General features: G+C 40.1%; 3 protein-coding genes and 1 long non-coding RNA gene across 6 annotated transcripts; 2 read left to right on the top strand and 2 right to left on the bottom strand.

Annotated features, from left to right (window-relative positions):
- Window positions 1-24,613: 24,613 nt before the first annotated feature.
- LOC104091927 (DNA mismatch repair protein MSH3) lies at window positions 24,614-42,374 on the top strand. Of its 2 annotated transcripts, XM_009597372.4 has the most exons (15): window positions 24,614-25,697; window positions 26,930-27,124; window positions 27,358-27,522; window positions 30,268-30,366; window positions 30,452-30,700; window positions 31,034-31,285; window positions 31,361-31,492; window positions 32,589-32,849; window positions 32,927-32,998; window positions 34,447-34,596; window positions 35,113-35,604; window positions 35,890-36,215; window positions 36,783-36,893; window positions 36,973-37,077; window positions 41,390-42,374. In XM_009597372.4, exons 1-13 carry the CDS (start codon window positions 24,741-24,743, stop codon window positions 36,796-36,798), a joined length of 3,366 nt encoding a protein of 1,121 aa, XP_009595667.1. In that variant the 5' UTR covers window positions 24,614-24,740; the 3' UTR covers window positions 36,799-36,893; window positions 36,973-37,077; window positions 41,390-42,374. The 2 variants fall into 2 exon arrangements, with proteins under 2 accessions (XP_009595667.1, XP_009595668.1); XM_009597373.4 differs by lacking the exon at window positions 36,783-36,893.
- A 1,111-nt stretch (window positions 42,375-43,485) lies between these two features.
- LOC104091926 (single-strand DNA endonuclease 1) lies at window positions 43,486-53,824 on the bottom strand. Its single transcript, XM_009597371.4, has 14 exons — window positions 53,573-53,824; window positions 53,304-53,461; window positions 52,348-52,409; window positions 52,093-52,214; window positions 51,692-51,743; window positions 51,433-51,505; window positions 51,259-51,332; window positions 47,972-48,031; window positions 47,680-47,845; window positions 47,478-47,577; window positions 47,212-47,294; window positions 46,856-46,956; window positions 45,885-46,015; window positions 43,486-44,121 (listed from the first exon to the last, which is right to left on the bottom strand). Exons 1-14 carry the CDS (start codon window positions 53,638-53,640, stop codon window positions 43,575-43,577), a joined length of 1,797 nt encoding a protein of 598 aa, XP_009595666.1. The 5' UTR covers window positions 53,641-53,824; the 3' UTR covers window positions 43,486-43,574.
- A 1,236-nt stretch (window positions 53,825-55,060) lies between these two features.
- On the bottom strand, window positions 55,061-59,137 carry LOC104091925 (uncharacterized). The gene is made up of 2 exons (XM_009597370.4): window positions 58,809-59,137; window positions 55,061-55,329 (listed from the first exon to the last, which is right to left on the bottom strand). The coding sequence occupies exons 1-2, from the start codon at window positions 58,977-58,979 to the stop codon at window positions 55,255-55,257; spliced, it is 246 nt and encodes an 81-aa protein (XP_009595665.1). The 5' UTR covers window positions 58,980-59,137; the 3' UTR covers window positions 55,061-55,254.
- Window positions 59,138-60,575: 1,438 nt separating this feature from the next.
- LOC104091924 (uncharacterized) lies at window positions 60,576-65,233 on the top strand. Of its 2 annotated transcripts, none has more exons than XR_011414792.1 (5): window positions 60,576-60,681; window positions 60,756-60,838; window positions 61,545-62,669; window positions 64,174-64,238; window positions 65,023-65,233. It is a non-coding gene; the product is annotated as an uncharacterized lncRNA (long non-coding RNA). The 2 variants fall into 2 exon arrangements; XR_001968413.2 differs by having other exon boundaries at window positions 60,756-61,196.
- The last annotated feature ends 6,554 nt before the right edge of the window (window positions 65,234-71,787 follow it).

Below are 71,787 nucleotides of genomic sequence, written 5' to 3'. Positions count from 1 at the left end.
ACTGTTTTATTCCAGTAGACCCTGCCACATCTCAGGCGAGTGGGGAAGCACAGACCCCTACCGCCTAGGCTCTAGGGCACGCAACTGTCGTAAATCAGACTTCGGGCGCACTGGCCGTGGGCGGAGCTCAGCCAGTTGCAACAGCCATACCTGAGCCCATACCAGCTACGACTGGTGATCCGCATAAGTTATTGGACAGATGGACCCGGCTACAGCCTCATGTCTTTGGAGGTGAGCGACACAAGGACCCCCAGGATTTTATCGATTGGTGCAGTGACAGACTGCACAACATGAGGATATTGGAGTCCCATGGGGTGGATTTTACTACTTTCCAACTGGAGGGCAGGGCCCGTAGATGGTAGCAGTCTTATCTTCTTGGCAGACCAGCAGGTTCTCGTGCCATGACTTGGGACCAGTTCACACGCCTCTTCTTGGACAAATATATTCCACCCTCTCAGAGGGAAGAGTTGTGATTTCAATTTGAGTATCTCCAGCAAGGTCAGATGTCAGTGACAGACTGTGAGGTAAGATTCTTTGAGTTGTCTCGTCATGCACTCGTGATACTTCTGACCTATGAAGAGAGGGTGCGGATGTTCATTGTAGGATTGTACTCTACCAGCCAAGCCACTATGGCCCGAGAGGTTGAGATAGGAACTTCTTACGATCTACTTGTAGAGATAGCTCAGAGGATCGAGGTCGCACGTTAGCGTGCTTGGGAGCAGGCTGTGAGGGATAAGCGGTTTCGGTATACTGGAGAGTTCAGTGGAGCCCCGACTGGGGACATGGGTCAGTTCGTAAGGGGTCCGTCTAGCAGGCCTACATATCCAACATCGCAACCTCCTTGAGGTGCTCTAGTGCGACCTTATTTCATTGCCATGATGGAGAGTTCTTACCGTCTGCCAGCTATTCAGGGATCCTATAGTGGGTATTCAGGCTATCCGGGTCAGACTTCAGGTCAGCAGTCCACCGTACCGAGAGGTTGTTTAGAGTGCGGGGATCTCAGCATGTGCGGAGGTTTTGCCCCAGGCTTCAGGGCAAGGCAGTACAGCATGGTCAACAGCCTATTATTCCAGCCCCACCAATCGTCCGACCACCCAGAGGCGGAGGGCAGGTAGGTAGGGGTCGTCCTAGAGGTGGAGGCCAGTCGGGTGGGGGCCAGTCAGGGGATGCTCCAGCCAGATTATATGCCTTTCCAGCCCGACTAGTTGTAGTGGCCTCATATTCCATGATTACAGGTACTACTTCTGTCTACGGTATGGATGCTTCGGTACTATTTGATCCAGGGTCTACGTATTTATATGTTTCATCTCTGTTTGCTCATTTCTTGGGTGTTCATTGTGAGTCCTTGGGTACTCCTATGTATATGTCCACACTAGTGGGTGATTTTGTTATTGTGGATCGGATCTACTGGTCCTGCATTGTTACGTTCTGTGGTTATGAGACTAGAACAGATCTTCTGTTGCTTGATATGAATGACTTTGAGGTCATCCTGGGCATGGATTGGTTATCTCCATATCACGCCATCCTTGATTGCCATACCAAGACTGTTACCTTGGCGATGCTAGAGTTGCCTAGATTGGAGTGGAAGGGTTCGTCTGTCTGTACACCTAGTCGAGTTATTTCTTTCCTGAAGGCTCGACACATGGTCGAGAAGGGATGCTTGGCTTATCTAGCCTATGTTCGGGATACTACCAAGAAGACTTTGGCGATTGATTCAGTGCCCGTGGTCCGGGAGTTCTCCAATGTATTTCCTTTTGTTCTTCCAGACACGCCACTAGATCACGATATCGATTTCTTCATTAATTTGGCTCCAGGTACCCAGCCTATATCTATTCCATTGTACCGCATGGCTCTGAGAGAGTTGAAGGAGCATCTTGAGGAGTTGCTAGAAAAAAGGTTCGTCAGATAGTGTGTATCGCATTGGGGTGCACCGGTGTAATTCGTGATTCGTGAAAAAGAAATACGGGACTATGCAGATGTGCATTGATTACCGCCAGCTGAACAAGGTTACCATTAAGAACAAGTACCCATTGCTGCGTACTGATGATTTGTTTGACCAGTTGCAGGGTGCTAGGGTGTTCTCTAAGATTGACTTGAGATTGGGGTACCATCAATTAAAGATTCGGGATTCAGACATTTCGAAGACTGCTTTCCGGACAAGGTATGGCCATTATGAGTTTTTGGTAATGTCCTTTATCTTAACTAACGCCTCAGCGGCATTTATTGATTTGATGAACATGGTGTTCAGGCCGTATATTGATTCGTTTGTCATTGTCTTCATTGACGACATCTTGATCTACTCGCGTAGCATAGAGGTGCACGAGCAACATCTGAGAGTGGTACTCCAGACCTTGGTGGAACAGAAGCTATATGCTAAGTTCTCCAAGTGTGAGTTTTGGTTTGATTATGTGGCATTATTGGGGCATGTTGTATCAGGCAAGGCTATAAAGGTTGATCCCAAGAAGATCGAGGCAGTTAATAATTGGCCTCGTCCTACCACCCCGACTGAGATTAGGAGCTTCCTGGGGTTAGCGGGTTATTATCGTCTGTTTGTGGAGGGTTTCTCATCTATTAAAGCACTTTTGACTAGGTTGTCCCAGAAAGGGGCTCCGTTCCGAAGGTCCGATGATAACGAGGTGAGCTTTCAGAAGCTCAAGGCTACATTGATTTCAGCACCAATATTAGTGTTGCCTTCCGGTTCGAGGATGTATACTGTTTATTGCGATGCTTCACGCGTTGGTTTGGGTTGTGTATTGATGCAGGATGGGTGAGTTATTGTATATGCTTCATGTCAGTTGAAGCCTTATGAGAAGAATGACCCTGTCCACGATTAGAGTTCGCCGCGATTGTTCACGCTCTTACGATCTGGAGGCATTATCTTTATGGGGTGTCCTGTGAGGTTTACACCGATCATCACAACCTACATCATTTGTTCAAGCAGAGGGATCTTAATTTGAGGTGACACGGGTGGCTTGAGTTACTGAAGAATTATGATATTACCATCCTTTATCATCCGGTCAAGGCGAATGTAGTTGCGGATGCCTTGAGCAGAAAGACGGAGAGTATGGGTAGTTTGGCATTCATTTCAGCAAAGGAGAGGCTAATAGCTTTGGACATTCAGTCATTGGCTAAAAAACTTGTGAGGCTTGATATTTCAGAGCCTAGCCAGTTTCTTGCATGCGTCATCGCCCAGTCTTCACTATTCGAGCAGATCAAGGTTCGCCAGTTTGATGATCCACATTTGTTGGTTCTTAGAGCAACAGTACTATAGGGTGGTGCCAATGAGGTTACTATCGGAGAGGATGGTGCTTTGCGACTCCAGGGTCATCTATGTGTTCCTAATGTTAATGAGCTGAGGGAGAGGATTATAGAGGAAGCACACAACTCTCGGTATTCTATTCACCCAGGTGCTACGAAGATGTATCGTGACCTGAGGTAGCATTATTAGTGGAGGCGGATGAAGAAGGACATAGTTGAGTATGTCACCAGGTGTCTAAATTGCCAGCAAGTCAAGTATTACTATGGAATTCGTAGTTAGGATGCCGCGGACTTTGTGGAAGTTCAATGCAGTTTGGGTCATTGTCAATAGGTTGACCAAGTCGGCTCACTTCATTCCGGTTTTGACCACGTATACTTCAGAGAGGTTGGCCCAGATTTATATTCAAGAGATAGTTTGATTACATGGTGTACCTGTTAGGAGATAGTTTGATTACATGGTGTACCTGTTTCCATCATATCATATAGAGGCCCTCAGTTTACTTCACATTTATGAAGAGCAGTACAGAGTGAGTTAGGAACCCGTGTAGAGCTCAGCACAACCTTTCATCCGCAGATCGACGGGCAATCGGAGTGGATAATTCAGATCTTGGAAGATATGCTCGGAGCATGTGTGATTGACTTCGGAGGGCAGTGGGATTGATTCTTGCCTTTGGCCGAGTTTGCTTACAATAACAATTATCAGTCCAGCATCGAGATGGCTCCATTTGAGGCATTATATGGTCGGCGATGTCGTTCTCCCATCGGATTGTTTAAGCCCAGCAAGGCTAAGTTATATGGTACTAATCTGGTGAAGGATGCCTTGGAAATGGTAAAGTTGATTCAGGAGCGACTTTGCACAACATAGTCCAGACAGAAGAGTTACGCGGATCAGAAGACGCGTGATTTATCATTTATGGTGGGCGAGAAGGTTCTCTTGAAAGTCTCGCTGATGAAAGGAATTATGAGGTTCAGGAAGAAGGGCAAGTTGAGCCCAAAGTTTATAGGTCAATTTGAGGTGTTGAGACGAGTTGGGGAGGTTGCTTATGAGCTTGCTTTGCCTCCTAGTCTATCTGGATTTCATCCGGTTTTCCACGTGTCTATGCTCCAGAGGTATCATGCCGACAAGTCGCATGTGATAGACTACAACACGGTTCAGTTAGATGAGAGCATGTGTTATGTGGAGGAGCCAATTGCCATTGTTGATAGTTAGGTTCGCCAGTTGAGGTCCAAGAGGATCTCCACGGTAAAGGTTCAGTGGAGGGTCCAACCAGTCGAGGAGACGACTTAGGAGGACGAGGAGGACATGCGGAAAAGATATCCACACTTGTTCAGCACTCTAGGTATGATTCTAGCCCCGTTCGAGAATGAACGTTTATTTAAGAGGTGGAGAATGTAACGAAATGACCTATAGTTTTGCCTTATAGATCCCCATTCCCCTAAATAAGACTCCCCATAGGTGCTTTTACCGTTTTATAACTTGCCTGGATGGGTAGTTCGAGATTTAGAAGGGTTCAGATTGAAATCGGAACACTTGGTTCCTTAATGTTGGCTAAATAAGACTAAGTTTGACTTTGATCAACATTTTTAGTAAACGACCTTGAAATCGGGATTTGTTGGTTCCAATAGGTTCGTATGATGATTTTGGACTTAGGCGTATGTTCGAATCGGGTTTTGGACGACCCGGGAGCGTTTCAGCGCTTAATAGTTAAAGTTGACTATTTAAAGGTTTTAAAGTTCTTTAAATTTGGTTTGGAGTAGGTTTTGGTGTTATCGAGGTCCCTTTAGAATTCCGAGCCTGGGGATAGTTCCATATGGCAATTTAATACTTGCAGGCAAAATTTGGTATCATTCTGAGTAGTTAAAGTATGTTTCGGCGTGCTCAGAGTAAGTTGAAGAACTTGAATTCCTAAGTTGATTCAATTTTGGTTTAAGGTGTGATTCTTAGTTTTAATATTGCTTTATGCGTTCCGAGGATTCGAGCGAGTTTGTTTTATGATTTCAAACTTGTTGGTATATTTGGGCGGGGCCCCGAGGGCCTAAGGTGTCAATTGAACTAGGCACAGACCAAGTTTGGACTTAGGAGCAGCAGCTGAAGCATGAGGCTTCTGGTGTAACCGCACCTGCGGAGGGCTAGCCGCAGGTGCGAGCTCGCAGAAGCGATCAAGAAGCCGCAGAAGCGGCCCACGAAGATCAGGCCAGGAACCGCATATGCGGGTGGGCATGCGCACCTGCGAACGCACAGGTGCGATGGACAAAACCGCAGGAGCGGCCTAAGCCAAAGGTGCGGCGTGTGACTCGCAAGAGCGGACCCGTAAAAGCAGGCCAGAGGTCCAGAGAAGAGGAAGAAGACCATTTGTCAAGGGTTGCATGTGCGATGACTTTTCTGCAGATGCGGAGCCACATAAGCAGCCAACCCTCCACAGGTGCAAAAATCGTAGAAGGCAGAACCACGTTTAAGACGTGACTTAGGCATTTTGAGCTCATTTATTTCAATCCTTTGGCGATATTTTGAGCTCTTAGAGAGGGGTTTTCACCTAACACTTTTAGGTAAGTGATTTCTACACAATGTGAGTGAAATACATAGATTATGGGTAGATTTAACATAAAAATTTGGGAAATCAGTGGTTTAGATGAAAAACCTAGGTTTTGATAAAAATGAGATTTAACCATGAAAATCGCTATGGAATTGAGTGAAAATTATACATTTGAGTTAGTGAGGTTATGGCTAACAACTTTCTTTAAAAATTTCCGGAATCCGGGAACGTGGGCCCGAGAATAAAATTTAGGAACTCTTCAATTGAGATTGGGTAACCACTTTAATAGCTAGAATATGAACTTTTGAGCTCGTATTGATTATTTTATATAACATTTGACTAGTTTCGAGTCGTTTGGCACCGAGTTGAGGGTTTAAATCATAGTTATGGACCGGAAGTAAGTTTTGAGACAAGGTAAGTCTCTTGTCTAACCTTGTAAGAGGGAATTCTCCAGGTGATTTAAATTATTATTATTTGTTTCTAATTGTGGGGGCTACGTATGCATGAGGTGACGAGAGTCCGTGCATAGCTACTATTCATGCTAATGTTCAGGTAGTCTAGGACCCAAATCATGGATTACCTAAAATGTTGGCACCCTACTTGTTAATTAAAGTGCCTAAATTACTTAAAACTTGTTGATTAAATTGTGGAAGACCATTAATGGAATTTGTGATACCTTGTGTATTAGCCTTTGTTAACGGTTGAGACAAATGCTTATAAATTATCCTCTCTTCTTGTGGAGCGGGCCGCATATCTCGACAGTAGATAAATGCATCTATGGTTCGTGCCGCTCGACCCTCGGCAGTGTACACATTATTATGGATCGGACAGTACGACCTCAGCATAAATCGTGCTTAATAATACTTGGTGCCTAACTATACCTTATATTATATTATGGTTTGAAATGTTACGATTTGTAAAGAAAGTGATCTATCTGAGATTATTAAGAAGTGTAGAAGAACTATTTGCTCATGCTTGTTGATGAGTTATTATTATTACTTACATTACCCATGTTATTTAGAAATTTCTTTATTCATATTGTTAGCCCATAGTAAGTGTTGAAGTCGACCCCTCGTCACTATTTCTTGGAGGTTAGACTTGATACTTATTGGGTACATATTGCTTATGTAATCACGCTACACTTCTGTACTAACCGTGCAGGATCTGAGGTAGGTGCATCTGGAGGTCCTACCAGTGCGCATCCTAGATATCCTAAGGCCTAGTGGTGAGCTGCTTCGCGAGCCGTTCTGTAGTCCCTAGAGTCTCTCTTTTGTATTTGTATTATGTCTACTCTATTTCGGACAATAGCTACAGTTTTGTATATTCTACTAGTAGCTCATAAACTTGTGACACTAGGTCTTGAAAAATTATGCTAGTAAACACATGTTGATTTTGATTATCTATTTTCCTCTCATTTACTATTAAATTGTCTATTACTCACTTTTATGAAATTTTGCTTCCTATTTGTTCATTAATTAAAAACCAACTATTTCTAAATTGTTAAAAGAAATAATCATGTTATTAGTTCACTATAGGCTTGCCTAGTGGTAATATTGGGCGCCATCACAACCTACAGTGGAAATTGGGTCGTTACAGCCCCCTCCTCCAGTATCGACGAAGACTAAGACCATGACTGGCAGGGACGCTTTGTCCAAGTGAAGACCGAGGATTTGATCGCCCCGGAATACATGACATTCCCTGAGAAATGGAATGTGTATCGTAAGAGCAACTCCTTCTTTCAATATCAAAATTTCTTCTACCTTCATTTCTATCTTCTCGTTCATGTTTGTGGCTGAGCAGCTGTTGCCCAGTTCCGAATGCGGTCCCCCAGTTAAAGGAGTGGATAAAGGGCATCTGTGCTCAGATGTCCTACTTCGAGCGCACATGGCGCAAATTCTCGAAGGGCTGATGGGAGGCCCGTTCTCATGGTAAGGCCTCTTTCTGAGTAGCCAACACTATATCTACACCTTTCATTTTGCTAACTCCTCTTCCCTCTTTGTTGCTGCAGGTATGCCTAAGACTACTGAACTTAGACCTTCAGAAGGGGATGAAGATGTGCCCCCGTCTGTTGATACCTCCGTTGCTGCCACGGAGGGAAACAAGAAGAGGAAAAGAAAGCCCCCGGGCTCCCTGAGCTCTGAGATGAAAAAACTGAAGAAGCGGGTGCTCCGCAAGCCCAGAAGGGCCTCCGATTCCCGGCCTCCGGCTCCCTCCTCCAGCTTAGGGATGATCCGGAGGATGAATCTATTTTCGTAACCCACAGGACGACCTATCCCGGGGATTGGGATACATCCGAGAGGGAGACTCTTGAGATTGTCGGAAAACCCATTTGGGACAGAACTAGTTCAAGGGAAAGAGAGTGCAATGCGTACTTTCAGACCTAACAACTACATTCTACTTTGGCTATTTCCTGCAAGTGTTAGCCCAATTCGTAATGAAAATAAAAACAAAAGTGAATGAGGTCGTACCTTAGCAGTAGTATCGTTTTAAGTGGATCACATTCCAGTTGTTTGGTAGTTGTGTGCCGTTTTGTGCTTCGAGTTTATACGAACCTTTATCGATAATCCTGTTGACTCGATATGGAACTTCCCAATTCGGCCATAGCTTCCCTTCTCTCGGGTTCCAAGTGTTCTGTGTCACTCTTCTTAACACCAAGTCCCTGATATTGAAATGTCGGAGGTTGGCTCTGTTACACCTTGTACGTCCCAAGGTGACGTATAATGAATATGAGACTTGTTATTCATGATTTAAATGCGTTTAAAGTCATAATATGACTATATATGATGTTTGGATAAAACACATAAAGTTTGGGGAAAATCGGATTAAAGTTGCAAAAATCCCGACTAAGAATTTGCCCTATAACAGAGCTTTTTGAGAAATAAATTTTACGTGCTATATTAAATCTTTCTCGAACATATTATATAACAAATTGAAGGTCTTGGAATGTAGTTTCCAATGCTCCTAACCGTTCGTTCATACGGCATTCGGATAAAAATATGTAAGCGTCGTAAGATGGGCGAATGAGAGGGTGACAAGCTAGCACCTTTTGACTTTTCAAACGTTTGATAAATGTGTTTTAACTCATCTCTCTCTCTCTCTCTCTCTCTCTCTCTCTCTCTCTCTCTCTGTTTATTTTACTTAGAATCTGACCAGCGGCACCATAAAAATGGCCCTTGAGCTCTCTAATAGTGCTTCAAATAATACTAACATCCCGGGTACGAAATCGAGAAGCGATAACATCAGAACGATTCCTACGACGTAAGTATCACTATATCGCCTCTCTTTTTCTTTGTAGTTTGAGTTTTGGAATGTATTTAATAGTTAATAAAATTCCTAATTTCTGTATTTAAGCTTTAAATATCAAGAAAAGTTGATAAATTTTTTTTCTAATAGTTAGACCTCACGGGACGGTGATCGGAAGCCGTGAGTAAAAGTTATTTGACTTGTAGTGGACTGTTTTGTGGGCTGTTTTGTGTTGCTTTTGGGCTGTCTATTGTGCTACTGATTTATGGAGTTTGGAAGGATAAACATGGCGTGGAGAAACGCCACATATGGTAGGGTAGTATATTGGTCGCTCGTCGTTGTAGTTGCAGGCTAATTGATAATTTGTTGATTGGGTGTATTATGGTGTATTTGGGGGTTTTGTTGTATTGAAGGTCCCGGATTGTAATTAGGTTTGTTTTGAGTTGTTGATTGTATTATGTTTGTATCTCGCCTATAGTAGGCTTGAGGGAGCAGTAAAATCAGGGGAAATGCTGCCCGTTTTATTTTAGAATCGAGTTATCATTTGAGATACGTATATACTACCGCCATCTAAATTGTACACGTATTTCTTTGCTATAGGGTTGGCGCGCTAGTTGTCATAAGCTTGTTGTTGAGTTGCATTGACGATTTGAGGTATGTTAAGGCTATCCCTTCTTTCTTTTTGGCATGATCCAAATGATACAAACGAAACGAGCAAAATACGCAACTTTCATAAATAACTCTATTCATAGAAATACTAGGGGTGTCTATATTCTTGATTCCCTATGTGAATTATTATTATATCCTCTATTCATGGGTCTCAGAAAAATACGTATTTGATAAAGTTTGTCCGAAAGACATATTGATTTTATGATATTCGAGAAATCTTATTAACGTGTTTCTTATGCATTTCATGCATTTATACATGTACCTTGAACCATGACAAAAAGGCGTTATATACACGTATATTATATGTATATGGGATATGGAAAAAGGTTAAGGCATTATATACGCACCACCATCAACTGGTATATGTTGATAATTTTGCCCACGGTGGCCGAGATGATACGATGGGATGCCCTCAGAGGCTTGATGATGTTATGTACACCTATACCTATGCATGATACAACATTTACACGCACGTGCATGACATTATAAATTTTTTAGGATTCACAAAGTTATTTAGACTCACAGGTGGAATTCTTTACCCCATGTTTCATATATGTCTTTTATGTACTGATTTTCATGCTTTACATACTCAGTACATTATTCATACCGACGTCCCTTTTTGCCTGGGGACACTGCGTTTCATGCCCGCAGGTGCAGGTAGACAGGCTGATGGTCCCCCTTCTTAGGATCCTTGATCAGCGAGAGTTGGTGTGCTCCATTTGATCCGGAGCTGCTTTGAGTTTTGGTACGATATGTTTGCATACATATATGGGTACGACGGGGCCCAGTCCCGTCCTTTATACAGTTGTACACTCTAATAGAGGTCTGTAGACAGTCATGTATAGTTAGATAGTATGTGGCCTTGTCGGCTCGCCCTACCGTATTGCATACATATATATATATGTATATATATCTTTTGGGCATGTTTTCCCACGTAGGTTGTTCATATGAATTAGTAGTTTAATTCTAGACGTTATGCATGACCTACACTTATTTCATGTTTATATCTTAGACGAATGCTTAGGGGTGTTCGATAGGTAGAACTCGGGAACTCGTCACGGCCCATCGGTTTGGGTCGTGACAAAAGTGGTATTAGAGCAGTTCTGTCCTAGGGTTGTCTACAGACCGTGTCTAGTAGAGTCTTGTTTATGGGTGTGTTATGCACCACACTTATAGACAGGAGGCTACAAGATATTTAGGATGGTTACTTTTCTTTCTTATCTTAGATCATGCGATATAAGAATTCATTTTCCTAACAACATGTTATGTTTTCAGCGATGCCCAAGAAGGCTACAGCCGCCCAGAAGGGCAAGTCCGTGGATGATGAGACTACAAGTAGAGCACCACGATTTACCAGGTCTCGGGGAGAGTCGCATAATAAGACTCCATCTCAAACTTCACATACCCTGCCCTTCTCCATAGGAGATCCGAGTGGCACCCGCTCCAGCACCCGCTCTAGTACCCCCCAACTCCCCATCCAGATGCACCGGGTCAGGAGATGAGAGATGATATTCAGTTATTGACTCGATTAGTGGCCATACAAGCTCGATGTCAGGAGGTTGGTATTGGTCATGCAGATAGGGCCATTAGTGCGAGGGTTCGTGATTTCATTAATTTGGACCCTCCAATATTCACTGAAGCAGATCCAAATGAGGACTCTCAGGTATTTATCGATAGGATGCATAGGACTTTGAGGGTAATGAAGGCCACTGCACTGAGTCAGTTGAGCTAGCTTCCTATAGACTTTGGTATATTGCAATTAATTGGTACGAGTCTTGGGAGTTGTCCAGAGGTGAGGATGCCCTTCCAGCAGTATGGCAGGATTTTACAGAGGTTTTTCTTCATCATTATTTGCCACCAGGGCTTAGATGGGCCAGAGTTGATAGGTTCTTGACCCTTCGACAGGGTAATATGAGTGTTCGGGAGTACAACCTTCAGTTTGATTCTTTGGCTAGGTATGCTCCCACTGTTATAGCTAAGATGGAGGATCGGGTTCACCGGTTCGTGATGGGGTTGGAGCCGCACCTGCTCAATGGTTGTATGTCAGTCTCATTTCATCCAGGAATTGATATTTCTCGTATTCAGGCATACGCTCAGGGTGTAGAGGAGCATAAGTAGAAACAGAGGGTCGATCGTGAGCATGATAGGGGCCAGAGTAAGAGAGCAAGATCTTCAGGTCCTTCTGGTGAGTTTCGATGTGGTTAGAGACAGCAGTACCCGAGGTATCCAGCTCAGCCATCGGCCAGTGCACCCCCTCAGTTTTCCAGTAGAAGATTTGATCGTTCCACATATTTAGGGCCCAGTCAGAGTTCCAAGGCCTCTCTTTCTCAGTATAGGGGTGAGTCAAGTCAGATGAGGCCACCCTTTCCACGATGTGCTCAGTATGGTAAGCATCATGTGGAGCAGTGCCTTGTGGGGTTAGGTATTTGTTATACTTGTGGTTATCCAGGCCACGTTATGAGAGATTTTCCGACGAGAGGTGGTGCAAGTATAGTTTAGCCAGCGGGATCTATAGATGGTTCGTCATCATTAGTACGCCCCCTGGGCAAGGATCACAGGCACTAGCCGGTCGTGGTAGAGGCAGAAGTGGAGCATCTAGCTCGAACGGTCCTCAGAACCGCATTTATGCATTAGCGGGTCGATAGGATCAGGAGTCGTCACCTGATGTTGTTACAGGTATATTATCAGTCTCTTCATATGATGTATATGCATTGATTGATCCAGGTTCCACCTTATCATATGTCACTCCATTGGTTGCTAGAAAGTTTGGGATAGAACCTGAGTTGATTAAACCTTTTAAGGTGTCTACACCTGTTGGGGATCCAGTGATATCTAGACGGGTATACAGAGATTGTATAGTAGGAGTTCTTAGTCGTTCTACAGTAGCAGACCTGATTGAGCTAGATATGGTAGAATTGATGTTATAATGGGTATGGATTGGTTGGCTTATTGTTATGCTAACGTTGATTGTAGATCAAAGATGGTTCTGTTTCAGTTTCCAGGGGAGCCAGTTCTATAGTGGAAAGGTAATACTGCATCGCCGAGAGGTAGGTTTATTTCCTATCTTAAGGCAAGGAAGATTATCAGAAAGGGCTATATTTATCACTTAGTTCAGGTACATGATGTGAAAGCAGAGTCGCCGACCCTTCAATCTATTCTGGTGGTTAATGAGTTTCCCGAGGTTTTCCCCGATGAGCTTCCAGGCCTTCCGCCAGAGCGGGATATTGAGTTTGCTATTGACACATTACCAGATACTCAGCCTATATCTATTCCTCCTTATAGAATGGCACCTGCAGAGCTGAGAGAGTTGAAAGAACAACTGAGGGATTTGCTTAAAAAGGCTTTATCAAACCTAGTACATCACCGTGGGGAGCACCTGTGTTATTTGTGAGAAAGAAAGATGGTTCCTTGCGGATGTGTATTGATTACAGACAGATGAATAAGGAGACGATCAAGAATAAGTACCCACTCCCGAGGATTGATGATTTATTTGATCAGTTGCAGGGTTCCAGGTGTTTCTCAAAGATAGACTTGAGGTCGGGGTACCATCAGGTAAAGGTTAGAGAAAAGGATATTTCGAAGAAAGCATTCAGGACCAGATACGGACACTTTGAGTTTTGTGTTATGTCATTCGGTTTGACTAATGTCCCAGCGGTATTCATGGACTTGAGGAACCGTATGTTCAGACCCTTTCTAGATCTGTTCGTGCTTTTATTTATAGATGATATTTTGGTTTATTCTCGTTCATAGGATGAGCATGCAGATCATTTGCGTACTGTGCTCAGAGATCTACAAGAAAAGAAGTTGTATGCAAAATTCCCTAAATGTGAATTCTGGTTGAATTATGTAGCCTTCCTTGGCCATATTATTTCGGGTGAGGGTATCCGGATCGATACACAGAAGATTGAGGCAGTGAAGACTTGGACTAGACCTATGACACCGACAGAGGTTCGTAGCTTCTTGGGTTTGGAAGGTTATTACAAGAGATTTGTAGAGGGGTTTTCTTCCCTTTCAGCACCATTGACAAAGTTGACTCAGAAGGCAACCGAGTTTCAATGGACTGATGCTTGTTAGCAGAGTTTCCAGGCATTGAAGGACAGATTGACTTCAGCACCAGTTCTGACACTTCCAGAAGGGACCGATGGTTATGCTATCTATTGTGATGCTTCGGGCGTTAGATTGGGTTGTGTATTGATGCAACATGGTAAGGTTATCTCTTATGCTTCTAGACAACTAAGAAACCACGAGAAGAATTACCCCACCCACGATTTAGAGTTAGCCGCGGTGATTCATGCATTAAATATGTGGAGGCACTATTTGTATGGCATTCATGTTGATATATATACGGACCATAAGAGCCTTCAGTATATATTCAAGCAAAAGGAATTGAATTTACGTCAGAGGCGATGGTTGGAGCTACAAAAAGACTATGATGTTGATATTTTATACCATCCAGGAAAGGCAAATGTAGTAGACGACACCCTAAGCCATAGATCTATGGGTAGCTTATCATATTTACATCCAGAGAAGAGTGAGATAACTTGTGAGATTTATCAGCTAGCTAATCTTGGAGTTCGATTATTAGATTCAGGTGGTACCGGAGTTACTATTCAGGATACGACAACATCCTCTCTAGTAACTGAAGTGAAGGAACGCCAGTATGAAGATCCTGTGCTAGCTCACTACAGAGATACAACCCCTCAAAAGGAGAAGACACCATTGGAGATTACAAGAGATGGATCCTCATATATCGAGGTCGATTATATGTTCCTAATGTAGCAGGGTTGTACCAGCAGGTTATGGGAGAAGCTCACTATTCTCGTTATTCCATTCATCCAGGAGAGACGAAGATGTATCATGATATCAGGGGAATATACTGGTGGGACAGAATGAAGAAGGATATAGCAGAGTTTGTTGCTCAGTGCCCAAATTGTCAGCAGGTTAAGATTGAGCATCAGAAAACCGGTGGATTATTCCAAGCTATAGATATTCCGACTTGGAAATGAGAAGTGATTAACATGGATTTCATCATAGTCTTACCTCGTACCCAACATAAGTTCGATTCTATATGGGTTATTATTGATAGACTTACAAAATCAGCCCATTTTCTACCTGTCAGGACTACGTATTCAGTAGAAGATTATGCAAGGATTTATATTAAGGAGATAGTACGACTTTATGGTGTCCCTATATCTATTATCTCAGATAGAGGTGCTCAATTTACAACTAATTTCTGGAGGTCTTTCCAAAAAGGATTGGGGACTCAAATAAGTCTTAGTACAATATTTCATCCCCAAACAGACGGTCAGGTTGAGCGTACTATTCAGACACTGGAGGATATGCTACGGGCTTGTGTGATGGACTTCAGGGGTAACTGGGATGATCATCTTCCACTTATTGAGTTCGCATATAATAATAGTTATCATTCCAGCATTCAGATGGCTCCATACGAAGCTCTTTACGGATGAAAGTGTAGGTCACCTGTCAGATGGTTCGAGGTTGGGGAAACTAAGTTAGTAGGACCAGAGTTGGTACAACAGGCAATTGAGAAGATTAAGCTTATACGGGAAAGGCTATTAGCAGCTCAGAGTCGTCAGAAGTCATATGCAGATAATCGATGACGAGAATTGGAGTTTCAGGTAGATGACTGAGTATTCCTAAAGGTATCACCGATGAAAGGCGTTATGAGATTCGGTAAGAAAGGAAATCTTAGCCCTCGGTATATTGGACCTTATAAGATCATACGCAGAGTAGGCCAGGTAGCATATGAGTTAGACTTGCCTTCCAACTTGGAGTCAGTACATCCAGTTTTTCACGTGTCTATGCTCCGCAAGTGTATTGGAGATATTTCTAAAGTTGTTCCAGTTGACGATATTCAGGTCACAGAGCATCTATCATATGAGGAAGCTCTCATTGCTATACTAGGTAGACAAGTTTGTAGATTGAGAACTAAAGACATATCTTTGATTAAAGTACTTTGGAGGAATAATAATGTGGAGGAGATGACTTGGGAATCTGAAGAAGACATGAAGTCTAGATATCCTCACTTGTTTCCGCTTTCGGAGGAGGATCGGACTGAGACATCACAACCTTAGTTACGTATATGGTACTTGATTATTATGTTAGTTATTGTCATTGGTCGTGTGAGACCATTGGTGTTATTGATGATTGTGGACCTGTGTGGCTTTGTATTGTTGGGTTTTTTGTCACAGGTTGGTAGTGGTACCATTACAGAGGAGACTCTACCAAAATTTCTATAAATCTCTAGGAGTTTAACATTCGAGGACGAATGTTTCTAAGGGGGGAAAATTGTTACACCTTGTACGTCCCAAGGTAACGTATAATGAATATGAGACTTGTTAATCATGATTTAAATGCATTTAAGTCATAATATGACTATATATGATGTTTTGATAAAACACATAAAGTTTGGAAAAAATCGGATTAAAGTTGTGGAAAACCCGACTAAGAATTTGCCCTATAACAGAGCTTTTTGAGAAATAAATTTCATGTAATATATGAGGTCTTTATCGGACATATTATATACCAAATTGAAGATCTTGGAATTTAGTTTCCAATGCTCTTAACTATCCATTCATACGACATACGGATAAAAAGATATAAGCGTCGGAAGATGGGCGAATGAGAGGGTGCCAAGCTAGCACCTTTTGACTTTTCAAAAGTTTGATAAATATATTTTAACTCGTCTCTCTCTCTTTATCTCTCTCTCTCTCTCTCTTCATTTTACTTAGAATCTAACCAAAGGAACCATAAAAAATGGTCCTTGAGCTTTCTAATATTGCTTCAAATAATACTAACATCTCGGGTACGAAATCGAAAAGCGATAACATCAGAACGATCCCTACGACGTAAGTATCACTATATCGCCTCTCTTTTTCTTTGTAGTTTGAGTTTTGAAATGTATTTAATAGTTAATAAAATTCCTAATTTTTGTATTTAAGCTTTAAAATATCAAGAAAAGTTGATAAATTCATTTCCTAATAGTTAGACCTCACGGGACGGTGATCGGAAGCCGTGAGTAAAAGTTATTTGACTTGTAGTGGACTGTTTTGTGAGCTATTTTGTGTTGCTTTTTGGATGTCTATTGTGCTGCTGATTTATGGAATTTGGAAGGATAAACATGGCATGGAGAAACGCCACATGTGGTAGGGTAGTATATTGGTCGCTCGTCGTTGTAGTTGCAGGCTAATTGATAATTTGTTGATTGTGTGTATTATGGTGTATTTGGGGTTTTTGTTGTATTGAAGGTCCCGGATTGTAATTAGGTTTGTTTTGAGTTGTTGATTATATTATGTTTGTATCTCGCCTATAGTAGGCTTGAGGGAGTAGTAAAATCAGGGGAAATGCTGCCCGTTTTATTTTAGAATCGAGTTATCGTTTGAGATACGTAATATACTACCGCCATCTAAATTGTACACGTATTTATTTGCTATAGGGTTGGCGCGCTAGTTGTCATAAGCTTGTTTTTGAGTTGCATTGACGACTTGAGGTATGTTAAGGCTATCCCTTCTTTCTTTTTGGCATGATCCAAATGATACAAACGAAACGAGCAAAGTACGCAACTTTCATAAATGACTCTATTCATATAAATACTAGGGGTGTCTATATTCTTGATTCCCTATGTGAATTATTATTATATCCTCTATTCATGGGTCTTAGAAAAATACGTATTTGATAAAGTTTGTCCGAAAGACATTGATTTTATGATATTCGAGAAATCTTATTAACGTATTTCTTATGCATTTCATGCATTTATACATGTACCTTGACCCATGACCAGAAGGCGTTATATACGCGTATATTATATGTATATGGGATATGGGAAAAAGTTAAGGCATTATATATGCACCACCACCTGATCAGCTGGTATATGTTGATAATTTTTCCCACAGTGGCCGAGACGATACGATGGGATGCCCTCATAGGCTTGATGATGTCATGTACACCTATACCTATGCATGATACGACATTTACACGCACGTGCATTACATTATAAATGTTTCAGGACTCACAAAGTTATTTAGACTCACAGGTGGAATTCTTTACCCTATGTTTCATCTATGTCTTTTATGTACTGATTTTCATGCTTTACATACTCAGTACATTATTCGTACTGACGTCCCTTTTTGCCTGGGGACGCTACGTTTCATGCCCGCAGGTGCAGATAGACAGGCCGGCGGTCCCCCTTCTTAGGATCCTTGATAAGTGAGAGTTGGTGTGCTCCATTTGATCCGGAGCTGCTTTGAGTTTTGGTACGATGTATTTGCATACATATATGGGTACGACGGGGCCCAATCCCGTCATTTATATAGTTGTACACTCTAATAGAGGTCTGTAGATAGTCATGTATAGTTAGATAGTATGTGGCCTTGTCGGCTCGCCCTGCCGTATTCCATACATATATATATGCATATATGTCCTTTGGGCATGTTTTTCCACGTAGGTTGTTCATATGAATTAGTAGTTTATTTCCAGACCTTATGCATGACCTACACTTATTTCATATTTATATCTTAGACGAATGCTTAGGGGTGTTCGATAGGTAGAACTCAGACACTCGTCACGGCCCATCGATTTGGGTCGTGATAGGATCTTCGGTTGTAATATCTTTATATCTGCTGCTTTTGGGCGACTAGCCGGACTAGAGCAGCCTCGCGTCTCTCATCCAGTTGTTCTAGAATTCTAGGCTAGTGCTCATGGCCTCGTCATTTTATTCTTCGGTTGCATATCGGAACCTGAGGCTCAGTTCTCCCACCTCGACCTATATTAGTGCTTCGGCACCGTAGACCAATGAAAACGGAGTAGCCTCGGTACTGGATTTTGGGTATGCCCACAAGACTTCGGGCAGGATTTCCTTCCATTTTCCTTTGGCATCGGTCAACCTTTTCTTAAGGTTTTGAAGGATGGTTTTGTTCGTCGACTCCGTACGTCCATTACCACTAGGGTGATAGGGGGTTGACAGGATCTTTTTGATCTTATGGTCCTCGAAAAATTTGCTTACCTTGCTGCCGATGAAATGCTTCTATGGGTGTTCAAAACCGAACTGAAACCAAAAATCGAACCACAAAAATGGCTTAATGGCTTATTGGTATCGGGTTAACGGTTTAACGGATGGGGAACAAATTAATTTTTTTTTATTAACGGCTTATCGGTTTTGGGACGGATTATTCAATTTTCTTAATGGATAATCCGTTAACCCGTTAAGAATATATATGTAATATGTATATTAAATAAGTAATAAAAATCCCTTTTTTATCGTGGGCGGTGGCATTATACAAGCAAAAGTGTTAAAACTTAAAAGTGTTTCTTTACAGTTGTCCACTTGTCCAGTACCCTTCATTACCAATACTCTATTAGGCATTCAGATTTGAGACATTAGAAAATAGAAACCCTAACGTCTAAAAGTGTTAATTTCAGTATTACACCCAGCAGCCAGAGCAACAGACTCACTATCTCCCTCTCGCTAACTCGCCTCTCTATCTCGCCTCTCCCTCTCGCCAACTCGTCATCTCGCCTCTCCCTGTCGTCATAGCCAGAGCCCAGAGCAGCAGATGGTAAGTTTCTTTTCTTGTTGAAATTCCAACTGTTGCCTTCTCTGCCTTGTGCTGTTTTGAGATCGATTTTGACAGTTTTTGTTTAAATATCTGTTAAGAAAATGGTTATTTTCATTTCTTTTCTTGTTGTAGTGACTCATAGCATGGCTGAAAATATACAAAGTGATAAGATGATGGGTGAAAGTGGGGCTTCTAATTCAAATGCAATAAGCAAATATGAAATAACGGAGTCAAATATAACCAAAAAAGGAAAAAAAAGGTCTATTGTGTGGGATCATTTTATAGAAATTATTACTTCCGAAGGGAGTACAAAAGCAAAATGTGACTATTACTTTATTGAGTATTGTTTTAAGACCAAAGACGGTACGTCGACACTTCTTTCTCATATATTTAAATGTCCTAAACGCCCTATTATTGTTGATAAAAAACAATCAAATTTAGGTTTTCAATCTGTTCCGGGGGGTAGTCAGGGTGACGTAGCTGTTGTTAAAGATCTTATTTATCCCCCACTCACGTAAGCACCTACCAATACCATTTTCCATATCTTCGCCTTTATGACTAACAATGGGACAAAAATTAATTATTCTTTTATGCATATTCCATTCATTATCAATCCAATGGGCAGTGATACACATATAATTGATTCTTTGTATAGAAGTCTAGGTATCAGTGGTAATACATACTCTTTGTTTCGTTTCTATAAAAGACCTCTTCAACTTTTGCTTTTCTTCATTAAAAAGATCAAAACAATCCCTAGTTACAGTACTACGGGAAGGGATCCGAAAATAAGGTTGCGCTTGAGGATACCTTGTTTCGGCCTCGCCTAGGGTCCTGTTAACATAATAGATAGGAAATTACGTACCTTCCTCCTCCCGGGCTAAGACTCTACTTACCGCTATCTCAGATACCGCTAAATACAGGTACAACTGCTCGTCAACCTTCGGAGTATGAAGCAAATATGGACTCAAAAGGTATCGTTTGAGTTCTTCCAAAGCTTGCTGGCACTGTGAGGTTTACGAAAAGTTCTTCTTCTTCTTCAATAATGAGAAGAACCGATGGCTCTTATCGGAGGATCTTGATATGAACTGACCCAGGGCGGCTATGCGCCCGATTAGCCTTTGAACGGCCTTGACATTGTCCACTATGGTGATGTCTTCTATAGCTTTGATTTTGTCGAGATTGATCTCGATTCCCCGGTTGGACACCATGAATCCAAGGAACTTCCCAGACCCGACCCCGAATGCGCATTTCTCTGAGTTCAGCTTCATATTGTATTTCTTCAGTATGTTGAAGGTTTCCTGCAAAATTCCAAATGGTCCTCTGCTCGCAGGGACTTAACTAATATGCTGTCAATGTAAAAATCCATTAATTTTCTTATTTGCTCTTCAAATATCCTGTTTACTAGGCGTTGGTAAGTGGCACCGACGTTTTTAGTCCGAACGACATTACGTTATAACAATAGGTACCGAATTTAGTGATGAAGGAAGTTTTTTCTTGATCGCCCGAGTCCATCCGGATTTGGTTGTACTTAGAATAGGAGTCAAGAAAGCTGAGTATCTCGTGGTCGGCCGCCGCATCGATCATGCGATCGATATAAGGCAAAAGAAATAGTCTGTAGGGCACACCTGTTCAAGTCTTTGTAATCTACGCTCATTCTTAATTTATTTCCCTTTTTAGGCACTATAACTATGTTAGCTAACCAATCTGGGTACTTAACTTCCTGAATGAAACCTATTTTAAGGAGTTTGGATACCTCGTATTTGATGAATGCATGCTTTACTTCGGACTGAGGACTCCTCTTCTGTTTAATCTTGCGGAACTTCGGATCCAAGCTCAACTTGTGAGTAGTTATTTCTCGCGGGATTTATGTCATATCAAAGATAGGACCAAGCAAAACAATCTACGTTAGCTATAAGGAATTCAATGACTTTTTTTCTGAGCTAGGGAGTTAACCCTGTGCCCATGTATACCTTCCGATCAGGCAAGTGTTTGATCAATATGACCTGCTCCAGCTCCTCGACCGTTGACTTGGTGGCATCAGAATCGTCAGGGGCGATAAATGATATGGGAACTCCGTAATCATCATCCTCGCCTATTTTTGCTTCTCCAGTTCGATCGAGGCCAATGTTTGTGATTTCTATTTAGTTTCTTCCTTCCCAATCAACTTCAGGTTCTTTGATGTCGAGAGAGCGGATATCGGGATCACCTCATCGACCGCAAACCTTTTTTGCGGTCGGCTATTCTCCGTAAACTGTTTTGATCCCTTCCGGTGTGGGGAAATTCAATTCCTGGTGCAGTTTTGAGAGTATTACCCTCATGTTGTGAATCCATGGCCTTTCGAATAGAGCGTTGTACCTCATATCCCCCTCGATGATGTAGAACTTCATTTCCTGAATGGTTCCGGCAGTGTTCACTAGCAGGGTTATCTCCCCTTTAGTAGTTTCACATGCCATGTTGAATCCGTTTAATACCCGGACCACGGGCACTATTTGGTCTTGTAGACCCAGCTGCTCTACAGCCCTCTATCTGATGATATTGGCCGAGTTACTTGGATCAATCAATACACGCTTAACTCGAGATTTATTTATGAGTGTAGAAATTACCACACATCGTTATGTGGTTGCACGATGCCTTCAACGTCTTCATTGTTGAAAGAGATGGTCCCCTCCGGCATGTAATCTCGGGTTTGCTTTTCCCTTGTAATGGACACCTTAGTGCGCTTCAGCATTGGCCCTGGGGATATCGACTCCACTGATGATCATGTTGATGACGTGCTGAGGTTCCTCCTGCTCGGTCTGTTTGTTGGAGTCCCTATTCCTGAAGTGATTTTTGGCTCAATCACTCAGAAACTCCCAGAGGTGTTCGTTATTGAATAACCGGGCCACTTCTTCCCTTAGCTATTGGCAATCTTCGGTCCTGTGGTCGTGGGTGCCATGATACTTACACACCATGTTGGGGTCTCTTTGGACAGGATCAGACTGTAATGGCCGAGGCCACTTGGTATCTTTGATGCGTCTGATGGTTGATATGATGCCGACAACATCGACGCTGAAATTGTACTCCGATAGCCTTGGTGCCTCCCTGGCCCCGATTGGCTTGTCGAAATCGTTTTTACTCATGAGTCCTCGGTTATTATGACCTCGATCGCTTCTTTTTTCATTCCTCGCTGGGTTACATCCGGATCCACTGCCCCTTCGATCTCCGCTATATGGTTGGTACCGATTTCTGCTAATCGACGACTCTTTTAGACCTGTCATTAGTTCTGATGGGATACACGGACCCAGAGGGGGCTATGATCTGATCATCCTCCACTCTGATTTTTGATTTATACTTGCTATGGATGTCAGCCCAAGTTACTGCCGGGTACTCTATAAAATTCTGTTTCAGCTGATGTGAAGCCAAAAAGCTTTGGGGGTTGAGTCCTTGAGTGAATGCTTGAACAACCCAATCATCCGCAACCGGGGGAAGATCTATCCTTTCCATTTGGAACATCGACACGAACTCCCTGAGCATTTCGTTATCTCTTTGCTTGACTTTAAAGAGGTCTGATTTTCTGGTCTCGACTTTGATGGCCCCGACATGAGCTTTTACGAAGGCATCCGCAAGTATAGCAAACGAATCAATGGAATTAGAGGGCAAGTTGTGATACCATATCATTGCTCCTTTAGACAGGGTTTCCCCGAACTTTTTCAATAAAACCGACTCAATTTCGTCATCTTCCAACTCATTTCCCTTGATGGCACACATGTAAGAGGTTAGGTGTTTATTCGGATGGTCCCGTTATACTTTGGAATTTTGGGCATACAGAACTTTTTTGGGATCGATTTCGGAGCTGCGCTCGGAGGGAAAGGTTTTTGGACGAACTTCTTGGAATCCAAGCCTTTCAATATCGAGGGTGCTCCTGGGATATGATCAACCCTAGAGTTATAAGTCTCCACTTTTTTGTCGTTGGCTTCGATTTTATTTTCTCCCGATTCCACCTGTTTTGTTAGTTCCTCAAGTATCTTTATTATTTCGGGGTTGGTTCCGGGTTCAACTTCACCCGGCCTTTCTGTGGCCGGTTCATATCTGCGAGTATTTTCCCGGGATGGTTCGGGCTCAACTCTGTTGGGGGCGCGACTTTGGTTCTGCAACTGGGCTATCGTTGCATGTTGAGCCTGTAACATTTCGAAGATTACCCACAAATTGATCCCATCACCTTCGCCGTCGTGTGTACTCCGGGCCATCGATTGGGCTCCCCCACGAACGCTATTTTCGGGGTTAGTATGGAATTTTGCGTCGATAGCTACATGTGAGTTAGCATCGATCGGGTCCGCGACTGAAACTCTGTTTGTGTCAATAGGGGGCACCTCGTTGCTGGGTACTACATTGTTGTTCTAGCCCTGGTGGACAGACTCAACATCAACGTTTAAAGGGGCAGATTGAGAGTTCGACATTTTTAATTTGACCTGAAATTAAAATCTCAAAGAACAAGTGTAAAATAGAGTGTATTATGGGAATTTGTATCAAATTACCACTATTATCCCTAGCCCAGGGAGCCAAACTGTTTACCTTTAAAAACAGATAGCAATTGAATTTATATATGATTTTAAGAATATGTGGATTAATTCAATACAAGTGATTAATAGCGTTAGATTAAACAAATAAAAAACGTAATAGATGACCAAACCAATGATAACAGTGATTCCGAGCTCGGTTGATGGCTCGATGAAGAACCTGCCCTCGATTCCAAGCTTGTACTTATGAAGAATTTAAGAACATGAATAAGAACTTTGAACAACAAAAAGAATTAGAAATAAATTATCTTGATATGCATGTTATAATGTGTGTTCTGAATAATAAGCTTTCCCCTTTATATAATAGGGGAGTGTTACCATAAGTACAATTCTAATAAAGGTAAAAATCTTCCGTTTCGTTAATATTTTTTGCCGATATGGGCCGAGATTCACTCTGTGATATCCGGTTAGGCACGAATATCACGACCCTTTGTTAGTCATGTGCTTCTGTTTGGTAATGCTTTCCGAACTCTCAATCCTCAAATCGGACCAGAAGGATATGACCCCGATATTCCCGAATACAAGTGTTTTGACCGAGCCCCGATACAAGGGGTTTCTCGACGCCGATCCATTACAGTCTCTTTCCTGCTCCGTTTAGCTCACTGGGAAGTCGAGTCATGCCGCGGGGCTCGATTTTATCAGTATACAAATAATTAACCTCTCTGGCGCTTGGACAACGTGTTTTTCACCTTGAGTGACACGTCAAAATAACAGTGTTATTTACTGCACTTCGACATGGTAAGGGGATATTGACCCCAAAGTATGATAATAACTGTAATGTAAACGCGCCAACAGAACCGTAACACTACAAAACCAAACCACCTTTGCACTTCGTACCGCCAAAACGTCCCCCGTCGGAACCACCGCCACCACCACGACGATCGACGACGGCAACATTTGTAAAAATGGGAAAACCAAAACAACAAGTGATTTCCCGCTTCTTTGCACCAAAACCAAAGAACGAAAAAGACCCTTCAACTTCAGCTTCAACCCCTCCCTGTACTCCACCTCCCAAAATTACTGCCACCGTCACCTTTTCACCTGCAAAACGCCTCAGAAATTCTCAACTCACTTCTCCTCCTCCCACAAAACACACCAAAATCCCTAAGCTATCACCCCACGTACACAACCCACCCCCTCCTCTTCCTAACCCCACTCTCCACCAGAGGTTCCTGGATAAACTTCTAGAACCATCTACCGACCTTCTGGAACCTTCTAAATGTTATGATATTCAAAACCCCAAGTACACACCATTAGAGCAACAAGTTGTGGAGCTTAAGGCCAAGTACCCAGACATTTTATTGATGATCGAAGTTGGTTATAAGTACAGATTTTTTGGTCAGGATGCAGAAAATGCTGCTAGGGTTTTAGGAATTTATGCACATATGGATCACAATTTCTTAACAGCTAGTGTACCGACTTTTCGGCTGAATGTCCACGTAAGGAGGCTGGTGAGTGCAGGATACAAAGTTGGTGTTGTTAAGCAAACGGAGACTGCTGCAATTAAGGCACATGGCTCGAATAAATTGGGCCCTTTTGGCCGTGGGTTATCGGCACTGTACACGAAAGCTACTCTGGAGGCTTCGGAAGATGTAGGGGGTGGAGATGAGGGAGTCGGGTCATGTAATAACTATTTGTGTTGTGTTGTTGAGAAGGGAATGGAGGATGTTGATTTTGGGATTGAGGGTTGTAGGGGGGTTGATGTGAAAATCGGGGTTGTTGGGGTTGAAGTTTCGACCGGAGATGTTGTTTATGGGGAGTTCAATGATAATTTTATGAGGGTGGGGTTGGAGGCGATGATCCTCAACTTGATGCCAGCTGAATTGCTTGTTGCCAAGCCTATATCTAAGCAGACAGAGAAGGTGACTGATTGTTACTCCCTCCGTGTCAATTTATGTGATGTAGTTTGATGTGACACGAAGTTTAAGAAAAAAAGTACGACTTTTGAAATTTGTGATCTAAAGCTTAACGGGTAAAATAGGTAAAAGAAAAAGTTTATAGTTAAATTATTTTCAAATATAGAAATGTGTCATTCTTTTAAGAACAGACTAATAAGGAAAATGTATAACGTAAAAAAGAATTATTGCTCATTTGTGTGCAAATCTGTCATCATTGACTTCCTATTAATGGAAATGCAATATTCAGTTTGTTGAAGAATTAATTAGAGAATTAAAATTTCTCACTCTCTAAAAGCTTAAACTTTTAATAAAGGGAGCTGCACAATAAAAGATAGTATTTATTAGTAGGTCGTTCTGTTGCAGATTCTTTGTTAATTTTGTCTGCATTAATTTCTAGATTGAATACTGGACCCAGAGAATCTTTATCAACGGTGATTCATTTGAGGCACAAACATGAGTGAAACCTTAATCGTCAAAGCTCGAGCTGACCATGCATTAAAATAAGGTTCATGTTTGCCATATCTCTAATGGGGCAAAAATATACAGGCATTTAATCCTGATTCAGGCAGTGGTAGAACTGCCTCCCGTTTTGCTGAAAGTAATGGTTACGCCTCGTCCTTTCTCACAACACATTGTAAAGAAATTGCAGTTTTAGGATGTATGACCTTTTCTTTTCTTTTTTTGGGAATATGGTCCATTTGTTTCTATTAACGACGAACAAACTTGTGTAACTCACAAACAGGGACCTGTTTGTAACTCGAGCAGGCCAGCCAAACTATGAAATGCCACTCATATAACTAAGCTAGCAAGTTATTATAGCCCAGAGAAGGTGTATATTCAAGTGAGATGAATGTAATATTTTAATATTCGAAGAGTATATGGACTGATCACTCACAGAAATACGACAGGAAACTGGTTAAATTATTAGTGTGAAGGTAGAGAGAGCGCTTCTTATTTTTGTTTGCTCTGTCCAAAATTTGTTGGTGATATCTTCTAGAGTTTTTGGACATGAAGTTACCGGTCTATTAGTCTGTTTAGAATTGTGCTTTTGGATTGTCACGTTCATGGGGTAATGTTATTGGGGCTTGTTTGGAACTCATCCAAAAATATAATAATTGAACTTTGTAGGGAAATTATTCAATTAAATGTACTGCAAAGCTCAGTGGTTTTGCTTTAATTTATTCTATTCTTTTCAGCTGCTACTGGCTTATGCTGGACCAGCATCTAATGTTAGGGTGGAGGATGTATCATCAGATCGGTTCAGTGATGGCGGTGCTCTTGCTGAAGTGATGTCTCTATATGAGGGCATGCAGGAACATTATTTGTCAAATGTCCAAGAAAGGGAAGAGGCTGAAGTGAAAATGCACGAACACAATCGGATCACAATCCAGGTGTGATTTCTACACTTGGATTTGGGACTGAATAGTCTAAATTTTTGATATACCATCTAGCAGATGGAATCAAAACGTCAAACTTAATATCTTCATATCTTTTGTAAACATGTTTATACTTTCTTATGTTATGTCTTTTTCTTTGTCCGTGGGGTGGGGTTCACTATGATATTGGGTTTCTCTGTGCATTAAATATGCCGCCTCCTTTCATCTTATTTTGTCTTGATCTGTAGGGAATGATGGCAATGCCTGGTCTGGCTATACAAGCATTGGCCTTAATTATTAGACATCTAAAACAATTTGGTTTGGAAAGAGTTCTGTGCTTGGGAGCTTCATTTCGTCCCTTCTCTTGCAACATGGAGATGACCCTTTCAGCCAATGCACTGCAGCAACTTGAGGTGAGTGGGTTAACGCTCCCCCACCCCAAAGCAGATAAACCAAAGAAAAAATTTGATATATTCCATTAATGAACTTTAGTAACTTTGGGACTTCCAGGCATGAGCAATGCATTTTCTTATTGTTTTCACGTGTTCTTCGCCGAAGCTTCCTTCTCAAAGCAATAGTTGATGGGACTCAAAACTAAAGGAGGGTGTGACTGCTGCAATTTATAAGAATTGAAGCATGAAGTAAGCAAAATTAGTTGGGGTTAAGGGGAACCATCTGTAAATGTGAACCTCAGTAAACTTGAGCTCGATTAACATAACTCTGCTATCATTATAGAATCTAAATTTGCTGTCAAGACAGCATTTAATTTTTCTGTGACAAGTAAACTCCATACTGTAAGGTAGATAAGCATTTAAATAAGCAACTGTCAATCATCTTATGATTGATATAATCAAGCCAATGAATTTGTTATATAGAGAGAGTCTAGATGTGGATAATATACCCAGTTAAAGGCAACCACTGACTCTCTGGTACCTGAAACATTTGTAGGAGTGGTTAAAACATCACACGTGTATGAACTAGCAAGACAAAAGTGGGTAGCTCAAGTGGAAAGCTCTCTCCACCTCCAACCTGTAAGCTGGGGGTTTGAGTCACCATGGGAGCAAAATGATGAGACTTTTGACTCCTGGAGGAGAGGTTAGGATGGAGTAGATGCAAGTTACCAATAAGAAAAAGTGTCAACCAGCAAACCACTGTTGCATAGCTATCATTACTTTTCTTAAGGTGCTTATATGTGAACTAAACACAGGGAAGCGAACTGTTTTATGAACAACACTTGAGATCAAGACTCCACCACTTCTGTTCCTTCCACGTCTCTCATTCTCTCCCTATTTTCTCACACATCTCTTTCTCGCTTGTCTAGTTCTTTCATTGTACTCCTTATTCACCCTTCTTCCTTTAGCTCACTGGTTTATCTTCCTCCTCCAATTTTTGCAGTATATGAACTATGAGGAGATATGTTATTTTGTACAAAGTAGATACTACTCTGTTGAAAGTTTTATTCATTTCATATGGAAATTGGTCAAAATTGTACAGATTTTGATCTTTATTTAGCTTTGCTTACTTATTGCCACATTTGTCCGAGTAGAATTGAATATGTAGAGAATTCATTCCGTTTCCCACTAGTTCGTCATTGGGGCACAGTTACTGGATTGTTCTATTAATTAATCAGCTATTACTCTGTTTGCTATTTTCGTCACTTTTTACTTTATGAGAGTCAAGTTGACCAAAACTTAGACGTAGATAAAATTATCATATTGTAGTCAAACTTTACACTGCTCTGCTTGTGGAAAGTGTAGTCAGGCACATATTTTGGAGGGAGAACTTATTCATGATCTTTGACTTATAAGATTATCTATGGTTAGGAAGTCCCATAACTAACTCTTGTTCATATGTTTTCTAGTTGTAAAATGATGTAGTAATTTTTTCGTGTTATTCTTTCTTATCTCATTATTTGTGCATCAACGCGAGCCAGACTGCAAAGCTTACCTTAGCACGTGGGATTAACATTTTTCTTAGTAGGAAGTAGAAACTGATTAATATCATATTCTCTTTCTGTCTTATTGGTTTGTAAGAGTTAGATTCTGTTATATTCTAAATTTAACTGGGTTCCAATAGTTAAAAGTATTCAAGAATTCGGAGAAAAGGCTCTATCTAGAAAGTGCAAAAAAGTCAGGTAGGACAATTAATTTCGGAGAACGAGATTGCATTTGATTTTTGTGCATTTGCTAGCATAGGCTGCATAGCAATGTGTTAATATGTGACTGATAGGCGTGGTGTGCCTATGAATTACTAAACACATAAAAATGTGGTTGTTCTTGAATGGATAGCTGGTAGCGTCTATGATTTGTATCTGTACACAATACTACTAAATCCAGGCTACGTGAGATGCACAGGGGTCCCTTATCCACAAAAAAATGTGAGATAGCATAGTGGCCAAACTGCAAAACCTAATCCGGTGTCCCGCTTGATTCCTAACTAGTATTAGACCTGGTAGGACCATTAAAGAGTGCCCTGTTTGGTTAGAACTCGTAATAAGCATGTATTGCTTCCTTTTAATTAGACCTCTTTCACATTGGCGTAGTTTCAAGTGAATTTTCCAGGGTCACATCTGGAGGGACTACTGGGTTTACTTCTGTTAGGGTTTTGATCTGTTATAAAATCATGCAGGACGGAGAGGAGAATAATTTAGCAATCTTTTTTACTGGTGAAGAAACATTAAAGATGCCTAGCTTGTCACAGCATCAGGAATCTTCAAAAAAGAGAATGAATTAGAAAATAGTTCCTACATAAATTGATTATATTTATAATACTCCCTCCGATCCAATTTACGTGAACCTATTTCCTTTTTAGTCCATTTCGAAAAGAATGGCTCTTTTCTAAATTTAGAAACAATGTGACTTTAAACTTTCCATTTTACCCCTAATGAAATGATTTATAGCCACACAAATATCTATGGATTGTTTTAGGCCATAAGTTTTAAAAATCTTTCTTTCTTTATTAAACTCCAGTCTTTATTAAACTCCGTGCCCAGTCAAATAGATTCACATAAATTGAAATGGAGTGAGTATAGAATTCGATAAGAGTTCTAAAAGTTTTCTTTTCATTCTCTCTACTTTACTCCACCGGTAGTTTTTTAGCTCTCAGGAGACATACAAAGGCATATGCTTTCCTGATTTGTAATTTTACCGATGATGTAGGTTTTGAAGAATAATTTTGACGGATCCGAATCTGGCTCCTTACTGCATTGTATGAATCAGACACTTACTGTAATTGGTTCAAGGCTTCTCAGGCACTGGGTATGGAGATTCTTTGGCCCCTAGTTTGTTGGGTTATAGTAATATGAGTGGATACAGAGTACATCAGTAATTTCGTATTTTGCAGGTGACTCATCCTTTATGTGATAGAAACATGATAGCTGCTCGTCTTGATGCAGTTTCAGAGATTGCAGAATCTATGAAAACTTATCGAACTTCTTATACTTCTTTCTTAGAGGTGGAAGGTGCTGATGTCACCATTTCGCAACCAGAGATACATCATATAATTTCTTCAGTTCTGTCCACTCTAGGAAGGTCACCAGATATTCAACGCGGGATTACAAGAATTTTTCACAGAAAAGCTACCGCATCTGAGGTGAAGGGATTTATCTTTTGTTTAATTGATCAAGATCTTCTTAGGTTTATACTATATGCTACAGTCTCTGATCTGATGAGGAAAATCATCAACATGCAACTTTTCAAAGGTTCCGTCACTTAAGCAACAAGTTCTGTAACTACAGACAGGAACCTATGGTGGGGAGATATTAAACTTTCGGTTAGATGTTCCGATCAGCTCGCAGTGCTTACATATGAGATCATGAGAATATATCTTTATCACTCACCATAAACAAGCATACACTGTTCCTTGAATTGGTTTTGCAGCCTCAATCATCTTAAAGATGAAAGTTAATAGGAACTTCTTTATCAGTTTATTGCAGTCATTCAAGCTATCTTGACTGCTGCAAAACAACTTCAGCAGCTTTGGATAGAAGAGGATAAAAGTACGAATCTGCAAAGAGAGACCTTGCGCTCAGTACTGTTGAGAAAGTTGATATCAATTGCCTCATCGTCTACTGTTATTAATGCTGCCGCAAAGCTTTTGTCTGCTTTAAACAAGGAAGCCGCTGACAGACGAGATCTTCACAATTTATTCTTCATTTCGGATGGAAAGTTCCCTGAGGTTTGTTGTATTCTCTTTCTGTGCCACGTTTCTTACCTGACCTTGATTCATTGACCAATTTCAGTTTGTACACAGGTTGCTGAAGTTACAAGGAGAGTTGAGTTGGCAAATGAGAAGTTAGACTCATTAATTGGTGTGTATCGCAAGCAGCTTCATGTCCGCAATTTGGAGTACATGAGTGTAGCTGGAATTACACATTTGATAGAGGTACATTAATAGAAGAAGTCAGAACAAGCTTTTATCATGTTCCCATTTTTCTTCTTGAAATTCTCCTTTCATGTTTATTGGTTTTAACTATTTTAAAAAATACTACTTCAAACTCTTGGTCAAAAATATTCGCTGTTGGTGGAATCTTTCCAGTGTGCTTGAAATAACGAGGACCTGTTCTTGCTTTTCCTGATTTTTAATTGCTTCTGTTGACGACTTATATGAAATCCTTTCTTCAAATGTTTTAACTGTTATTAGAGTCTTTCTGAAACTTATTTGGGCAGTGACAATGATTTATTTCTGTTAAGTCCTTTTACGTCTTCTTGCTGTTGACAATTTGGAAATATTTTGCTTCGCATTGCAGCTTTATTTCACTCTTGGTTGACTATACCTCAGGATTCAAAGTGTTGCAGTTTGAGAGATATATTTTGTTGTGTTGTTTTCTTCTACTATGCTGTCATGATCTATCTTATTTTACTCTAATCACCGAAATATTTACTCACTTTGTTTTCTCTTTTTTCCTTTATTTGGTTTTCTTTTCGAGTTGATTCTTTTTGTTGTTTATTTCTATCTTCTTCTTTTTGGGTGGGGGAGAGGGGAGAGTGGAGGGGATGTGGTTATGGGTTGTCCATGAAAATAAGAAGCATGGTCCTCCTGGTCGCCATGTCTGGCTTCAGCGCCAAATGTTAACCTTGTCTTGTTGACCAAGTCCTCTTCTGCCCAACACTATTTTCTTTTCCACCATGCGTTGGACATATTTAACAAAGATGTATATCTCATGCCTTTTCCCCTATGTAAATTCTCCTGGATGCAAGTGTCTAGACGAATTTTTGAAGGGACAACACAAATCAGATCAAGATTAGGCATTGTAGTGCAAAACCGTATTCCAACGTCTGTGTCATTTCTGCTTTGTGGTTTCTGAGCAAGGTTTTTTGCTTGTTGGTGCTGCATAGGCTCCAAGTTTGAGGCCTTTAGGTTGTAATTATCTTTAGTACATACCTTGAACCTGTGGTCCATCATGAGATATTAAAACCAAGGAAATATGCCCTTTTATGTCGTATTGTTTTGTTTTGACTGGATGTTGCTTCAACTGCAGTTGCCTCTAGACACAAAGGTGCCGCCAGATTGGGTCAAAGTGAACAGTACTAAGAAAGCAATACGCTATCATCCACCAGAAGTATTAGTGGCTTTAGATGAATTAGCATTGGCAAATGAGCAGCTCACTGTCGTTTGCCAAGCTGCTTGGAATAAATTTTTAACGAGTTTTGGTGGATACTTTGCTGAGTTCCAAGCAGCTGTGCAAGCCCTGGCTTCACTGGATTGTCTAAATTCTCTTGCCATTCTTTCGAGGAATAAGGTTAAATATTATGTTTTTACCCTTTCTGCTTCTACTTGCTTTATTGGATGTAAATGGTGCTTTATTATTTGTTCCAGAATTATGTCCGTCCACTCTTTGTGAAAGATGATGAGGCTGTTCAGATACATATTTGCTCTGGTCGTCACCCGGTATGTGCTTAAAACAGTATTTATTAAAGTTTCACCATTTTTAAGACTGCTTTAGATATTGTAGCTTAACTTCTGTTTGTGATTTGAAAAATAACTTACTTTAATTTTAGCTGACAAGAGAGTGTAGCTCAAGTGGAAAGTCCCTCCATCTCCAACCTTGAGATTGGGCATTCGAGTCACCAAGGGAGCAAGGTGGAGACTTATTCTGGTTTAGATCAAGGGAGAGAGACCGGTTTCTTTATTTGGTTTGCGAGTAGGATAACTAATATAGGCTAGCTCTATGTGGCATGACATATCCTGTGCTTGAGAAGGTCTTGTGTCCACTGCACTGCACTGAAAGTTATGATTCTTCAATCTCAAAAGTGAAAAAGATCAGGAATGGTTGCTCTTCAAAGATCTCCCTCGCTTACCTTTAGCAGGGACCAAAATAACTGACTTGACTCCTGGGAGGAGAGTTGGGGTGGCAGTAGATGTAGGCTACCAAAACAAAAGGAAAAAAAGAAGAAAGAATGAGACTCTGTTTATGTCTTCATCTGCATTAGATACCCAAGGATGGTGTATTGTGCTGAATTTTTGTCTTATTGAATTATATCAGTACAAAAGAAGGCATCCCATCATATTTTCCTGCAAAATTATGCTGAATCTGAATGGAAAATATCCTGAATTTTAAAGTCATTGGGTCACATTGGCTGATTTACCATGAAGATCAGGTACCTGTAATTAGTATATCACCTGGAAATTCAAGTGTTGAAATGGCTACTGCAGTAACCTTTACCAACATTAAGACATTCGGCAGTTACATTTTTGTGCCACTGGGCAACTCATCCATCACATTCCCATAAAGAACCACCCTGAGCTTTTTTTTTGGCATCCAAAAAGAGAGAATTGTTAAAAAGATTATTTAGCACTTTCTCATTGATTGTCAAGTAGATTAAGCCTTTTGGAAGCCAAGAGATAGTGGGATACCACTAGCATACATTTCATGTAAATCCATCTATTCTATGGTCCTTTTTTTTTTTTTTTTTTTGATAAGAGGGAAACCCGCAGCCGCTACATTTGGTGCGCACTGGGTAAACCTCCCCCTGTGTAATAGCCTGCAAACCACACATGGGAGGTAAACCGCACTAGGCAAGCCATCTATTCTATGGTCCTTAGTGACGAATCTTCTTAATAGGCCTATATGATTTCAAACTACCATTAAGCTAGATGCTCCGATGGCTTCCAAATAACATAGAAAATTAAATTTTCTTTTTGTTGCTTGGTAGTGCTCCAGAACGACATTAGATAACCTCTTTGATGCTTGCTGCCTTTGCCAATTGAAAGAAGGATTAGGATGCTCTTTTTACCCTTTTCGTTTCATTGGTTGTTTAAGACATTCCTTATGTGTGTTTGTGATTCCTGATTGACATATTTTGAAAATTTTAATTTTAACTGAGGGCTTTGAACAGGTTTTGGAGAGAGTATTACAAGATAACTTTGTCCCAAATGATACAGATTTGCATGCAGAAAGAGAGTATTGTCAGATTGTTACTGGACCAAATATGGGAGGAAAAAGTTGCTATATTCGCCAAGTTGCTCTTATTGCTTTGATGGCTCAGGTGAAGCCATATTGATGCTTGCTTCTATGTGATTATCTTTAGAGTTCTTTGCTTCACAATCTTTGTGCGGCCTTAGACGTGAAAACATTTTTTTACAGAAGAATGTATATATGTGGTCAGAAAAAGGTAAAACTGTCAGAAAAGTTTACTGGGAGAGATATATTTCTTGGTGGTGGTCTTTTATAGGTGATCATCTCTGTGGCAGTATGACTGAAGGAACATTTCCTTACTAGTTAACTGTTTAAAATAAAGAACACTTTAAAGGTTTTGTTGTAACTGCAGCTTATCATAATCTTTTTAATGTAAAGCTGGCCTCTAGTTCATGTTCTCATGGCATTGATGATGATTGATTACTTGTATCTCAAACAAGTCTAATTGGAAACAAGTCTAAATATCTAATTGGAAAATAAGTCTAAAGGAAAGCAGTCTTAGTGATGGCTGGTTGGTGCATAATTTGTTTGCTAAAGATCAACAACATTATGGTTTGATTAAGGTGTTTTTTCTGGATTCCTCTAGGTTGGATCCTTTGTTCCAGCGTTCTCTGCAAAACTGCACGTGCTAGATGGCATATATACTCGCATGGGTGCATCAGACAGTATACAGCAAGGAAGAAGTACATTCTTAGAAGAACTCAGCGAGGCTTCTGATATACTGAAAAAATGCTCAGCCAGCTCGTTGGTTATACTTGATGAGCTTGGGAGAGGCACCAGTACGCATGATGGCGTAGCAATTGCTTATGCAACACTTCAGTATCTCCTAGAGCACAAGAAATGCATGATTCTATTTGTCACCCATTACCCTGAAATTGTCAGTATCAAGAATGAATATCCAGGCTCTGTGGAACCATACCATGTGTCATACCTGACATCCCAAAGAGACGTGAATGGCGATTTCAAGTCAAATGAGAAGATGGATCTCATCAATACTGAAGACATCACCTACCTTTACAAACTTGCACCAGGGGTCTGTGAGAGAAGTTTTGGTTTTAAAGTTGCTCAGCTTGCACAAGTAAGTTAGCCTGTATTCATGGTTCCTCTTTAGACTGGTCCAGTAGAAGACATTCTCAATCAAGCCAGATAGTAAATCTAATATGAAACTAGAGAACTTGGAATCCACTCTAAGAATCTAAATTTGAAAGGAGGGCCACTAGCTAAAGTTTTGAGTCACTATTGCTCCAGTCTTTTTCAATTTTACTCCATTGCCTGTGTCAATATGGTTTGATTTGTAGTCCGATCATTTCCATTGGTCTATTCAAACATTCATCATTTATCTCATAGTTCTGGTTGGTTTCAGCTGCCGGTTGCGTGTATTCAACGAGCCATTGTAATAGCTGGAAGACTAGAAGCAGCAGTCTCTAACTACACAGTGCAAAATCGAACTAGAAGGAGCTCTTCCATAAGTTATAGCATAGATGGTTGTAAAGAATCTGAACCAGTGGAGTATGTCTTAGAACCTGATTGCTTGTCTGCTGGAAGAGCTGAACGCTTAGATGATATGAGCGAGCTTTATAGGGAGTTGTTTCTGAACCTAAACTTCGCACTTCTTGAAGAACATGATGATGACAGGAGGCTTCAGTTTCTAATGCAGGCTAGAGGGCTTGCAGCTCAGTTAATAAGTAGGTAAGGACTAATTAATTTATCCTATCACTCTTTCCACTGCTATCAAGTATTCCTTCCTTTCCATTTACACGAGGGTTTTTTCCTTTTTGGTCAATTTCAAAAGATTGACATACTTTACTGTTTCCGGAAGCTCTGTAGTTTTACCTTTCCATTTTTCCTGTAATGACATGTTCTTATTTCTTATAAGAATGACTTGGCATAATCTTCTTCTTTCTTTGTTAAACTCCATCAACATTTAAACAACATCATACAAAATGAAATGAAGGAAATGGTTTTTTCACAGTGATGCATCATTATCTTGACCTTAAAATTTTTGTGCATATTTCTTACTCCCGGTCCCGGGTCCACTTGTTTGTTATTACAGACTTTAGGCTCTTAAAATACCTTGAATTGCCTCCAATTAGGCGTAGCTTGAGTGGCAAGGCTCAGACCTCAAGGACTTCATGGTCCTGGGTTCGACTCTTCCTGGAGGGGGGCTCTTTAAGAAATTTAGAACTTACTCTTCCTCTTATCTACTAATCTCTTCAACTGGAGTTTTGTTCTGATTGCTTTTATTTCCAACTCCAGTTGCATTTCTTCATAATAGTGGGTAATTGTGTCTCCTGGAAAAGAGAAAAAAGGGTGCTCAGGCCCAACTATCCTTATTTGTAGTTGTGGCTGCATTTCATGGCGTCTTCTGTAAGCCCTGCATCCATGCTAGTACTTTGCTAATATCCCATTGCTGTTCCAACATGAAAAAGACCCTTGTCTTTTGCAGGTAAATGCTGCCTTGAAACTGTTTGCCTGCCTATACAGTAATATTAAGGGGACAACTATTTTGGTCATAATAGAGAAGTCAAATTCCTTGCTTTGTATCATTCAGGTGATGAATCATCTTTAGCTTCTGCTTATCTTGTTGCGCTCTTATCATCGCTGTCAATGTCCCTCTTACTATTCCTCCACCATATTGTTGATGAGAATTTACAAAGGTAGTATTTAACTATTGAAGTGATTTATCTTCAAAAAAGAAAATTGAAAGTGAGCATTGAGATCCTGAAACTCTTATCTGCATATATAATTTGTTAATTATTGAAATCTGGATCATCTAAACAAAAAGTAAATATACCTTTGAAAAATTTACTTGATAACTAGGGGTGGCAATTTGAGCCCAAACCTATTTGCCCCCCCCCCCCCCCCAACACCCCCCAAGGTTGGGCTGGTCATTGACCCGCCCATTTGTTGAACTCGGTCCATCTTGACCCAACCCATTTTAGCCCATCTAAAGTTGGGCTTATTTTTAGCCCAAATTGATCCATGAGTAACTTTGCTAAAATATGTTTAAAATAATTTTTGTTTGTTTGATATGTTATATACGACCATAACAAAAGAAAAAAAGTCTTATTTGATAATTAAACAATACATAAGATACACATTAATTAAAGTTTGATAAGAATTGGGCGGGTTGGGTTATGGCCCAAATTTTAGCCCAACTTGACCCAGCCCATCTCAACCCAAGTTACTTTTGGGCGGGTCATTGAGCCGCCCATTTATTGACACAGCCCATTTTGACCCGCCCAAAATCAGCCTAACCCCCCCATTTGACACCCCTATTGATAACAATATATATTAACATCAAATTGCAATTTTAATACGCTATTAGATATGTGAGTAAAGACCACATACAGTTGATGTATCTCGACATGGTGAATGATTTTATTTCTTTATAAGATCCTCATCACCGCTAAGTAGAAGCGGATTCAAGATTTAAATATAATGGGTTCCATTTTTAGGATTTTCAGTATTTAGCTCATTATACTATAAAAATTATGGGAATTTGTTGTTGTTTTGGTAGGTTTTTGCATATATATCTATACATTGTGTGGAAAGTTGTGGGTTTCGGATGAACCGGTAGCTGAAAGGTTACATCCGCTCCTTCCTCTAAGCTTAACGACAACATAAACTTCATCATACGCTTCAATGTTGGAGATCTTAACAACCATTTTAAACATGACGTTTCTATTAATAATTATAGTATCATCTCCAATGCATTATAACATTCATCAGCAACACCAGAGTGTAAAACCATGTTAGTATTAGAAGTGTTAAAGACTCCAAAAATAATTAAAAATAATAATATATCTCAATTAAACCTTCCTTCAATTCATTCCTTCCTATGAGCTGCAGCCTACATGGCTTCATGATCCTAAAGTAACAAAGAAATAAAATCAGTACTATTCAGGACACTCGTTTGAAGCTTGTACCTGAAAGGCACTTTTGATTAAAACTATAATGCTACTATGTTCTAATATTTTAAGGCAACATGTCAATATCTATTAGCAACAAAATACTCGATGCAGCCACATCCTTGCAATAAAGGTTTTTTCCAACTTTATCAAAGTTGATAAAGAATGCCTTAAACAATCAATGAAAAAGAAGGGTAAAAAGAGCATCCTAACCCTTCTATTCAATTGGCAAAGACAACAAACATTAAAGAGGTTATATAATGTCATTACGGAGCACTACCAAACAATAAAAAAATTAATTTTTTATATTATTTGTAAGCCATTTGAGCATCTAGCTTAATGGTAGTTTATATCATACATGCCTATTAAGAAGATGCTTCACTAAGGACTATAGAAGAGATCGATTTATATGAAACATGGACTAGTGTCATCCCTTGGATTTCCAAAAGGTTAAGTTACTTGGCAGACTATGTGAAAGTGTTATCTTAGAGATCAGTTTATATTAATGTTCCTTTTAACACATTCTCTCTTTTCCCGATGTCAAAAAACAAGCCGAGAGTGGTTCTTTATGGGAACGTGATGGATGAGTTGCCCAGTGGCATAAAAATGTAATTGTCAAATGTCTTAATGTAGTAATGGTTACTGCAGTAGCCATTTCAATATCTGAAAATCCAGGTGATATACAAATTGCAATGGTAATTAGTAAAGTTGATAAAGTTCAAAACAGAATAAAGAAAGTCCCAAGAGCAGAACCTGTCTAACTCGCCCAAATACAAGGGAGCGGGTACTGCAAAAAAAATTTATTGCAAGAGATGTAACCATTTTGAGTATTCTGTTTCTCACAGATATTCACCATAATCTCTGTTGCCTTGGTAAATTTAAACATTATAGCTTTATAGTCTAATAAAACGTGCCTTTCAAATACAAGTTTCAAGTGTGTGTCCATTGGAGATGGATACTGTTTTTGATAGAATGGTCATGTTTAAAGTGGTTGTTAAGTGCTCGTTCTCCAACATTGAGACACATGGTGAAGTATATGTTGTTAAGCTTACCGGTGATGAGAATCTTATAAAGCAATATAATCATTCTCCGCGTCAAGATACATTCACTATGTAGTCGTTACTGTCATATTTTATAACAGATTGAAATTGCAGGTTGATGCTAATCTAGATTATTACAACAACAATATCAACCCAGTAGTAATCCCACTAGTGTGTGTGTGTGTGTGTGTGGGGGGGGGGGGGGGGGGGACCTCGGCTCAAAGACAAAAGATCTGTAACAACAATAGAAACCAGGCAAATAGAATCAGTACCGTAAGAGACAACAAATAAGTGGAAGGGCAATAAGTATGTCAATAATAAAATTGAAAAATAAATTATGGAAATAACGTGTGATGAACAACAACCGCTAGCAGACCTAGACCAAACTCTATCAGACTAGCTGGAAAAACGCTCAACTACCCCCTAACCTACAACCCTAATGCTCAACCTCCATACCTCCCTATCCAGGGCCATGTCCTCGGAAATCTGAAGTTGCGCTATGTCTTGCCTGATCACCTCGTCCCAATACTTCTTAGGCCGCCCTCTACCTCTTCTAGTACCTGTCAAAGTCAATCGTTCACACCTCCTAACCGGGGCCTCTAGGATCCTCCTCCACACGTGCCCGAATCATCTAATCCTCGCTTCCCGCATCTTGACGTCCATGGGAGCCACGCCCACCCTCTCCCGAATATCTTCATTCCTAATCTTATCCAGCCTAGTGTGCCCACACATCCATCTCAACATCCTCATTTCGGCTACTTTCATCTTCTGGATATGAGAATTATTGACTGGCCAATACTCAGTTCCATACAACATGGCCGGTCTAACCACCGCTCTATAGAACTTACCTTTAAGTTTCAGTGGCACCTTCTTGTCGCACATGACTCTAGACGCTAACCTCCATTTCATCCACCCACCCCGATACGGTGCGTGACATCCCCGTCGATCTCCCCGTCTCCCTGGATAATTGACCCTAGATACTTGAAACTCTCTCTCTTAGGGATGACTTGCGAGTCAAGCGTCACCTCCACGCCCGTTTCCCCCGACCCCTCGCTGAACTGACACTCCAAATATTCCGTCTTGGTACTACTCAACTTGAAACCTTTAGACTCCAGGGCCTGCCTCCATACCTCCAGTCTCTCATTCACGTCGCCTCTCGTCTCATCAATCAGAACTATATCATCAGTGAACAACATACACCATGGCACCTCCCCTTGAATATGGTGTGTCAGTGCGTCTATCACCAGAGCAAATAAGAACGGGCTGAGCGCAGATCCGTGGTGTAACCCCATAACCACCGGAAAAGGCTCTGATCCCACAGTTCTTACCCGAGTCTTAGCTCCATCATACAAATCCTTTATTGCCCTAATATAAGCTACCAACACACCTTTCACCTCCAGGCATCTCCAAAGAATGTCCCCAGGGACCTTGACATACGCCTTCTCTAGATCAATAAATACCATGTGCAAATCCTCTTCTTATCCTGATAGATTATTATGAAGTAGAATTTTCAATGTTATTATTTTTGTTTAATAGGATCCAGTTTCAATATTTAACAAGCCATATATGGAGAAGGAGTTCAAGATGATTTAAACACTCACTTTCAATATCTTTTTGAAGATAATCACTTCAATTAAATAAATAATTGCCATTGTAAATTCTCATTAACAAAATGGTTTTTGTGTTCATTTTTTGGGTGTGGATGATCTGCAACTTATATGAGGCGCAGGAAAGTTCCATCTTAAGCGAAATGAGAACTAATATCTACAGTAATTCATAGGATGGCAGGTGCTGACTTACTCATATTCCCTGATGATTCCAGGGTGTATTCTTAAAAAGAACACCCATGCTGGTAGTAGATAAATGCTTCAGGGAGTATATTAAAAAAAATCTTTTGTTTTTTCTTTTTCAGATGACGGTAGTGTTCAAGTTAGCCTGGACAACCGCATCTCGACTATTTCAGTTGCCAAACCGCTGCAGCTTACAATCACTAGTATATGAGAACCTGCCCGAGGAAGTTGGATTAGATGGGCTTACACCAAGTATTGTGGCTGGATTTAAGAATTCTAGTCTTATACCTCTTGCCTCCAAGTATCACTATTGGCCATTAATTTTCTATAGCTATAGACAGCCAATCTGTCTATAGCCCATGGTAGTCTGCTCTTTCCAGAGATTGCACCGGCATAAACCACTGGCTCAGTATCATGATGTGTCGAAAGTCATCCTTTCGCGAGCAGTTCATCATTTTCATTCATCAATTAAGTTAAAAGTGCTATATAACTGAATGAATAGATAACTGTTGTCCTGGATGCATGTGAAGTAACTCCACCTGATCTTTTTCCATGGTTATTCTAACTATGATTTTGTTGGTAAAAATCAATGGTGATCCAGCTGCAATATAAGAATACAGCAAGAAGTAAAAAAAATGACTGAGTTAATGTATGTTGTATATTTGAGAGGGATATCTGTAAAAGCAACACACTTGAGACTTAAAGTTCTAAAAAAAAGGCAGTCCGGTGCACTAAGTTCCCGCTGTGTGCGGGGTCCAGGAAAGGGACGGACCACAAGAGTCTATCGTACACAACCTTACCTTGCAATTCTTTTAGAGGCTGTTTTTACTGCTCGAACTCGAACCCGTGACCTTCTGGTCACATGTCATTGATTGTTTCCAACTTTTTAAAGTCAAAGTAGCTAAGATGGCTAGAGGTTCAATATTCCTTTTCTTTTCCCCCACGGCCCCCCAGGCAAGAACATCAAAGGACGTCAAGCCTTTTCTGAAATTGGCATAAATGTTACCCGAGGAGTTCCCCATTTTTTTTTAAATTTAATTATTTAATTCTTCCGGTGATGGTTGGGGGTTTGGCAATAGGCATTCGACTGTACCTTAAATAGCTAAAGTGTAATACATGAAGTAGGAGATGTGGTGCCTTAATTTGTCAACATTAGAAAGTTAGTAATTGAAAGCTCCATAACAAAATCTGATGCTTGTGTGGTGTTGCCTTACTCAGAAGTCAGGCTTCTTTATCTTCTTCAGCTTGAAGGCCACTCTAACTTCTCTTTGGCATGGTCCTCAGTCTTGAATAGCATGGTCGAAGCTGGTAATGTTGTTTGCCCATTTTGCGAAAACATTTGTTACGCAAATTGTCTCCCTAAATCAACGAACGGCGTTTTCATTTCCTTGCCTACTATCAAGTGCAATCATCCTGAAGGTTATTTATTGACTTCTTTCAACATGTTAACAATAGGCGTAGAATCCAGTTCAAGAATTTCATTGGCAAATCCTTGAAATGTACCAGTTATCTCAATGTAAAGCTATTGCTGCATTTACCTCGACCACTCGTCTTGCTCGGGGATCCGGCAGCCGGTTGGCTACTGTTATTGCTATACTCACCTCTTTATATTCCCGTGTTTACTTCCTTTATTGCACACTGAAGCTAACTTAAATCTCAACACACTTGTTTCGGTTTGATTTTTTTAGGAGGGAGGGAAGTCAAGTAATCAGAGGCGGATCTAAGATTTTTATAACATGGGTACGCCACTAAAGAAAGGAGAAAAAACTATTAAGTGGGTATTGATCCCTACTCCTCTAGGTAAATAAATTAGCATTTAACCAAGTGCATCATTTAGTCTCTTTGGAACATGAGTACAATCAGATAATATTATTAGATCAATGCTAGAAAATATGTACATGAAAAATATAGTTTGACGGAGACACCATGGGTTCACATGCCCCATATATTGGGCTATAAATCCGTCCCCTTGAGTAATAAGATCCAACAGCAAGAGTAATAGGAATTAGCTTAGCCAGTGATCGGAAATGCTTTATGGAAGAAGGGGTCTCGTTTTCTTTTCGGTTAAAATTTTTACAAGAGAGCGAGAGTGTGTACATTCAACATGCTAATTCTCATTTGAAGATGGCTGGCTGGTGGTATTCTATGGCTACAGGTTGCTTATCTAGGAGAGCAGACTAAGAAAATATATTGCGACAAGTTGACAGCATGCGAGCAATTGCCAGAGATGGGGAAACTTATGATAAACATTAGAATAAATATATATATACACAACCCATTACACCAAACAAATATCCACGGCCACTTTCAGTAAAACTTGTCCTTAATTCCCGCAATGAACATTCTCAGTTCTCTGGCTCTTCTTATATGTTCAGGAGAAAACATATCATTTTCTGAATCACTAAGCTCAATTACATCAATGCATTCAACGTTGTCCTCCTCCTGGTGTTTGGATTTCCCAGAACCATGCCGCACTGGTGGAGGACTTGTGAGATCAATTACTTCAGCTTTAGACAAAGCTGGTAAAATGTCGTCCTCTTGGCAAATGGGGCTCCCAGAAGCAAAACCCTTCTTGACACTGTAGCTATTCCACGTACTATGCGTCTGTATGCTTGAGTCTATATGAATTTGAGCAATGCTTTCATCATCTTCTGATGCTGATCCAAACAAAACAGTTGCACCATCAGCAGCTGAGCTTTCTCGATCAACCTCAAGCAAGAGGTCTTGGAGTTTTTGATCAATCTGACCCAATGGCGGCATTTTCTCTAGTCTCGGTCGTCTTGACCTAGTATTATTTCTTTTCTTTCCTTGAACTCGTCTTTCCTGGAACTCCAAAATCCTTTCCGGACAAGCCCTGTTGGCAAAGAAGAGAAAAGATTCAATAACATAGATCAACCAATTTTTTAGTCAAAGAGGAAGCTTGTATTTTATTCTGAATGGATTTCTCTTGAGCTTACATAGTTACTAAGCAATTGCTATACCTGGAATTAATGCATTTTATGTCAACCTTCTGGCCGATAGTACAAATTCAGGAAAACTTAAACTAACATCCTCATTGAATTTATTAAGTTCTAGTGCAGTCAGATATGTTGTAGACAAGCAACAACAAGACCTGGCATCTAACAATGGCTTGCTATTCTAAATAGAAAGTAACAGGAGTTGATTTGACCAAACCGTGTTGTGATACATTTGGGGGCAAAAGAGACCTTAATAACAGTGATATCATGCTTCAAAAAGCAAAATTGAGAGGGAAAAATCTTGCGCATAATTGGTGTCTACACCAAACCACATTAATTCATCATGGTCAAGTGATAAATTGAGGTGAGAAAACGTATTACTTGATCATGGTTAAGTGTTGGAAGCGTACGCATAAGTAGAGGCGGAGCCAGGGTTTCAAGCTTATGGGTTCCGAGATCCTAGTCCTTTTAAATTACTGGGTTCTAAATTAATAATATTTATATATTCAATGGATTTAGATATAGGGTTTGGACCAAAGCTAGTGGGTTCAGCCGAATCCGCAAACCAAACACTAGCTCCGCCCCCTATAAGTCATCTAATTATTGGTTTGGTGCAAATACTAGACGTGGATAACAAGCTGGACAGAATAACATAAAACAACACAAACCAACATACTGATCTAAAAGTTGCTTCACCGGAGGGCCTAAGTTGATGATCATGAATTTATAAATTAGAATTTAGGAAGAAAAGTGGTGTGCTTAAGGAATCATCTCTTTTTCAAAAACCAAAGCAGGAAACAAACTGTTAATGGCTTATTCTCAATAAACATGAATACCTTTTACTACTCAAGAAATTGGAAATTTTCGTTGTTCCAAAAGGTATGACCGGAAGCCATCTCATATAGCTGCTATTGATGATCAGACCAAATCTCTTCAATTTGATATGCATAACAAAAGCTTATTTATCAAACAGTCTTCTACTAAACTCCATTGGCGTTCATGGAATATAGGATTCTCCTTTCCATATAAATAAACCTCCGTGTAAAGACATTTTACAACGGCAAGAAAACTACGCTTCTTAATTCCCCCCAAAAATGTACTTCCTAGTTTTTTCTTGCATGGAGTAGAAGGTGTGAGTCTTTATATGTATTGTGAAACGTCTTGCTACTCAAACATAAAAATATTTAGGTCTTCGCAGAAAATACCTAAGCGATGCAGTTTGTTACAGATATCCTTCACCTTTTAAAATGTCGTGTTTGATGCATTAAGTTGCATTTAGGTCAACAATATCACCAACCAATGTGATACATATATGAATTTACATGAGCTGTTGAATCAAAAAAGAGTTCTTGCTCATTCATCTTTTCAGGAGATAGAGAACAGAATGAAATTTCTGAACTCCAATATGTTAGAATATTTTGGTAATAATATGACCAAAAAATTTATTCAGTAATTTTCATGATGACGGAATTTGACGACCTACCCATCTGAAAACCAGTTTCAAAATGGTTCAGACAAATGGTTATTTTCCTTATTTCCTATTGCTTTTGATGATGTATAAATAATTAAAAACTGACCTTACTGATTAATCCGTAAATTAGTAGCCCCTTAAATCATTAGAACATATCTCTGTAAGTCATCAAGTTAATAGTTGACATACCTCTGAACGAGATCAGCTGGTACTATAGAGGTTTCAAGTCCATCCATTTCTTCCCAAGATACCTCAAAGCAATCTACTCCTTGAACTTTCCTCGGCTTTATAATTCGAGATAAAGGACACTTTATTGGCATCTGTGCATGTTCAGATCTTAGAAATCGTTTCCAGAAATAGACTTGATAAAATGAAATATAATGCAATAGAAAAAATATTCCAACAAAATGATCACAAAGATATTGAGATAACCATAACTCAAGGCGTCATTACATGTGCAGCCTTGCAGCATACCAAACTTCCTTCTCACAGACAAAGCAGACATCACAAACAGTTCACACATTAAGACATCTAATTTTCATATGGCACAACTGTCAGGCCCCTATAATGATGAGGCCATTAAATTGTTATTCTATTTTCAAAGTCTTTCAGATATGCAATCTCTTCTCTTAATTAAGATGGTGAAACATCTTTTGCAATCATATTACTTTGATTTCTCCTTTCAGCAATATTACATTACATTCAAGTCTGTTAAATGTACAACCCCAACTCTCGAAATGAATGAGAGAATGTCTTCCAAATCATGTATTTTATGGTCTTGAAGTCACAAAGTATCAAACATATCCAGAATGCTAGTGATTCGGTACATGTTCCCTGAATCACTGGTCTGATCAAAGCATACAGAATCCCACAACCATCTCTCATCTACTTTCTGAACCCAAATATTTGGGGCTAGTTAACTGGGACAGAATACAATTTTGATAAGCAATAAAGAAGTTTCAGTATCATCTCTGAATAGAGAAGTGCAATGAAGTTCTGCAGATGCTACTATCATCACGAGGATCATTCTCAGGTAGAGATATGCAGAATAGCGTAACTACTGTACGGAAGCAAAGTTGGTTTCAGAAACCACTGAGTTTGAAGCACAAAAAGTTGTATTAAGTAAAATTGAGCATTCATTGCAGTAGGATGAGCATTACCTCATTTAATGGAAGCTGGACTCCCAATTGTGATGCAGTGGACCGCAAGTTGGCGAATCTCCGCAGTTCCCTTTCAGCAATCTTAGGAAGGATATACTCGTCTGAGCCACAAAGAACAGAGGGTTTCAGAAAAGACAAGCTTCTCATTAATTGGACCAACGTCTAAGGTATTGCATATTTAATTCTTTTAACTATTACAGAAAATGAAACTATCAATTTAAAAAAAAAAAAAAAGACAATCGCAGTTGGAATTATCCACTATGGATGCCGAATCACAGGAAACAGGTCAGATAAGTGCATGAAATAGAATTCATATCAGCTTGTATGAAGCACCAAGATTTGGCTCATAGAAACACCTGTCTTCTCAGGAGGCCAATCAAGAAATTCAGTGCATATTTGCTGAAGCTGGCTGCGGATATATGGATACAACACAAGAATCCTGCAACAAATATCTTTCTTTTCAGACGTCTTGGTTCTTAACTAACATGTCAACAGATTTATTACCAGCACAATGTAATGTGGTAAAACTTTAACCATTAAGGCAAAAGGGAAAAGCAAAAAAATGAGGAAAAGAAGAAAAAAGTGCAACTTTGTATAAATGCTGTCTCAAATAAGAATCTACCGTTGTACGGCATCAGATTCCGCTGAATGGCACTTTGGTTTCAGATATGCATTTAATACTTGCAACGTCTGACTTTTCATTTGTGAAGGGCATTTGCTTCCTAATGCAAAAAGGAAAAGTAGCAATAAAAATGATTACTACATATTAGTCAACACCGGATATTTTTAATTTCCTTATTTTTTCCTCTTTCCGAGGGACTCACCATTAGGATTTTTATACTCTGCAGCATTTTCTCTACCATTGCATTTGTCATCTTCAATCTTTTTCTTAGAACCTTTTTGCTTCTTTACGAAGGAAAATCCTTCTGATGCAATCCATTGAAGAACAGCACTATCACCAATTGATTTAACAATCTGACAAGCTGACTCCTATCAACACAAAAGCATGTCATACCATAAGCATCGGATTTTAACCCTTTTCAGTCATAGACATGTTAAATTGAGAGGAAAAAAGAATGCATGTCGGATACAAGAAACAAAATTTCCAAAACTTACCCGACCAAGCCCATAAACTCCTTCAGAGTAATCACCACCAAGAATAACAGCCAGCGTTATCTGGAAAAAGTAATTTCCAAAAAGCAAGCCCCAACAAATACATCAAAAGTTTAGACAATGAGTTGCAATTGTTGATCTGTTCCACAGACAAGCAAGGTCAATAAAATTCTGACGCCATCAGACTTCGTGGAATCAGAAAGATTCACAGTTTCTCCATTCACATCATTTATGTAATGACCCGGCCGGTCGTTTTGAGAGAATTAGCCCCGAACCCCTATTTATTGCTCCCTCTACTTCAGTTAGTGGTTATGTAACTTGCCGCGAGGATTTATTTTTGGTTTCGGAGTGGAATGGGACACATAGTCCCTAAAATGGAAGCTTAAGTCGTAGGAATTGACCGTAGTTCGAACTGTGTGAAGGCGACTCCGGAATGTAGTTTTGACGGTTCCTATAACTCTGTAGGGTGATTTTGGTCTTAGGAGCGTGTTCGGATGTTGAATCGGAGGTTCGTAGGTCATTTTAACGTTAATTGGCGAAAGTTGGAAATTTGATGAATTTTGGGAAGTTTGACCGGGAGTGGACTTTTTGATATCGGGGTCGGATTCTGATTCTGGAAGTTGGGATAGGTCCGTAACGTCAATTATGATTTTTGTGCAAAATTTGAGGTCAATCGGACTTGATTTGATAGGTTTCGGCTTCGGATGTAGAAGTTTTAAACTTTAAAGTTCATTAGGCTTGAATCGATGTGTAATTCGTGTTTTTAGCGTTGTTTGATGTGATTTAAAGGCTCGACTAAGTTTGTGTGATGTTTCAGGACTGGTTGGTATATTTGGTTGAGGTCCCGGGGGTCTCGGGTGAGTTTCGGATGGTTAACGCATCATTTTTGGACTTAGAAGATTTTATGGTGTTGGGCTGGTTCTGGTGTAATCGCACCTGCACAAGGCTGACCACAGGTGCAAGCCCGCAGGTGCGAGCAATGGGGCGCAGGTGCGGGGCTGGGGGAATTGGCCAGTGGTCGCAGGTGCGGCGTAAGGGCCGCAGAAGCGGAGTCGCTTCTGCGGGGGATCGATCGCATAAGCGGACGGGTGCTTGGGGAAGCTTCCGCAGAAGCGGACGAAGGACTGCAGAAGCGCATCCGCAGATGCGGACATTTGCGCGCAGGTGCGGAATCGGGGAGCTTAAGTGAACTCCGCAGATGCGGAGACTTCACCGCAGAAGCGGAATTTGGTCCGCAAAGCGGAAAGCCTGGGCAGTGTTTAAAACCGAAGGGTTTTGTGATTTTTGTCATTTTGGACTTTGCAAACTCGGTATAGGGCGATTTTTGAGAGCATTTTCGAGGGATTTCTTGAGGTAAGTCTCTTGTGCTTATTTTTGATCAATAATCTTGTTTCCCCGTTGTTTTCCCCACCTAGATTGTGTGTGTTTAAGGTGAAATGTGGGAGTTGAGGCTAGGGATTTGGAAAGTGTAATTTGGGGATTTGAGTGGCGATTTGGTGTCGCATTTTGGTAGTTTTGGTATGGGTGAACTCGATATCGAATGGGTGTTCGCATTTTGTGACTTTTACCCAATTTTGAGACGTGGGCTCGGGTTGACTTTTTGGGGCAATTTTTCGATTCTTTGCTAAAGTCGTAGGTTTATGATTTAAATTAGTTTCTTGTAGTCGTATTCATGTTATGTAATTGCTTTTGGCAAGATTTGGGCTATTCGGAGTCGAAAAGTCGAGGGAAAGGCATCCTTATCGATTGATTGAGCGAGATTTGAGGTAAGTGACTTGTCTAACTTTGTGTGGGGGAAATCCCCTTAGGATTTGGTACTATTGTAACAATTTGTGATATGTGAGCGCCGTGTACGCGAGGTGACAAGTGCGTATACATGCTGATTATAGAAAAATTCGGTTCTTGCTGATTTGTCATCTTTTAAAATACATTAACTGAGTTGTCTTCTTTTAAAATATATTAACTGAGTTGCCTTAACATATGTAGTGATCATGTTTAGTCTAGCATCGCATGTTTATGTGCCTTAACTCTTACTTGCAATTTGTGCAACATGCTTAGTTGAATTACCTGCTTTCCTTGATTTGAATTAAATCTTTAACTGTAAGATTCTTGCTGAAAATTTGTGTTTTCCTTCGATTACGTGCTGCATATTTACTTTAGGACTACGAGGCGGTTCCTCGGGAGATCCCCTGTACTGCATATTTACTTTGGGACTACGAGGCGTTTACTCGTGAGATTCTCCTGTACTACATATTTACTTTGGGACTACGAGACGTTTACTCGGGAGATCCCCATGTACTGCATATTTACTTTGGGACTACGAGGCGTTTACTCGGGAGATCCCCCGTCTTACATATTTACTTTGGGACTACGAGGCGGTACCTGGGGAGATCCCCCCTTGTCGTGCATATTTACATTTCACACTACGAGGCGATACCTCGGGAGTGCCCCCGTTCTTTACCTCTATTTACTGTGCTGATATTTTCTGAAACTTCTTATTGTTTAAATTCTCAGTCATTTCAAAATATTATTTTATCTTTTGCCTTACTTTTCTTTTAAACCAGTAGGGCCCTGACCTGACCTCGTCACTACTCTACCGAGGTTAGGCTTGGCACTTACTGGGTACTGTTGTGGCGTACTCATACTACACTCTACACATCTTTTTGTGCAGATCCAGGTTCTTCCCACCAGACCAGATACCAGTGAGTTGGATCGCACGTGGAGACTTCAAGGTATATCTGCCAGCGTCCGCAAACCTCGGAGTTCCTCTCTATCCTTATTACGTTATTTCCCTGATTTTCTTTAGACTTGATGTATAGAGACACTTAGTATTTCTATTAGAAGCTTGTGACTTGTTTCCACCGGGTTTTGGGAGTTGTAATTATTGAATGACAGTTTTACATTTATATATCATGTGTTGAGATTTGGAGTTCAGTTTGTTATTCATTGATTCCGCAAATTGTTAGGCTTACCTAGTCTTAAAGACTAGGTGCCATCACGACGTCCTACGTAGGGAAAACAAAATGGGGCCGTGACAATTTATCAGGACATAATACTTGCAAGTTGCAACAAATCTCTTAAAAGGTGATCATATCGTTGTATTCTGAAGTCTAGAATAAAACTAAGAAATGAAATAAGTTTTCTTTCCCCACAAGATTGATTGGAAGTGTTTTCCCTTAGACTGACATGGTTTACACTTTATTCTATTTGGATGCCAATTATCACGACTTCAGAACAATATTCTTTCCATTGTAATCAATAGTACTGGAAGAAAAGAGAAAAAGAGTTACCAAGGAGTTCCTTCCAAGTCCAAGCTTTCTCTCAATATCATCCATTTCATAGCAAAGAAGATACCCACCTTCCCCTGAATCTCGGAAAGAAGAAGTATGAGTACATCAACATAAATGAAAAACACTACTAAGAGTCAAAAGAAAAGAACAAACAAATAATATCTCAATTCTCACCAAGGCAAATATCTCTATACACTGTCCTTGCCCCAAATAGGAAGACATCAGAATCTGATGTGAAACATCCATCCTGATAATTACAATCAGTACTGTGTGATACAAAATGAGGTTGCTCCAGCGGAAAAAACCAATAATTGTTATGGTAATAATTTTCTAAAAGAACAGAGTTTTAGAACCACAATTATATCAGGAAAAACTAGCTTAGTTCTCTGAAATGAAGCATTACTAGCATAATGGATCGATGACTTCCACTTACACAGAATGATTCATAGTTTAATACTGCGCATTGAGCTTCAGCCTCCTCAATCCTGAAATTTTTTGCAGATTCCAGCAGTCAATAGTTGCAAAGAGTTACTTTCTAACTCCAATAGTTATAAGCTTCATATATCACACAACTCATTGAAGCACTGTCAATTCACAAGTCAAGGCACTTTTATCACATGGAATGACCTGGTTTCTGAAAACGTGTATTCTTTCAAGTATAGATACCTGGAGCAAGTTAAGATGTAAAACTAACGTCTGATAATATCCCATAGAACAGGAGATGGAAGACAATCGTCTCAAAAGATAGTTGATTTCCTTTTATCATTTACAAAAATGTTCGCTTTCTGACAGATCAATAGCATGAGAAAAACAAATGCATAAGTAAAGAGTTACCCATCTAAGCAAGGAATTCCAAGTGCATTTCCAAGAACTTTAGCCTCCTTTATCATGCGTGAAAATTCAGATCCTGCGTTTCTTCGTATTGATGACGGTTTAATCGCCTCATCTTGAGTGAGCTACATTATATAAAGCTAGTGTATAATGAGCAAAGTAAAATAGAATGTAGGTCAACAAATAATTAAAGAAGGAGTGTTGGCAGGAGGATGGGCAGAAGCAGATAAATGGAAACAGATAATTAAGTAGTCTTACCACATTTCCAGGATTTAGTCGCCTTCTATAAGTAGATGATTTGATAGCAGGAATGGCTCCATCTGGAAAAGGAAAAAAGTTCCACTGTGATGTGTATCATGTATTAAGTACTGTCGATCCCTATATTCCAACACCCAATATGCACATTCCAACACATACAACCAACACCAACTATGTCCCAATCCCAACCAAGTTGGGGTCAGCTAAAACATTCCAACAAGCTTAGTTTCAAGACTTTTTCAGAGACAGCAAATATTCTAAATTTCTTTGGCTAACTGTGTTTGGTACGAAGGATAATATTTTCCGGAAAGTGTTCTAATTTATCCATGGTTGGTTGGTCAACATGTTTTGGAAAATATTTTCTCTAGGAAAACAAGCTCCTTAAAAATAAGAAAAATAACTACCCTGGTAGGAGTAGGGAAAACAAGTGCCACAAGTGGCATTCCAGCTCACCACGCCCCTAACCCCACACTCCCATTCCAACCAACTCCCACCCCCACCCCATAGTCTCCTCTCCAACATCCCTCACCTTGACCACCGAACCCCAGACCCCACCCCAGACCCCATAGAGATTTTGTAGATTATATATAAATGCTCTAGGACAATATTTTCTTCTTACTTACCAAACGCCAGAAAATAAGTTTAGAAAACCCTTATTTTCAGGAAAAAGATTTTCTTTCATACCAAACACACCCTAAATAGACGTTTCCCCGCAAATGCTAGACTGTGTGAAGCAACAATACTTTTGTGGGTGGTGAGCCGCAACTTGATAGTAGCAGAGCAGCATCTATGTGGAACCAAACTCAAATCTCAATATTGTCTTGAGTACTACAATTAAGAATCTTCACCATCTTACACAGTAAACTAATTAAGAATGCAACAATAGCAAGTAAAGTACTTCTTAATTGAAAATAAGTGAAGTATAGATTTGCACAAAGAAAGAAAAAAAAAATTACCGGTGACAAAGATGAGGCTACAATTCAAAGCAATGAGAGCTCTAAGGCGGTGGAAGAGACCCCTGAGATAAAGCTTGTCTTTGATGGCACAGTGAGATTTGTTGACATTTTGAAGTTGAACTATCCAGCAAGAAAGATCTATACATACCCTCTTGTTCCTTTTACACGCATCAAACCCCGAATTAATTAGAAGAACCACAACAAGTAAAAGATTGTGGTGTTTTGGAAAAATAAAAAAGGTAGGGGTGAAGTTGGAGCAGAAGACTTACTGGAGATGATGAAGAGGAAGAGTTTTCTTGCAAGATTCTAATATGTCCCAAAGGTTCTTTACGCCCATCCTTCTGTTCCCGTCCCTATACACTTTTTGCTATATGGGGTTTATGAGGAAACATACACTTCAACAACTGCTAAGAACATAGGCCATAGCGGTGTCGATTTATCAGAGAAATAACCGTTGTTTTTGAATTTTGATTTGTACTATTTCGACTACTTCCACAATTTATAGGGGCTGTTTTAACAGCTGGTTCAAGTAGGAAATAAGATTAATTATAATTTTAGTCCCCCAACTGTAGGTTTTCTCTCTTGTTAGCCCCCAACTTTCTTTTTTTGACCACAAGCTAGTCCTCCCATTAAATGCCGACAATGCCTTTTTTTTAATGATTTTTAATAATTTCATTCATCTAAGCTTGCTTTCATATTTTCTTTTAAGTGGTAGACTTCTAGAAAATCGTACATTCATTGATTCACTTGAAGATGAGTTGTTTTGCTAGATAACGTCACATTGCGGATGAGAAAGTTGAGCTTGCGCTTGACAATTGAAACTCAGCTAGTTGAGCTAATAAGAAGAAAGATATGTTGCATAGAGAAGTTGCACAACTCATCCAAGTGAAGGAAAGTGCTTCAGCAAGCTCTCTATAGTCGTCGTAGTTCGATCTTTTCACATTTTCTTTCTGACAGAATCCAATATATGGGAAATTCACGTTAATGTCTTCCAGTTTATGGCTTAGCCCATAACCATTGAACTAAATAGGTTGGTTGGCTCTGCTTGTGTGAAACTAGGTATGGGTTTGAAGTCCACTAACGTCAGATAAGGCAATTATTGTTTTTAGCAAAAGGCAATTATTGTTTTTAGCAAACCACAAACGTGATGTCCGAATCAACTTATGCACACCTCAACTAATCATTAAGTAATTGTTAAGAGTATCTCTATCTTCCAAAGCTAAAACAAATGGCAAGAATTCAACTAATTCGCCTCGGTTGTCTACTATGTAGAAAGCGAAGAGGCATGTGGTGGGTGCACACGATCTCCGTTTCAACCATGATCAACGGTATGCAGGACGCATCTGCTGTAGCTATGAGCACAAGGTGGAGGCAACACACAAAATCATCTTCAATTGATAGTTGTCAAAGTTTAGTCAAATAATGTGCCAATAGTTCCACAAGGTTCTCAGATGGCATACACCCCTTGCCAGAAAATTGATGTAGGTGCTTTCTATGCTGACGAAGAAAACCCTTTGTGAGGCTACTAATCTTAAGATCCTCCAGTCATACTTAGATTCAGTCTACTTGCTGGGTCTCTTCTGCTACCAGAACAGTATCGGGAGGCAGGGAGGGTAAGGCTGACTTCTGGAGAACATTCTGACACACACACACACACACACACACACAGAGAATACTGTATAAGCCCAGGAGTCGGGACCAACTGCTTCTTTAGCTTTTCTTGATGTACAGAATATAAAATAGAAAAACACAAATCATCAGGAGAATCAGCTCTGGCTGGCTTTCATCATTGTAATAAAGCACGCAGAAAGTTTCATTTTTATTTTATGGAACATTGTCACACTGATCCGATGAAAAATAACCATGAAATGCACACTTCAGAATCCAAATACAGGAGGTGATGTGATCATCTACCACACAGCAAACTACTATAGTTGCTTTACTAACAAGACTAGTAGTCTTTTGTTCCAAAATTCTTGCACCAGAGCTGAGAAGGAATGGGGCGTACTGGAAGATGTGGCCTTTGCTGCAAAACAAAAAGCTTGTTATTGCATGAATATCTAATATCCCCGTCGAAAAAAAAAAGATAAAAGAGAGAGAGACACACACACACAAAGAAGAGAGGATGGGGGGCAGATTGCCAGGGATTAATCAAAATCAATTGGTGTCACAAAAACACATAAACTTGCACGCAGATCTCTGAGTGAGTGGAGAGCAAGACAATGAAAGGAAACAAGAGCACCATCTACTTGAAAATAAATAAAAAGGTAGACAAGGAAAAAGGACCGCTAAACACTATTCTAGGAAATATCAATTAGTCTTTGAAGTGGAAAAAGGCACCATCTACTTGACAAAAGAGACTCTATATCAGCTCTGAACTGAGGCTTTAAACTTGACAGAAAGCTTATACATTGGTTAGGAAAATCTTCTTTCCTCATACCAAGTGTTTCAAGTAGTTCTTTTTGGCAAAATACATAATGTGCACCCTGAACTTGTCCAGAAAAATTTGTTGCACACTGGAATTTTACCGGCGTTCAAGTACCCCCTTGTTCTTATTTGGAATGATTAATAACCCCTTTTGACATACACAACATGTGCATGGTGGGAGGTGATTTACACTCTCCCTATAACTTCGCCACATAATTTCCATGTCAGATATCAATTTTTCTTTTTACTCTTAATTTTTTTTCTTTTTTCACTCTTTTACTGCATTTTTTTTTTTACAAAATCCCTTTCCAAATCCCCCCTTCGCTGTTCACTGTAGCACTTCACAGTTCAAACCAACTAACGGGTTTCAAAATCTTTGAGTTTCATCTTGATGGAATAATGATAATGGTTTTTGACAAAGTGATGCCAAGAGAAAGAAAGTTAGCATGAGATGAATAAAAGCGGTTGAAGGTTGACTGAAAGAAAAAGGAGCGCTTGCCGGAGGAATTTTTCCGGCCAACTTTTGTCAATGCTGTCCTGTAATTGATTAGGCAGAGATGCGCATTGAACTATTCCTGTAATTGATTAGGCAGAGATGCGCATTGAACTATTTGATTCAGATCGAACTCGCTATGCTCACGTATTTTGTATGAAAATAGTGTTCTTTTGGAAACCAAATCTTGAGTACAACAACAACAACAACAACCCAGTATAATCTCGGAAAAAACTAAAACTAATTGCTTTTTGGAATCTGGGTATTACATAGAGAGACTATGGTAATGGAAATTGTGGTTTTCTCGGTGTTGCTGTTAGTGAGTATACATGTTTGGTGTTCATTCATGTCTGTATTTTGGGGAGAGCTTCCAGGAGTATGAATGGTATCAATAGTGCCATACTACTATTTTCTAATCCAAGAAATCTGAACAGGCACAGAAGTGTGTTCTGTCAGATTGAAAAGGTGGGTTTAAGGGTGTTTTTTATGGAGTCAGAGAAGGGAATTAAAGAGAGTGGTGAAGAAAAGGTGTATAGAAAACTGTATCAATGATGAGAAACAATGAAGAAGAAGGGGTGGGGGGCGTGAAGAAGGGAGGGGGCTTGAAGAGGGAGAAGAGTTTTTTTTTTTTCTTTTTTTTTTTGGAGGGGGGGGCTGCTTTTTTGCTTTAATTTTCTTTCCTACGCGCCTCTTTTTTTATTATAAATAATTTTTTTGCCACATCAGCTTTTGGGGTAGTATTAATTACACTCCAACTAAGAACAAGGGGGTACTTGAAAGCCCGTAAAGTTTCACCGTGCAACCAATTTTTCCGGACAAGTTCAGAGTGCAACTAATGTATTTTATCTTTTATTTTTCATTGTACTCTTTAGATTTTGCTTAGAACAGACCTGTTTGAGCGATGATTATATATTCACTGTACCTAAACAAGAATACCAAACCAGAGGTCTGACCTTTTTGTCAAGGAACAAAGCCAAGATGATAGATAACATGAGAAGGAAAGGAAAAGACAAGACATGGCGAACAGTAGGGAAGGGGAGAAAAAGTCTCATCAACAAGCAACCTCCCCTCCCTCTCTTTTTCGCCTAGAAGGATGAACAGTTCCACAATCTAAGTTACCCGATCTGCACGGTGGGAGCTAAAAGCTCGAGAGAGGCAATTTCAGCGTAACTAGAGTATCCTAAAGAACTACTATTTTTTACAAGTAATATTTTCTTTTTTAAAAGTTACACATTTATAATAGATAATAACTTAGACATTAATAGATCCTTAAGAGTGACAGCTCCTATGTAAGAGAACAAAAAATAAACTGACACTTCGGTAAAAAACTTTTGGAAAAGCTGCGCCTTTTTGTTGCCTTTACCGTAGGAGACCAACTCTGACTATCTTGGCTTTTCACTGAAACTGAAGTCTTTGTCACACCAAAAGTTAGAGAATGTGAATGGGTTAACCAGGATTGACACTCTTGTACCATTGAGTTCACAAACTATATGTGTATTCAGCTTGAATTCTACCTATTTTCTAATTGTTCGAAGATCCAATACCTAAGTAGACGTATTAGGCATCCTATGGAAGGAGCAAAAAAGGGGAACACTGATTAAGAATGTTTCACCATGAACCTGTCAAGTCTACTTAATTTGACTTTCTTGCTAGACCCTTTTTGCCCATTTAAAAGAAAAATTACAGAGCATTTCCAATATCCAAGTAAACTCAGCCTCAAGTACAGACTTATCTTAGCCAACATGAGATTTTCCATGGAAGAAGATTCCAGGTAAGAGAATATTGGATTACAGCCACGGGATGAAATCCTAGCACTATCAGTTTCTAATGATACCAAATTTTGTGATTTCTACTATTTTCTTGCAAATCATAATCCGAATGATCTAGAACCAAACCTTGCTTTCTATATAAATCTTAATTACATGTACAATAATCTACGGAACTAGATATAGTCATATACACTTCTCAGAGGCTTGTAAAAACATTTTTCATACCTGGCCGATAAGACTATGGATATAAAAAAAGGCTTAAGAGTTGAGATAGATACCCAATTTTTGTCACTGCAGTTCTGGTATTAGAATGAAGATAAAATAAAGGTACTTCCCAAGGCAGGATTATCCATAGTTTGACCAATCAATCAGAGAACCCTGTTAATTGAACATCAAGTCTCTGAGATTGAGCATTCAACCTTTGATCGGGTTCTGACCGTGCATTTCTAATTCCTGCCAGCACCAGCCAATATTGTACCACATTTCCACATAACTAAATCATCTTCCCCGTTGTGCCAAAGCACAAAATATAATACTTGCCTTCTGCCCTAAAAAGACTAAAGGTAAAACTCAAGATGAGATGCTTTACTGTCCCGAGACCATCGAGAAATAAGAGAGTCAGTTGCATCTAATCAAATTAATGAAAAGTAACACAAATCAATCTTCGTGGCAAATCTAAACCCTTAGCCTACTCTCAACAAGATCACAATGTTTACCAAAAGTACAACAAGCTACACAATTTCCAAAACACCTATCAATACATTTAATTTTTTTTTTTTTTTTTTGGGGGGGGGTTGTAGAGTTGGCTAAACTGACCTCAAGCTCGGCGGATTTCAAAGCCACTGGAATGCAGATGAGTACGATTCCGGCAAGGGCAATAGCGGTATTGCGCTGCCAATGCTTGGGCCTACAGTAGGGCCCACCACTCATACTCCAGACCTTAGCCCTGAAATCTCCACCATGAGAATGGTCTCCTCCGCCGGCCATTTTCCGTATACAGCTGATGAGAAGCTTTGGAGAGTGGTTGGAAGCACAGAACAAAAGATCAAGATCAATTGGGCGTTGCAGGACTCGTTTCGAATAATTTGTATTATGATATAAGCCCTAAGGTCCGTGCTATTTGGGCGCTCCGAATAAGTTGTCACTGCTCGCTGTTTTACGGACCCGACTGAATAGAAAGTAATGTCAACGTTATCTGTAATAGTCTCGTTTGTTCCGATATTTTTAGAAGAAATTCAAAAATAACCAGATTTATAAATGATAATTAAAAAATAGCCACAAATTAAATTTAACCACTTTTCATATAAAGAAAAATCTGAACAAAAACACTGTTCAAAATCCGAAAAATATTCCAGCATATAATACTGGAGTTCCAGTATAATATATCGGTCCAGCATAATATACTGGAAGTTCATACACAGGTGCTCAAATTTCCAGTATATTATGCTGGAACTTTCCGCGTGTTGGAGTTTCAGCATAATATGCTGGAAGTTCATACACATGTGTACCAATCTCCAGTATATTATGCTAGACCGGTCCGTGTTGTAGCAAAATAGTGGTTATTTTTTAATGACTTTGCAAACGGTGGCTATTTTTGAATTACCAGTCCGAAAACTAACTAGCCCGTACTATTTTAAAGATATTTTTTGGCTTTTATAATGAATGGTTGTTATACACCTAGAACAACATTTGACGTTTAAATATTTTTTGGTTGTTATAGATAAAAATTATCCAAAAATCAATTATTTTTCCTTTTTTAATATTACATATAAAAGACAAAAAAAATTATTAAATTTAAAATCTTAAAAGATATGCATATTGAAAAAAGTTAATACATTATTAATAAATTCATAACTAAACGTATAAAGATTTCAACTCCAACGCAAACATTTTAAAGCTACCTAGAAAAATAAATTCTTTCGAGATTGATGGAAGAACTTTGTAATTGTAGCTTATTTTTCGTAGATTTCATTCTCGTAATAGCGATATAATGCTTGAATTGGCGAAAATTCTTGCCCAAAATTTTAACAAAAAGGTATCCAATAGCTTTCCCTTAAAGACAATCTAAGAGCTTAATAGTTAAATTTTCTATCTAAATATTCTTTGAAATTTGTCTAATGGAAAAAATATCATGTGCAAATCTTCAAATTTTATATCTTATGCAAGATAGAAACTTTGTTTAATGAAAAAGATTGTGTACATATTTTTAAAATTATTATTAGTAATCTTAAATATTCTATATGACTGTTATAGAGGGGTAATTTTAGAAAGAGTGTTCTGCTATAAATATAGTTGTTGCTATTATAGGTAAAAAGCTCTTATAGAGAGGTAAAATATAACTTAAAAATTCGGTTCTGAGAAAAACTTGACTTTTATAGTGAATGACTGTTATATATGGATGTTGTTATTGAGAGGTATGATTGTATCTTTTTAGATCTCTTATGTACAAAAGATAGAGTGAAAATGGCGTGGGGTGGCCACTTTTTAAGGTGGTATTTAGTATTTAGCCAGCAATTTTAATGCTAAGCAAAAAGAGACAATATTCTGTTAAAATTAATGTGAAAAGATATTTTTACCCTTCTTCTATCTCTTTTCTTTCCCAAACCCTTTTTCATTATCAAAAGTTCAAAACCCTCGCTTCACATACACAGTAGAGATTCATTACGACATCAACCTCTCGTTACTGAAGGTAGGGAATTTCTCCATTTTCTAGATACTTTTTCATATCAAAAACCATAAATTGTTGTGTTTTTACCATTACAGTAATTCGTGGTGAAGTATTATTCAGAAACCAACAAGAGAGTATATTGAGGTCAATTACAAACAGCTTTGATTACATTAATAAGGTCGGTTTGAAGCTTGAAATTTTTAATTGAGCATTGTAGATGCAAGAGTGTTATATTTTGGCACAAGTTTGGGAACGATTGGAACTTCTTCTTTTTTCTTTTTTTTTTTCGTGGTTAAGTTAATAATTTATTGATCATCCGCACAAAGAATGTGCTGGCTTCAATTCAATGCATCTAGACTCTGCAAATTATCTATAATTTTATTTATGTTTGCTTCATTTTCACTTAGACTGATGATTATGCTTTTTATATTAGCGAAAATTTGAAGAACTAGAAGAACACTTGTTTCAAGTTTGAAGAACTTCTCGGACTCATTCTAACTGATTCGGGTAGATGAGAAATCATCGCAACGAATCAGGTTTGATTCTTTGAGTATTAAGCTGAACTTCTGCTTGATCTTCTGATAGTTGACTTGAACTAGTGAATTCGATCGACTTCCTTATTACTTTGTGATTGAGTTTGAATTCATGAATCAACTCGAGGTTCTTATTGGTTTGAATTGTTCTGAGAAATCCTTATTGAAGAATTGACTGGGAGTTAGCTGTTGTATATTGTGATGAGGTCCTGAATGTTAGTTTTTTACTTTAAATATTCAGGACATTTCAGAAAAATAGTTCTGAAGTTTACATGTTATTTCCTTCTTTGTAGATTGTTGGATATATTAAATATATTCTTTATTGGTGAACTGAATTTGTTATAAATACAGGCTCTGAGTATTTTGCTAATGGAAGGAGATCGGTATTTCGAGTTTGATGATTGACGTAATTTGATGAGTTATTGGAAAGAAGATTTTCAATATAAGGAAACAATAACAAGTTTCTTGTCAAAAGCGCAATGGAAGAAATTGAGAGATGGTGTTTTTGGAAAAAAAAACTCGGCTAGAAGGTGTTAAATTCTGTGGTAAATTAATTCATTGTGTGTTGCTTTCTGAAATTGTAAGCAATGATAAGAATTCAATGATATTTAAGGTTTTTGATCATGGAGTGAAGTTTACAAATGAAGCCTTCCACATAATTACTGGGTTGAAATGTTCTTCTTCAGGGGACTTTAACTTTTTGAATGAAATAGAGAATAAGCTTTCTAAACTTCACTGGTAAGGAAAGAATTAAATTAGGGAATTTGTGGCATTTTATTACTAGTCGCCCATCTGGTACAACTGCGTCATTTGTAGGTAGCAACGGCGATGCAGTAAAGTTGGCAACAATTTATTTTGTTGAGCATGTGTTGATGGGTAAGCGTAAGAATAGAAATGTGTCTGAGCGGGTTATGAAAATTATTGATGATGATCAACTCTGCTCTTCTGTCTATCGGGGCTCTTTTTGTTATCAAAAGTTGTCAACTCATTGAAAAGTTGCTTGAAGCCCAAACAAAAACTTCAGACAATGAGAATGAGAATGAGAAAGAGCAAAAGAAAGAGAAGGTCATTTATACTATATTTGGATTCCCCTTTGCCCTCTATGTTTGGATTATGGAAGTACTCCCAATTTTTCAGGAAAAAAAACTTTGTCAAATTCAAAGAATGCGGGTTCCCTAGGATGTTATGTTATTCAGATATGAAATCTTCGCATTATGAGAGCCTCTGTAAAAACTACTTCCATAACAAAAAAGTAAGATAATAGTATTAATGGATATTTTTTTGTTTGTGTGTTTTGGTTCTAAATATATACTTTATTTTCTTATAAAATAGGTATCTGAGATACTCGTGATGGTACCACTTGTTTATTCTGAAGAAGTAGTAGAGCCCACTAGTGTGCATGCATAATTATCTCGAGATGAAAGTTCAATGCCTTCAACACAATTTGATGAAGGCTTGCTTAATGAAGTTGTTGATGTAAGTATTCTGTAACGATCCGACCGGTCGTTTTACTATACAGATCCCCGTTCCCCTAAATAAGACTCCCCGTATGTGCTTTTACTGTTTTATGTCTTGAGGGGATGGTTAGGACAGGTTTGGAAGGGTTCGGGTTGAGATTAGAACATTCAATTCCTTAAGATTGGCTTTAAATGGCTAAGTTTGACTTGGATCAACATTTCTAGTAAATGACCTCGGAATCGGGATTTAACGGTCCCAATAGGTTCGTATAATGATTTGAGACTCGGGCGTACGTATGGATCGGGTTTTGGATGACCCAGGAGCGTTTCAGCACCTAGAGTTGAAAGTTAGTTTATTGAAGGTTTTAATGTTCTTTAAATTTGGTTTGGAGTAGGTTTTGGTGTTATCGAGGTCCGTTTGGGATTCTGAGCCTTTGAATAGCTCCGTAAGGTAATTTAAGACTTGCACACAAATTTTGGTATCATTCCGAGTAGTTTAGATATGATTCGGCGCGTTCGGGGTAAATTGGAAGAACTTGAAGTTCATAGTTGATTCAATTTGGTTTGGGGTGCGACTCTTAGTTTTAGTGTTGTTTTTCTTGTTTCGTGAGGTCGAGCAGGTCCGTTTTATGATTTTGAACTTGTTGGTATGTTTGGGCGGAGCCACGGGGGCCCCGAATGCCATTCGAACGAGGCACGGAATTCACTTGGACTTGGAAAGAATAGATGAAGCATCAGAGTTCTGGTGCAATCATACATGTGGAGGGCCAGCCGCAGGTGCGAGCTCGCAGAAGTGAGCCAACAGCCGCAAAAAAGGCCTAGCGCGGGCTGCCCAGAGATCGCAGATGCGGAGCATGGTGCGTACCAGCGAAAGTGCAGGTGCGATGGCAGCAACCGCATAAGCGACCAAAGCCGCAGGTGCGACACGTGCATCGCAGAAGCGATCCCGCTGAAGCGGGCCAGTGTCCGTAGATGTGGAAGTAGGCCAATTAGGGAGGAGCCTCATCTGCGATGATATTTCCGCAGATGCGGAGCTGCAAAAATGGCCATAGAGCCGCAGAAGCAGAAGTGCTGGAGGCAGTAAGGTCCATTTAATACGGGACTTAGGCCATTTTGGGTTCATTTATTGTATTTCTTGGGCGATTTTGGAGCTCTTGGAGAGAGGGTTTTCACCTAGCTATTGGAGATAAGTAATTTCTATCCAATGTAAGTTAAATATATAGATTATGGGTAGATTCTAACATGTAAAATATTAAAAATTTTGGGTTTAGATGAAAAACCTAGGTTTTGATAAAATGGGATTTAACCACGATAATAGTTATGGAATTGGGTGAAAATTATATATTTGAGTTTGTGAGGTTATGAGTAACAATTATCTTCAAAAATTTTTAGAATCCGGGCACGTGGGCCCGAGGATAAATTTTAGGAATATTCCAATTTGGGTTGGGTAATTACTCTAATAGTTAAATTGTGAACTTTTGAACATGTATTGATTAATTTATATAACATTTGACTATTTTCAGGTCGTTTGACACCAAGTTGAGGATTTAAGGCATATTTGTGGATCGGAAATGAGCTTGAGAACGAGGTAAGTCTCTTGCCTAACCTTGTAAGAGGGAACTCATCCCCTTAGGTGTATTTGTTGTGAATTACTTGTGTGGGGAGCTACGTACACACTAGGTGACGAGAGTCCGTGCTTAGCTAAATTACATGTGATTTTCGGGTAGTCTTAGATTTACATCATGCTTTGTTTGCAATGTTATGTTGGTTTTGCATATTAATTGTCTTAAATAGAGCTAAGATTAAGGATTTTAAGATTTAAAGTCTCCAGTTTGGATTTCTTATGATTGGGAAGAATGGAAGAATTTTATATTAACTCTAATAAATCCATGTTCACTCGCATCGCAAGTATTTCCGCGAGTGGTGTAAATTTCTCTACTCTCATGGGAGCGGGCCATTCGCCTCGGCAGGTTATTAGATCCATCTATGATTCGTGCCGTTTGGCCCTCGGCAGTGCACACAATATATTTTTGGATCGGGCCGTACGACCTCGGCATAAATCATGCGTGATAATACTCGGAACCTAATTATACTTGATATTATTTTATGGCTTAAGCGGTTATAATTATTTAATGACAGAAATTAACTTTGGAATTTATTATTAGTGAAAGAATTATTATTCACTGCTTGTTACTGAGTTGTATTTATTATTTATATAATCCATGCTTATTTAGAATTCCTGCATTTTATTGTTAACCCATAGTAAGTGTCGATGTTGACCCCTCATCACTACTTCTTCGAGGTTAGACTAAATACTTACTGGGTATATATTATTTATGTACTCACACTACACTTCTACACTAATCGTGCAGGTTCTGAGGCAGGTGCATCTGGTAGTTATCCCGGCGCACACCCCTAATACTTCGAGACTTAGTGGCGAGCTGCTTTCCGAGTCCATCCTGCAACACCTGGAGTCTCTTTTGCTTTTATTTTCTGTCTACTCCATTCAGAAAATAGTTTAGTATTTTGTATATTCTATTAGTAGCTCATACACTTGTGACACTAGGTCTTGAAATTTTACTAGTAGACACTTGATGATTTTGAGTATTTTTATCTCACCATACATGTTCGTAAACTTGTTCACACTTTATTTTATTAAATTTCTCACCTCTTACTTATTTAATAATTTAAAAATCAACTATTTCTAAAAATGTTAAAAGAATAGATCCATGGCTAGTTCACCGTTGGCTTGCCTAGCGGCGACGTTGGGCGCCATCACGGTCTATAGGGAAATTGGATCGTGATAACATGGTATCAGAGCACTAGGTTCACGTAGGTCTCATAAGTTATGATCAGGCCTAATAGAGTCTTGCGGATCGGTGCGGAGACGTCCGTCCTTATCTTCGAGAGGCTATAAGGTGTTAGGAAACTATTCTTTCTTGATCTCCTATCGTGCAGTTGATGTTGTGCTAAGTATCTTTCTCTTATTCTCTCACAGATAGTGAGAACGTGCGCGATAGATGTACCCGATCATGGAGGAGCTGCTCCCCCTATTTCTAGAGGCCGAGGGAGGGCTCCAGCTCGTGGTATAGGACGAGGGCATCCTAGAGTTGCCCCAGCTATGCCACCAGTGGATCCAATAGAGGATCCTATTATTGAGGAGCTAGCCCCAGCAGATTTTATGTCCGTGCCAGGATTGCAGGAGGTCATGGACTGTATGCTGCAGTTCATGGATTTAATAACTCAGGCTGGTTTATTTTCAGTGGACCCAGCCACATCTCTGGCGGGAGGGGGAGCAAAGACCCCTACCTCTCAGGCTCCAGGGCATGCAACTGCAGTGTATCAGACTCTGAGCGCACTACCCGTGGGTGGAGCTCAGTCAGTTGTAGCAGCTATACCTGAGCCCAGACCAGCTGCGACCACCGATCCACAGAAGCTATTGGACAAATAGACCAGGCTACATCCTCCTATCTTTGGAGGTGAGCGACATAAGGACCCCCAGGACTTTATTGATCGGTGCAGGGACATAATGCACAGCATGAGGATATTAGAGTCCCACGGGGTGGACTTTATCACATTTCAGCTGGAGGGCAGGGCCCGTAGATGGTGGCAGTCCTATCTTCTCGGCAGACCAGTAGGTTGTCCTCCCATGACTTGGGACCGGTTCACATGCCTCTTCTTGGCCAAATACATTCCACCCTCTCAGAGGGAAGAGTTACAGTTTCAGTTCGAGCTGCTCCAGCAGAGCCATATGTCGGTGATCGACTATGAGGTGAGACTCTTTGAGTTGTCTCGCGATGCACTTATGATATTTTCGACCGATGCAAAGAGAGTGTGGAGGTTTGTTGCCGGTTTGTACTCTGGTATCCTGGCCACTATGGCCCGAGAGGTTGAGATGAGAACTTCTTACGAGCTAGTTGTAGAGATAGCTTGGAGGATCGAGGGTGTCCGTCAACGGAGCCAAGAGCAGGCAATGAGGGATAAACGGTTTCGATATTCTAGAGAGATCAGTGGTACCCCGACTGGGGGTAGGATTCAGTTCGTGAGGGGTCAGTCTAGCAGGCCCACATATCCAGCACCGCCTCCTCCTCGAGGTGCTCCAGTGCGACCCTATTTCAATGCCATACCAGAGAGTTCCTACTAGCCGCCAGCTATTCTGGGTTCCTCCAGTGGGTATTCAAGCCATCAAGGCCAGACTTCAGGTTAGCAGTCCTCTGTTCTGAGGGGTTGTTACGTGCGGGGATCCTGGCCACATGAAGAGGTTTTGTCCCAGACTTCGGGGCAAGGCAGTACAACAGGGTCATCAGCTGATGATTACAGCACCAGCTGCCCCACCAGTTGTCCGGCCGCCCAGAGGCCAGCCAGGTGGCGCTCCAGCCAGATTCTATGCCTTTCCAGCCAGACCAAATGCAGTAGCCTCAGATGCCGTGATCACAAGTATTATTTATGTCTACGGTAGGGATGCTTCTGTGCTATTTGATCCAGGGTCTACATATTCATATGTTTCATCTTTGTTTGCTCATTTCCTAGGAGTTCCTCATAAATCCTTGGGTACTCCTATTTATGTGTCCTCTCCAGTGGGCAATTCTGCTATTGTGGATCGCGTCTATCGGTCCCGTATTGTGACTTTCTATAGTTATGAGACTAGAATGGATATCCTGTTGCTTAATATGACCGACTTTGAGGTCATCCTGGGCATGGATTGGTTTTCACCATATCACGCCATCCTCGATTGCCATGCCAAGACTGTTACCTTGGCGATGCCAGAGCTTCCTAGATTGGAGTGGAAGGGTTCATCTGTTAGTGCATCTAGTCGGGTTATCTCCTTTCTGAAGGCTCGACACATGGTTGAGAAGGGGTGTTTGGATTATCTAGCTTATGTTTAGGATACTACTACAGAGGCTTCGGCGATTGATTCAGTGCCCATGGTCCGGGAGTTCTCCGATGTGTTTCCTTCTGATCTTCCAGGCACACCACCAGATCGTGATATTAATTTATGTATTGATTTGACTCCAAGTACCCAACCTATCTCTATTCCATCGTACCGCATGGCCCCGAAAGAGTTAAAGGAGTTGAAGGAACAACTTGAGGAGTTGCTAGCAAAGGGGTTCGTCAGACCAAGTGTATTGCCTTGGGGTGCATCGGTGTTGTTCGTGAAGAAGAAAGATGGGACCATGCAGATATGCATTGATTACCACCAGTTGAACAAAGTTACCATTAAGAACAAGTACCCGTTGTTGCGTATTGATGATTTGTTTGACCAATTGCAGGGTGCTAGGGTGTTCTCTAAGATCGACTTGAGATCGGGGTACCATCAGTTGAAGATTCATGATTCAGATGTTTTGAAGACGGCTTTTCGGACTAGATATGGCCATCATGAGTTGTTAGTGATGTCTTTCGGTTTGACTAATGCCCCCGCAACATTTATGGATTTGATGAATCGGGTGTTCAGGCCATATATTGATTCATTTGTCATTGTCTTTATTGATGACATTTTGATCTACTCGCGTAGCATGGAGGAGCACGAGCAACATTTAAGAGTGGTGCTTCAGAACTTGCAGGAACAGAAGCTATATACTAAGTTCTCCAAGTGTGAGTTCTGGTTAGATTCTGTGGCATTCTTGGGAATGTTGTATCAGGTGAGGGTATTAAGGTAGATCCCAAGAAGATCGAGGCAGTTCAGAGTTGGCCTCGTCCTACCACGGCGACTGATATCAGGAGCTTCTTGGGGTTAGCAGGCTATTATCGTCGGTTTGTGGAGGGCTTCTCATCTATTGCAGCACCTTTGACTAGATTGATCTAGAAGGGTGCTCCGTTCTAATAGTCCGAAGATTGTGAGGTGAGATTTCAGAAGCTCAAAACCGCATTGACTTTAGTACTGGTGTTAGTGTTGCCTTCCAGTTTAGGGGTGTATACTATGTATTGCGATGCTTCACACGTTCATTTGGGTTGTATATTGATGCAGGAGGGGCAAGTTATTGCATATGCTTCACGTCAGCTGAAGCCCCACGAGAAGAATTACCCCATACATGATTTGGAGTTGGCTGCGATTGTTCATGCTCTTAAGATCTGGAGGCATTATCTTTATAGGGTGTCCTGTGAGATTTACACCGATCATCGTAGCTTGCAGCATTTGTTCAAGCAGAAGGATCTCAATTTGAGGCAGCGCATGTGGTTGAGTTACTAAAATATTATGATATTACCATCCTTTATCATCCGGGCAAGGCAAATGTAGTTGCGGATGCCTTGAGCAGAAAGGCGGAGAGTATGGGTAGTTTGGCATTCATTTCAGCAGAATAGTGGCCACTAGCTTTAGACATTCAGTCCTTGGCTAATAGACTTGTGAGGTTGGATACTGCAGAGCCTGACCGAGTTCTTACATACGTCGTCGCCCAGTCATCACTACTCGAGTAGATCAAGGCTTGCCAGTACAAAGATCCACACTTGTTAGTTCTCAAAGAGACGACACTATAGGGTGGTGCCAAGGAGGTTACTGCCGGTGAGGATGGTTTTCTGCGACTCCGGGTCGTCTATGTGTCCCTAATGTTAATGGATTGAGGGAAAAGATTCTAGAGGAGGCACACAGTTCTCGGTATTCTATTCATCCAGGTACTACGAAGATGTATCGCGACCTGAGGCAGCATTATTGGTGGCGGAGGATGAAGAAGAAAATAGTTGAGTATGTAGCGAGATGCCTTAATTGCCAGCAGGTTAAGTACAAGTATCAGAGGCCAGGTGGCCTACTCGAGCAGATGGTTATACCTGAATGGAAATGGGAGCACATTACTATAGATTTCATAGTTGGATTGTCGCGGACCTTGCGGGAGTTTGATGCAGTTTGGGTCATTGTCGACAGGTTGACCAAGTCGGCATACTTCATTCCGGCAGTGACCACGTATTCTTCAGAGAGATTGGCCCAAATTTACATTCAGGAGATTATTCGGTTGCACGGTGTGCCTATATCCATTATATCAGATAGAGGCCCCCAGTTTACTTCACATTTCTGGAGGGTAGTACAGAGTGAGTTGGGGACCCGGGTAGAGCTCAGCACAGCCTTTCATCCGCAGACCGACAGGCAGTCGGAGCGGATAATTCAGATCTTGGAAGATATGCTTAGAGCATGTGTGATTGACTTCGGAGGGCAGTGGGATCGATTCTTGCCTTTGGCCGAGTTTGCCTATAACAACAGTTATCAGTCCAGCATCGAGATGGCTCCATTTGAGGCTTTATATGGTCGGCGATGTCGTTCGCCCATTGGATGGTTTGAGCTCGGCGATGCTAAGTTATATGGTACTGATTTAGTGAAGGATGCCTTGGAAAAGGTAAAGTTGATTCAGGAGCGACTTCGCACAACACAACCCAGACAGAAGAGTTACGCGGATCAGAAGGTGCGTGACTTATCATTTATGGTGCGTGAGAAGGTTCTCTTGAAAGTGTCACGACCCAAAATCCACTATAGGTTATGATGGAACCTAACACCGCCATCAAGCAAGCTAACGATGATTTACTAATTTAATTACTCATTTTAGTATTTTTGAAATCATAATTTTCCTTAATTGAACAGTATAAAATAGAATTTACAGAGTCTATAAAATGTTTACACGAACCACCATAATGAATAACCTGAAGGAAACCCCCAAAACCCGGTGTCACAAGTGCATAAGCATCAACTAGGAAATATTATAAAATACAACATCTATCTGGAATACAAATTAGACAGGAGAATATAAATAACTCTGATGGAGACTCTATAGGTTGCAGATCGCAACATGAAATACAGCTCACGGTTAAGTCCCCGCAATAGCCGCGCCTCTACGCCCAAAAGACCACCAAACATATATGTACCTACACGAAAAGTACAGCAAGTGTAGCATGAGTACGTAAATCAACGCGTATCCAGTAAGTATCTAGCCTAACTCCAGAGAAGTAGTGATGAGGGGTCGACATCAACACTTACCAGTGGTCCAATAAGACAGATGCAGTAAAAGTAAACATATGTGAGACAGAGTAAATAAGCAAAATAACAAGTATATTACGTGGTACAATCCTCCTCTCAGCAATAACTCAAACTCTCAGCTAGTAGATACCTCCTCAATCGGAGTATATATATAATGGACCTTACCAGATAGGTCGTCACAGTTCAATCAAGAAAAGCTCACAGATATGCTGGCTTCTTGCCAATTATTATGCACGATTTCATAAGAGTATTTTATAGAAATGTCGAGGCGTATGACCCGATCCATCAAAACATTTCCGAACCATAGATACATCTATTTTATTGCCGAGGTGAATGGTCCGCTCCTATGAGAGTGTGGTACATAATCCTGCCGAGGCGTACGGCCCGATCCATTATACTATGCGCACTACCGAGGGTTGAACGACACGAACCATAGATGTATCTATCCTGCCGAGGCGAACGGCCCGATTCCATTAGAATCGGAAACTTTGACGGGTCCTTGACCCCACTCACGAGTAGACGTGTGAGTTATGTATATTAAGGGAAACCTTTTGGTGAAACGCAATACGCGAAAGAATTTCGCAAGAGGAGTACAATCATTTTGCGGCTAATCATGAAGTCCGTCGAATCTCTACCATATCGAGTCTATCACTAAAATCAAGTCTAGTCTCAAGTCGCAACGTAAAAATAAAGGAATTTAATAGGCATGAGACAACTCAAGTAGTACAACTATGGCATGTTATGAACCTAAGTCTACCCGGACATAACATGAATCTAGCTATGCACGGACTCTCGTCACCTTGTGCGTACGTAGCCCCCGCAATAAGTAACACATAATAAATACATTACCTAGGGGTAGTTTCCCTATCACAGAGTTAGACATGAGACTTACCTCGCTCCGAAGTTCCAAAACTGGCTCCAAGGCCTCTCTAACTCCTCAAACCAAAGCCCGTCGATCCAAAACTATTCAAACAACATGCAAACCAGTCTAAATATATTCTAATACCCATAATTAATCAATTTAAACAATTTCCAACTCCGCTCTAAAAGTCGATGAAGACAACCCTCGGGCCCATATGCCGGGGTTCCAAAAATATTCGTAGATAAACTTTACCCATAACACCACGAACTAAAATATATAACTTATTCCAAATTCCATGCCCAATTTCCTGGTCAAAAT

Source organism: Nicotiana tomentosiformis, chromosome 3 (genome assembly GCF_000390325.3).
Source record: "Nicotiana tomentosiformis chromosome 3, ASM39032v3, whole genome shotgun sequence".
Classification (NCBI taxonomy): domain Eukaryota; kingdom Viridiplantae; phylum Streptophyta; class Magnoliopsida; order Solanales; family Solanaceae; genus Nicotiana; species Nicotiana tomentosiformis.
The sequence above is the reverse complement of the archived record's forward strand: the minus strand, read 5'-3'. Positions and strand labels throughout refer to the sequence as shown.

Coding starts and splice junctions, on each gene's coding strand:
- LOC104091925 (XM_009597370.4), bottom strand. CDS start 58,979: ATGGCCGGCGGAGGAGACCATTCTCATGGTGGAGATTTCAGGGCTAAG. Junction 55,330..58,808: donor TGAAATCCGCCGAGCTTGAG/GTCAGTTTAGCC, acceptor TTTGTTTTGCAG/CAAAGGCCACATCTTCCAGT.
- LOC104091926 (XM_009597371.4), bottom strand. CDS start 53,640: ATGGGCGTAAAGAACCTTTGGGACATATTAGAATCTTGCAAGAAAACT. Junction 53,462..53,572: donor CTTCCTCTTCATCATCTCCA/GTAAGTCTTCTG, acceptor TGCGTGTAAAAG/GAACAAGAGGGTATGTATAG. Junction 44,122..45,884: donor CCAGCTGATCTCGTTCAGAG/GTATGTCAACTA, acceptor CTTTGCCAACAG/GGCTTGTCCGGAAAGGATTT.
- LOC104091927 (XM_009597372.4), top strand. CDS start 24,741: ATGGGAAAACCAAAACAACAAGTGATTTCCCGCTTCTTTGCACCAAAA. Junction 27,523..30,267: donor ATGCACTGCAGCAACTTGAG/GTGAGTGGGTTA, acceptor CCGATGATGTAG/GTTTTGAAGAATAATTTTGA. Junction 32,999..34,446: donor TTTGCTCTGGTCGTCACCCG/GTATGTGCTTAA, acceptor GGCTTTGAACAG/GTTTTGGAGAGAGTATTACA.